The 72,089-nt window shown below is 44.2% G+C and overlaps 1 protein-coding gene and 1 pseudogene across 1 annotated transcript; both read left to right on the top strand.

Moving 5' to 3' along the window:
• Positions 1–14,833: 14,833 nt before the first annotated feature.
• On the top strand, positions 14,834–40,504 carry LOC115321967. The gene is made up of 7 exons (XM_029982247.2): positions 14,834–14,876; positions 14,948–15,012; positions 17,898–17,996; positions 20,370–20,448; positions 22,610–22,683; positions 36,596–36,694; positions 40,424–40,504. Exons 1-7 carry the CDS (start codon positions 14,834–14,836, stop codon positions 40,502–40,504), a joined length of 540 nt encoding a protein of 179 aa, XP_029838107.2.
• Positions 40,505–69,271: 28,767 nt separating this feature from the next.
• LOC120843186 lies at positions 69,272–70,609 on the top strand (annotated as a pseudogene).
• The last annotated feature ends 1,480 nt before the right edge of the window (positions 70,610–72,089 follow it).

Genomic DNA, 72,089 nt, shown 5'->3' on the forward strand with positions numbered 1-72,089 from the left:
AATTTGTCTCTGCTCAGAAGTTCGAAAATAATGGAATATTTTTTTTCAGTGAAGTCGGGGATAATTTCGAAAATAAAATAGTTCTTGAAGCAACAACATGATTGCGGGGGATATACTAAAAAATCAACGTCCAAGAAATGGCTTATTACAGTGACAACTGCAACGACTGTGCGTAAGCAGAGGCGCGCTCCTCTTCGGCGTGCTTTGAGCGAATATTTCTTTAAGCTCGTTATCGCAGCGATTACACTAGCAGTATAATGGTACACAAACAAAATGTAGCGGACAATTGGTTTTGGACTAGATCGAGCTAAGTGATCAAGTAATTTTAGTTTCAATTAAAGAGTGTGTCAGCAAATGTCGACAGCTTATCACTCAAAAAAAAAAAAAGGGTGTAGTCTTACACCCCTTGCCACATATACCCTACCAAAACTTCAGTCCGTCGTACAGCGCACTGATGTCTAACAGGTGGTACCAGCTTTTACGAGCGGCTTGATGACCGAGTGGGACAATTTATTAAAAAAAGCTACTGTACGTGTCACTGACTACAAAACGTATACTTGGAACTCGAAAGGTCCGCAGTATGTACTAAATAAAAATACTCGTGGTTTTCTTGGCCGTACTGCGAAACCTCACTATTACCTTTTTCTATAGCCTTTGCTATATACTTTATCTGTTTAATAAGTTACAGAGCACCGCTATCAAGCCGCAGGCAAACGTTGGGGCCGTCAGTTCAATGTAAGGGTACTGTACGTCCAACCGAACTTTTGGACTGCAGTATATGCGGCAAAAAGTTTAAAACTACACCCCTTTTTAGAGTGATGAAGACAATCCCATGCTGATTTCTAGGAATGTACATTGTATAAAATACGGCGTGTTTTTATTTTTATTTTTTCAGCAAAAGAATCCGCGCTTGCGTCACCGTAAGAGTACGAACAATGCCTCCGCGATACATGTTGTCTCAGCTAGGCATACAATGAAGATTGTTCATTTTACAGTCTTGAAATAAACAACTTACGTATGGACGTGACGTTTCCTTGAACGTCAGTAAAATGATAGAACTCAAGGACAAGTAAAGGACACAGGCAATAAATTCTCCTTACTCAACAATAGAAATTGATAAGAAAGCCCAGAAGAAAGTGGGATTACATTCGCGAAAAAATTAACGTTTCCTTGCTCAGTTATGACACGTCGCGAATGTGGAAAGTTATCTTAAATCTAACAATCAAAAAGGGTACCTGGTGCCGGACGTTCCGTGTCCTGCAACGGCATGACCTACGACAAACGTCCGTTTTTTTTTTTTTTTTTTTTTTTGGAGGGGGGGGGGTTTATCTTGCGGGAAGGAATTATTTTTAAATAAACCCCGGTTGAGAATCATTAATTCGCCTATTATTAATTAAATACGTACCTTAACCGCAAACAGAATTTTGAGCAGTATTTAAACATCATTTTATACACAAGAAATATAACTTTTTAATATCGTGATAAAGGTGATTATAAAAACGTTATTCCCAATTCAACAAAATGGAAATTGGTGGCAACGTTCCTTTCTGTTTAGTTTTAATTGCTGACTTTTAAAGCATGAAATGGTCTTTAACGCAAGCCCCTGCCCCCGAGAAAAAAGTGTCTCTGTTTGCTAGTCTGTTTATTTGCCGAAACATTTAGCAGGGAAATTTAATTCACATGACCAATAGACTTTGAACGCTCCGATTGGATACATTCCGTTTCTTGTGCATTATTAACACAGATAGGTTACGCCAGAAATTCAACGTACAGTGGTGTAGAGGTTAGCACACCCGACCGGACATTGGGAGGCCCAGAGTTCAAATTCTGGCACCTCGGTTATTTTGGCTTTCGCCGGGTTCCTGAAAATTTTAATTCTTTGATTTATTGGATTAAGGACGGTCCATTCATCTGCATATGTTCGTTTATATCCTCCTCGGAGACCACGTACGATAGGTGGGAAGTGCCCGCGTTGTATATTCAATAACGCGGCTCTTGATTCTCGCAGATGATGATGATACCGTGTTTCTAAAGCTCAAAAACTCATAAACAAAGAATACTACATGTACACGGGACGAGACAGAACAGTGGGAGGACTTCTGGTGCACGAGCGAGCACGTACCACGTGACACCAAGCGTCGTACCGCGTTCCACGCGGCGGCGTGTGTTTCCAGAACACCTCCGATTGAATACATTACGTTTCTTGTGCATTAATAAGACAGATAGGAAACACCAGGAAGTCAAGGTGGAGTGGTGTAGAGGTTAGCACACCCGACCAGACATTGGGAGGCCCAGAGTTAAAATCCTGGCCTCCCCGTTATTTCGGCCTTCGGCGGGTTCCTGAAAACTTTATTTCTTTGATTTATTGGATTAAGTACGGTTCAGTCATCTGCATATGTTCGTTTATATCCTCCTCGGAGACCACATACGATAGTGGGAAGTGCCCGTGTTGTATATTCAATGACGTGGCTCTTGATTGTCGCAGATGATGATACCGTGGTTCTAAAGCTCAATAGCTCATAAACAAAGAATACTACATGTACACGGGACGCGCCAGAACAATGGGATGATTTCCGGAGCACAAACGAGCACGTACCACGTGACACCAAGCGTCGTACCGGGTCCCACGCGGCGGCGTGCGTTTCCCAAACACCTCCGACTGAATACATTACGTTTCTTGTGCATTACTAAGACAGATATGAAACCCCAGAAAGTCAAGGTGGAGTGGTGTAGAGGTTAGCACACCCGACCGGACATTGGGAGGCCCAGAGTTCAAATCCTGGCCTCGCCGTTATTTCGGCTTTCGGCGGGTTCCTCGAAACTTTAGTTTTTTTATTTATTAGATTAAGTACGGTTCAGTCATCTGCATATGTTCGCTTATATCCTTTTCGGAGACCCCATACGATAGTGGGAAGTGCCCGTGTTGTATATTCAATGACGTGGCTCTTGATTGTCGCAGATGATGATGATACCGTGTTTCTAAAGCTCAATAGCTCATAAACAAAGAATACTACATGTACACGGGACGAGACATAACAGTGGGAGGATTTCTGGAGCACAAACGAGCACGTACCACGTGACACCAAGCGTCGTACCGGGTTCCACGCGGCGGCGTGTGCTTCCAGAACACCTCCGATTGGATACATTTCGTTTCTTGTGCATTAAAAAGACAGATAGGAAACGCCAGAAAGTCACGGTGGAGTGATTGAAAGGTTAACACACCCGACCGGACATTGGGAGGCCTAGAGTTCAAATCGTGGCCTCGCCGTTATTTCGGCTTTCGGCGGGTTCCTGAAAACTTTAATTCTTTGATTTATTGGATTAAGTACGGTTAATTCATCTGCATATGTTCGTTTATATATATATGTCTTTTTTCTTTTTACTTTTCCTTACCCCTCTTTTCTTTTCTTTCTTTTTGCGGAATTATGCGACGCGATCGGGGTTTGCCTGAATCAAAAAGAAGGCAACAACAGCCAACGAACTAAATTTCTATATGTAATATGACTCTTTATTTTACGTGTTAAATCATTTTTAAGATTACTTTTCATGGTGGTAATCTTTGGATGCACTTTGATCTTATAATATAAGTCAGTGTTGAAGTGCTTAGCAACTGCTGTATTTTCCTTATTTGCAATGTAAGACTTGTGGACATAAAATCGCTCCTTCATGGAATTTTCATTTTCCCCACATATTGCATAATGCAGAGCGTGCGATTAATGTACATATTATGTCAGGAGTTTTCCAGTCAATACGTTTATTAATATTAATGAAGAAATCTGTTGCGCCGCTCGAAATACGATCAGCTGCCAAAATAAAAGGGCAGAGCTGGCATGGGGCATTCCAACAAGGACTGCAGCCACCGGATGAATTGGGACTTTTTGCATGCGATGGAAGAAACACAGCAACCCCAGAAGAGTAATTTACGTGGGGGATAGGAAGGAGTGGGGGGGGGGGGGGGGGGGTGGGGGGGGGGGGGGGGGGCTAGCGGTCGATATAAAAGGAGGGGGAGGGTAAATAAAAAAATTAATATGAAAAAAAAAAAACATTATTAACATTTTACTGTTTCTAGAAGGTTTATTATATCTATGTGTTCATGCATTCATCGAAAATTCCTGCCACGAAGCAAAGAGATGTTGACACAACCTGATTCAATGCTATTTGGTATACGGCGGCATCGATCTGCGGTGTCGATGTAGAATGCACTGGAAAATCGGGCGCCTGCTTGTAGAAAGTTGAAGTTTCCAACAAAGGTGTATTTTAATCGTGGACGCATTCATGTAAAATTTCTTGGCGCAGCTTTGTTCCTGTAGAAAGTTTTAACTACTCATTCTTGAAAATTAAAAAAAAAAACGTTTACCACCGGTGAACGCGGTCGTCCTTCGATGGTAAACCTTCACTGACGATGCCCTTTTATTGAAGCATGTTTCCTGCTGATGTGGTCGTCTTTGAAGAGAGGGTAAAACCAGTCATAGGCATGCTACTGCTAAAATGTAAAAGTGTTACAGTTACAGTTACTCGGGTGAAAATGTAACCCTTCTACAGTTACGGTTACAGAATTTAAAGAGTAAATTGTTAGATACATTTACTTCGCTAAAGTAACGTCGTTACTTTGTCGTTGTATTACAAAAGAAAAATATAAAAAAATCAAAAATAATCCTTTTAATATGCATCTAATTTAACGTAGATTTTTCAGTAAGACGTGTTGTTCAGGGTAGTGAATCAGAGTTCTTGAGAAACTAGGATTTTCCTAATAACCAATATTGACATGTTTTATACTTCCTATTTCAATTTTTACCATCAATTGCTCCCTGAACGGGCAAATTTACTATATGATAAAGCATTTATGGTTATATAAAAAAAAATAACAGACGACTTTAGTTATTTAAAGATTTATAAAGAACTTCAAAATTAAGCTCGACCACCATAAGGTATTAACGAACATCACGCGTCTAGATCTCGGGTATATCCACTCATGGTGTCAGTTTATACAATCGGTGAATTCTAACTTTTAATTTCTTTTGTGAGGCGAAATGGGACGGAAGCAACAAATATCCTGCATATGTCAAGACAATAAAAATATAAGTCACACCTAGCAATCAGCTTTGTAGATGTGTCACTCCAATCCCCTCGTCAATCAAATCGTTCTCTACTGCGTGCGCACAATCTTTCATAAAACACGAAGCTTCTCTTGAAAATTTGGAGAGCAATGAATTGGCAACATCCTTTTGTCAGACCTGCGGAGGACGGCAGCAGTGCAAAAGAAGTCCTGATCGAGGTAAAAACGGCCACCGCGCGTAGAATTTCAACCGGCTTTTGCGATCTTTTCTCCGCCACTTTCTAACCGTTTCGAACACGTTTGCGCTCATACATTTCACCACCCCAACTAGAAGAAACCACCCGGAAAGCCTGCGACGTTAATTATCTACAAATCAATTGATGACAAATTTATCTGGTCTCGGTCAATTTCAAGAAAACACACAGGCTAGCAGAGCGGCACAGACGGTTCGAGGGAATAAGTTCGGGCGGTTTTCATTTGAACCCGTTCGCATTTCTACTTTCTCGTTTTTACCTTCTCATTTGAACCCAGCGCAAAACAACTTTCGCGTTTCTTCCTTTCTCATTTATTTATTTATTTATTTATTGAAAGTACCCTCAGGGCCCGAAGGCATTACAGAGGGGGAGAGCACATACATGAAACAAAGATAGTAATATAGTAACAAGTCAACAATATTAAATATACAACAAACAAAGAATAATAATAATAATAGGTCATGGGTCACTGCTAAAATAGCTAGTGATGGAATTTCTAAACAGGTTAGTATCAGTTATAGTAGCAATCAAACCAGGGAGGTGGTTCCATTCCTCGGCTGTGCGGGGTAAAAAAGAAGATTGAAATGTTGTGGTAAACGAACTTGGAACTCCAACTTTATGCTGATGGTCAAGACGGGATGAAATGTAAAACGGGGGAGTAATCATCCGATTGCGTAGGAGAGGGATATGAAAATACATTTTATGAAATAGACATAGGCGTGAAATTTTACGTCGCAAGGAGAGAAGTGGTAAACATAAACTATTTTTCATTGATGTGACACTAGCAGTACGATGGTAGTTGGAAAGAATGAAACGGGCTGACCTATTCTGAATGGATTCCAATGCAGTGATTAGAGTATCGTGACCGGGATCCCAGATGGAGGCTGCATATTCTAATTTAGGCCTGATTAATGTTTTGTAGAGGATCAATTTTAGTGAAATAGGTGCCAATGAAAAGTTGCGTTTTAAGTAGCCCAACATGCAGTTAGCACGGGTAGTAACATACTGAATGTGGGGTTTCCATGAAAGGTTATTGTTAAGTGAACACCAAGGTACTTGCACGTTGCCACTTGCTCCAAAAGGTTGCCATCTAGGTGGTAACAGGGACTGTTGTTAGGCTTGCGGGACACTCTCATCTGTTTACATTTACTAGTGTTTAGTTTCATTAGCCATAATTCACACCAACGAGAGACAGAGTTAATATCAGACTGAAGTGTAGACAGGTCAGAATCGTGACAGATTTCACGGTAAATTACACAGTCATCGGCAAAGAGACAAACGGATGAAGACACATTAATGGGAAGATCGTTAATATAGATTAAAAATAGTAGTGGGCCTAAAACCGACCCTTGAGGAACTCCAGAATTCACAGACACGGGAGGAGAATTTTCGTTGTTAATTGTTACAAATTGTGAACGGTTATTTAGAAAAGACCGAATCCATGCGAGAACGTTAGGGTCAATGTTAAGTTTTGAAAGTTTTAACAGTAATAGCTCGTGACACACCTTATCGAATGCCTTGGCGAAATCTAAGAAAATGCAGTCCACCTGGGAGCCTCGGTCAAGAATAGAATGAATGTCATGAGTGAAGGATAGGAGCTGAGTATCACAAGATAATGATTTACGAAATCCGTGCTGTGCTTCGGTGAAAAAATTATTCGACTCTAGGAAATGTACGAGTTGGGAAAAGATAACGTGTTCCAGAAGTTTACATGGTATGCTGGTTAATGAAATGGGACGATAATTGTTAGGGGAATACTTATCGCCACCTTTCGGAATTGGAACCACCTTCCCCACTCGCCAATCACAAGGTAAAATACCATCTTGCAGCGACTGTTCAAACAATTTTGAGAGAATAAGAGATGAGTATAGTTTAGTGTTTTTTAAAAACTTGGAATTAATTCCGTCCACTCCTGATGAAGATGATAACTTCAGTTCATCTATAATTTTTGCAATACCAGCAGGATCAACAAAGATAGAATCCATTGGCAGATAACAGGAACAGCTCATCGAAGGGTAAGTTATGTTGCGAATATCGGAGAAAGATTCCATAAATATACTATTTAAGACATTAGCACATTCGTCACTGGGCACGCTGTCACCACTAGAAGTTGTAAGAGAAATTGAAAAACGGTCCTTTTTGTTAACAGTATTCCAAAATTTAATGGGGTTATTTACCAACATGTCTGGAAGTCTATGTGTGAAAAAGTGAGATTTAGCGCCTTCAATCGCTTTTTTGTACACTTCTACAGAATTGTGATATGCGGCCCAGCGACGCTCACACTGGGAAAACTTGGCCGCACGGTACAAGCGCTTTTTTTTATTTGACAGTCTCTTCAGGGCTTTCGTGAACCAAGGTGACTGATTATTTTCAAGTATATTTCGGAGCGGCACGTATTTGTTGATAAGGGAGATTACCTTACCTTTATACAAATTCCAGTTTTCGTCAACCGAGCGCCCCGAAAAGTCTGTCAAATACTGGTCAAAGAAAACCGCAAGATCATTGTTGATCTGATCAAAATTCGCTCTACTGTAATCGCGTTTTTTCTTTCGTTGGTCAGTCGGCCTAGATACCGACGTTTTGAAATGAAAATGTAACATAGAGTGATCACTGATCCCTGGAAGATAAGTTATGTCACTTGCATGTTCAGGGTGAGTAGCCAATATTAGATCTAAAACACTTGCTGTCGTCGGAGACACTCTGGTGGGATGAAGAACTAATTGCGACAGGTTAAAATCGAGACACAAGTTAATGAACGAATTACACTCTGTAGTGTGTACATTCATACAATGAACGTCATCTGACCATGATATAGCGGGAAAATTGAAGTCACCCAGAAGGAAGATGGGTGCGCTGGGATACCGCATCACTATTCTGTTAATGGCGTTATGCAAAGTCTCAACAAATGACGACGAAGATGAGGGTGGCCGATAACATACTCCCATGATCCACTTCTTATGGTTCAAAACAAGGCCGACCCACGTTAGTTCTATATCGCACGCAATGTTTAATGAAAAAGATTTAATATGGTCGGCAATTGCAATCAGGACGCCACCACCACACCTGTCCTGTCTATCGTTCCGATACACATTGAACTTTTTTGAACCATCAAACAGTTCACTGTTCCGTATCCTCCCAGAAAGCCATGTTTCGGTTAGAACAACAACATCAGCATCGGTAGTATCAATGATGGAACACAATTCATCACGTTTTTTTATTACACTCCTTATGTTAGTAAACAAAACAGAGACGTCAGAAAACTGTGACAGCCTAGCTCTACCCCTCGACAAATCCTACGTTGGCGAGCGCGCCTCAGCGGAATCTTGAGTAAGAGATGACTGTGTCTGGGGAATCGTCGGCTGTGCGGGAGAGACAATCGGTAAACTAGAAGGACCTAGCTCGTAGACTTCGCCATTTGTCGAGTTGAAAGCGTAACACCGGTTGTTAATGTGCAGCTTGTTGTGCCTAAGCTTAAACGTTCCTCCCTTAGATTTACCAAATTCTAACAGTCTTTTTCTCGCATTACGCGTAGCAAGCGAAAAGTCTTCGCTAACCGTAATACGGTGCGTTTTTAATGCTTGTCTTGCCATCAGGATCTGGTACCGCAGTTTAAATGACGAAAATTTTATAATTATAGGTCGGCATTTTTCGTGATAAAATCTTCCGAGACGATGAGCCCGAACAATAGAGTCGCCCGTAACTGGCATGCCAAGGGACGTTCGAAAAGCGCTCAACATTCTTTCTTCCGTCTGGGCCCAAGTTTCTGATATGGTGTCAGTAACCCCAAAAAATATCAGATTGTCTCGACGGGACTGATCTTCCGCCTCGTCAAGACGTGCTCGCAACGCAATATTTTCGCCTTGTAAACCATCAGCAACATTTCCGGCGTCGATTACTGCTGTTTCCGTTCTCAAACCGTTCTCAAAACCAACTTTCGGGTTTGGACCCTTCTGAAAACAACTTTTCTCATTTTAACCTTTCTCATTTGAAATTTTCTCAAAACACACTTTCTGGTTTTGACCATTGTCAGAAAGACTTTTCTCAATTTAATCTCTCTCATTTCGAACCCAAATTAATCCAACATCATGATCTCGCAATCTTTCTGCGGTATTCATGGCGAATTCGGGTAATTAATTGCCTTCGAGCCCTTGCTTGTGGCACCGGCGACCAAAAACGCGCCAGTGGCGAATCACGTGACCCTCTCCACCCGAATGCAAAGCACAATGAACTGGCGTTTTTATTTGGCTGGGTCGCGAGTGAGCTCTGTTAACTTCTTCTTCGATGATTCTATGGTACCATGAGCACGCTACATACGCCAATAACATAAACTACGACTCTTTGAGATCTGTGTAAACAGAAGCGGCTACACAAAACTTTTCAAAATATTGGCATTACCACCGTCCGTACAGCTGACAGAATATTAAAATATAAAATCAATGAAAGGGCAGATGTATAAATCAGTGTGGTGCTGCCCGCACGCACGTCAAATTTCAATAAACTTCGTTTGGATTTTCGATTAACTGTTGCCACGGAGGCTTGCCAGCGTCGCTTTCCATATTCTGTTTACTGTTAGTAGAGAGTTTTAGTAGAGCGTTCCCATGACTCCGATAACTGTACCCGATACTCCGCCACCGCCTCCCTTGCGCATGCATAGTATCGTTATCGGGGCTATCGGGGGTATCGGAACGATCTACTAAAACTCTCTAGTACCTTTTTTTTTGGAATCCTCAGTCTTCTCAATGCACCCACCCTCCTTGAAATTGTAATGCGTGTTCAAGTTTCAAACTGCATCACTATGCATACATTTTTTTCAGCGGTGTAATAACTTGTTATTACAGAGTTGTAAAATAAAGTGATGTATGATGCAGCCCGTGTCTAAGAGCAAACATACCTTGCTCAGGCTGGATAAATTCTTCCAAAAATGTTGACTTTCTCTTATCTTCGTTGTTTTTGCTATCTTGTCTCAGAGCACAAAAGGGTGCCTGTCTCGATGGCTTCGTTTGCCACTCGAACCCGCTATTTGCCGCCTCAGCGAGCATTGTTTCGTTTGGTTCCCTATCCCGATTCGGATGTGACGATACTGGATACAGACTGGCAGACAAGCTGCCCGACCTTTTGGAGCTCGGGAAAACTTCTGCTGGTAAATTGCCAGTACACGCCTGTGAAACGCAACCCGAAAAGCTTGCACCCGCCAGCCTTTGACCACGCGAACGCCCTTGCCGAAGATATGGGAAAACTTTTTTTCAGGGAAAATGAACACCCGAATTGGCCATTACAAGCAATAACACACGACTAGCACAATGATCCATCCACTCCAGACGACTACATCTTAACGACATTCAGCGACAGAAGAGAAATGAAGTACCGAATCTGCGCTATAGCATTTTTGAAACCACGTCACCATGTGACCACGTAGCTACGTCAACAGACTCGGGGTGGCACGCAGGCATAAGGAAAATTGTTTCATGTGCTATGCAAGAGATGGTGCCGCTTCGCATCATCTTCAACCTTCATCCTTAACTGTTGTTTCTTTCTCTATACCTCACTACGGTGTTCAAATGACAACGGGTTCAAATGAGAAAGGGTCGAAACGCGAAAGGTTAAAACGCGAAGGGCGTTTTGCGAATGGGTTCAGACGAGAAGGGTTCAAATGAGAATGGGTTCAATTGAGAAGGGTATAAATAAGAAAGGGTCGAAACGCGAAAGGTTAAAACGAGAAGGGCGTTTTGCGAATGGGTTCAAACGAGAAGAGCTCAAATAAGAATGGGTTGTTTCGAGATACACCCATAAGTTCTCGTTCTCAAGTGACATAACCCGAGAAGCAGAGCAATGGGGTACAACAACTTCAAGTGGGCGACGGGAGGCAAGGCCGGTAATTGGGTTGCAAAAAGAGGACAGGGAGAGCAAATCGCCCTCGAGTCGAAACCCCGCAAGAGTGCATCCGGGAGTTAGACGATTCAAATTAGAGGGGAAGAAACCGTGTACTTGGCGGCAAAAGACGAGGTTCAGAAAATCGGTTGTCTCGTAAGCCTGTGGGCGTTTGGGGCGACAATCACCAAGAACAGTCCCCGCAAAAAGCATTTGCTTCCTCCGCCGGACGAAGAAATGAGAAACGTTTAAAAGATGCTGCGCTTTGTTACATTTGCGAGCGCTGTGGCGATGCATTCTACACGGCGGGTGCGGACACAAACGTCCCCATCATCCCAGTTGGCGGGAACAGCTTGGCAAAAGCAGGGTCACCCAAAATGTACTTAATTTTTATTTTTATTTTTTTTTTCTATCGAACTCTAGACGGTTTCTGCAGCAGTTTTTGCTGTGCCCTTCCCGTATCAGGACTTTGGACTCTCTCATAATTTGCGAGACGATTTGGCGGTCGTGTTTGCAATATTTTCGCACATAAATCTGAGAAGTACCTGTAACGACGTTACTCTTTACAGTTACTTTCAAATATAGTACCTTGTTACAGTTACGAGTTATTTTCATTAAGCAGTAAAGAGTTACAGTTACAAGTTACTGAAGAAGGTAGCTCGATCGTTACCGGTAACGGGTTACTAGTAACTAGTTACTGCCCAAGACTGTAAATCCGACCGGGTGTATATTAGTGTCCCCGCCTGAATATAGCAGGCTGGCTCGCCAAGAACCAAATGGTGTTTCAAAAATCAAACAAAGAAATACAGGCGAGAATGCCGCGATTCTTTGATGTTTCTGACGACCACCGTGACAGCGGCGCTTCAACACAGACCACAGTGCGATCTCTTCCTTGACAAATTATGTCGCCTGCTGAGCCCTCCTCTTGCCTTTGTTAGGGTGCCTTCATGTGCGCTTTGCTTAGGGTGGAAACATCTGGCCATTTTGTCCCACTCTTTTATTTTTATTTTTTGTTCAGAAGCGCGTGAAAGAGCGTGTCCCTGCACACGTTTGTGTCACTGACAGTGCTATGGCGACATTTTGTTTTCATCGATTTCTTTGTATTTTACCCGTGAGCGCGTGCTGTCGGCATCGGGTACTAGAAAGGTTGGCATCACCCTAAACAGAAGGACATTAAGGCACCCTAGCCTTGGTAGTTGGGATACTTTATTCCCTCAGCTTGCTACATGTGTAGGCAGTACCTCGTTTAAGAAGGGCTTTCGACTCGCGCAGACATCCTCCCCAGCTCGCGCTTCAACTCTCCCGACGGGAGCAATTACACGACCCTCGTAGTTACTGAGGCCGCCAAAACAACAGCTACAAAAAAGCACAGTTGCATGAATAAAAAAAAAGCTAAACGAAATCCTTGAGCCCCGTGGGAAACATCACGGCTCATAATAGTAGCAAAACGAAGAAGCCGGTTGACTGGTTGGACAAAAACAGTGCGCTGCGCTTTTCCCCGCATGGTCAACCCGCGAGGGTCGTATGAAATGGCCCCAGGACAATGACCAAGCAGGAGAAGAGTGTTGTGTACCACAAGTGTTGTCTACCACGGCCACGAGCCCGCTGAAATCGAAACCAACCAAATTGAAACCTCGTTATGTGTCAACGCCCTCTGTCCACCGGTCAGGTAACTTCAGAGATGGAAAGGTTCCAATTAAGAACTTGGTAAGCGTCATTGAAAACTACTAAATCAATCAATTTTAGAAGTACTCTGAGCTCATGGGAAACGTAGTAGTGCACTAGAGGTACCACTCGTGCAACAGGTACAAGGCTGGGGCTATGATCAGAAACGGAAAAAGTCGTGCAGCCGCGTTATCGCACAGGTTGCGTCGATCCTGCTGCACGAGTGGTAACTTTAGCGCACTACTGCGTTTCTCAAGTGCTCAAAATGTGCATCAAAATTATTGATTTAGTCGATTTTGATGACGATCATCTAGTTTTTTTTATTATATTTTGTTGGGTCCATGCGTCTATTTTCACTAATTACAAGTTAACTAACAAATTTCACCTAATTAGCAGACAGATCGCTACGATTAGCATTTATACTATGTCCCCTTGGGTGTATAACTCACCTGCACAAACCGCGTGAGTCTAACTTTCAGAAAAGATTTTTAAACAAATCTGCTAATATTAAAAAAAAAATGTGCAAAGAAGACGTGTGAAAATATAATGTCACGAGTGGAAACCAAAGGAAAAAATAAATAAACAGGAAGAAATAAACGTTTAATGTGGCGAACTTGTGCTAAAAATAAAAAGAGAAAGAAAGATAACAACAGGGCGTCGCGGGCGTCGAAGGCGGCGAAGCAGCACGGTCGAACGCTGAGGCGAAACTGGGACTGACTCGACAAGGTCGCGGGCAGCTGCTTATCTAAAGTGCGTCACTATCTCGAAAGTTCGGCAAAGAGGGTTCGAGCGTCACGCGCTCGGGGTGAGGATGAACTGGCACTTTCGAGAATAACAAGGCAGAGGGAAAGTTACGTCTGCTGCGAGAATGACCGGCAATCTTCCAGAAGACCGTGACCAAGCGTTGCCTTCTCGGCTCTGCGGGCGGCAATATTCTGCAGCCAAGTTTTGAGAGGGTATTCTGTTGCCCCCATAATTTATCCCTAGATTCAAGGTTGTTTTTTGTTTTTTTTTTCACTATGGTTGTTATACAAGTAAATCTTCGAAAGTTTCTTACACTTCACTTAGATTATAAACTAGCTTTTAAACTAAGTGCCGCCATTTGTCAGCCAGTGTGTTTAGTCTTTGCCGCTATTTTAGTAGCTACCTCCGTACGCGGTTACAATTCAAAACTTTAGTCAATGTTCCAAACAGGATATCAAGAGCTGCTTGTTTGCCGACAGGTCAATTCCCCAGTTTCGAAAGACCGTACACCACGTGCTTCGTACTTCGATCGGAATATTCTACCCAGAAGTCTGTGGGCTTCAGTATTGCCAAACTTTGGTTTTGAATATTCTGCAAATGTAAAAAACTTGATATATTTATAATAATTCCAGAATGAGTGTTCATCGTACATTCTTCCACAAATGATAGTATGGCTAAAAATAATAGAGCAAACAAACAATCCTTTTCACTGTTCTCTTACGAAAAAGCGTTCTTCCTTACTATTGCAAAGTGTATATTGTGAATGGTTTCTTTTTCTTTGCGTAATAGCATTAAAGTTTATCATACAAGGCATTTCGCTAAAATGTGTGGCACAAGGTATTTTTACCAACTTAGCTCTTTTTACATTTTTTTTAGCAAGCACGCTTTTTAGGCACATTTTCCTTAGCTTCACAAGCACCCATTGTTGTCATGCCTTTTATCAGGTCCAAGTGTCGGAGTCGAATTGTTTGGAGTAAGATCATGCGTAGCAGGTGTTAAAACGTCAATCCATTCAAAATCTCTTCACTTTTGCAAGTCACATTATAAAGCGAACGACGCGCTCTCTTTGTCTATTGTTGTTATGGGTGACAGTGTCTTAACTCACACAACCTCATGTATAAAAAGGGGGATTACTTACCGCTTGCAGACAGAGACAGCGCTAGCCTTTTCCTCGGGACGTACCTTAGGCTGACATCGCACAAGTTTATCGTTTTTTTTAGATTTCACTCCTTAGCGAGAACCGATAATGCCGGCCATGAGACTTCTCATTGTGACCGTCGCTTGTTTAGGTAAGCCCTCAAACGTTATATATTATTGCTTCACGTGAGATATCTCTGTTTATTTGTGCTCTACTCAGCAGGTCAAATAACGTGCGCTGAACTCAATCCTGCATTGAAGAGATGCGAAGACAAAGTATTCGACGATGTAAGTGCATTTTCATCGCTCATAAGCAGTGGCAGCGTAGTCAAGTTCTTGTTTTATTAAGCCTTGTTTGCATGTACGTACTTGAATGCATTTTTCGCGTAGGTTTCAACTCAGTGTTTAATTGCTGTGCATCTTTTACACTGAAGGACAATGTGTTATCATAAACGACAGTATGAGCGCAGTGTCACTCTTTCTTTGCATATAAAGAAGCGTTCATAGAACTTCACCACGCTTCTTGGAGAAACACTCTTGAGCACACGACACTACACTGCTTGTTATGACAGCTTTTTAGGCGCGAGAGAAACTTGAAAACCATAGCACTAATCTCTGAATAACTGAATCTGGTACTGGATATCATAGGTAAAGCACACTGCCAATGCACATCGCAAGTTTATTTGAACTGTCTGGAATAATCTGAAACTAGAAACAAACGGGCTTAAGAGTCTATGTTTCTTACGCTATACCGCTTCTTATTTCAAACGCATCACAGTGCGTTCGCAGTCCATGGGCAATTAGAAAATTCGAAAAATATTTTAGTGTTCTGTATACTTCGTTGTTGTGTGAGTTAAAGCGCTGAACGAGAACGGACATGCAGTCCAGAGACGTATCTCCTTTATGCCGTCATATCCTTTTGGCGGCATAATCTTCACAGCTTGTACTTCCAACTAGCCCAAAAGCATACAATTCTATAGTTTTCTTGCCCATTTTTTATGAAAGTATAATTAATGTCCAGCTGCACTTCATGCTTTTCTTCTCGATATTTTAAACTTTTTCACATTTCCTTTACACTGCCTTATATGCTTCGTTCCTTCTTTTTGCATAACAAGCATAATTACATTGGAAGCATATCTTATTTTGACCAATTACGTTTTGTTTTCAAAAGGCACAGTTTAATATCGAGTGGACGTCTGATACCAATACCTGGTTGATATGATTTAATAGCTTTTTTATTCCTTTGACTTGACGTAAAAATCAGGCATTTACTTTATTTATATGACTCACATTAATTGATAGCTCAAATACATCCCTTTTCACGCTTTCTTTACTAAATTCGAATGTTATTTGAGAATAAGCGAAATATATATTTGTATAAGATAAGGTCCACCCACCCTGGAAAAAATACACCTGCTTTCTGAATGAAACCCCTACGGTTGCAGTGACTACGCCCTCAACATAATTTCTTATTTTTTCTGCTCTAAATTATGTTTTGCGTTTTGAAATTGTAGTCCTCTATTTTGTGAACTACAGAAAGGGGATGAAAGAGTGATTCCTAATCTAGGCACCTCTTATCGACTTAGAAGACCGGTTCGAAAATAAACATCAATTATCTTCACAAGTGCACTACTTTTTTTCTACGAATACGAATTAAAGTAGAATAAAAATATGTTTCAAAAACATTGCCATAGAGCGAAAGGAAACCAAAATCAAGAGCAAAAATGTATTTGTTTCTGGACCAAGCGGTGGTCAGTTCTTTAGGACATGACTGATTATAAAATATAATGATATAATGCATCCTGAACCAAAATTCAATATAAATTTTCGCTATTCGGAATGTGAAACAAGAAATCCAACTTCAGATGTTTTGTGAACCAGAAATCCAATCTAAAATCCTGAAATCCAGCTAGAATAAAAAGAAAGTCTTGTTCCAGAATCCAGATAGCGAACATTTATATTGAGTTTTGGAATAGGGCAGCACTAGAACTATCTGGACCGGTGATTATACCAAAGAAAATAATTTATCGGATTATTCTATTCTTCCTGGTAAGAGGCTAAACTAAGTGTTTGAAAGTTAGTGGAGCAAAGAATACGACGTACGCTAACAGATTTAAAATGTCGCCAAGCTAAACAATGGGAATTTTTATTTATTTATTTGCCTATACTGCCAGGATTTTTCTTTAAACGCCAAGTCAGAAAGTGTATACAGCACGAATGAAGGAAACAAAACATACCAATGCAATACAGGTTCCCTAATTGACTAAGAAATGTTTGAGTAGCGCGTCTTAAAAGGGTTACATTCCTAATTGAGAGGTATTTTAGGGAGAGTATTTCATTTGCCTATTGCGTTAGGGAAGAAAGACGATTTAAACAATGTTCGATGTTTGTTAGGTGATGGGTGAAGAAAGAATAAGCAATTAACACTAGGACAGCACAACCACATCTTTCATCTTTCAGAAAGATGTGGTTGTGTTGTTCCAGTGGTAATTGTTTATTCTTTCTTCATTTATCACTTGAACCAACACGCTCTTCTCCCAAGGATGTTTGTTAGTTCGCGTTTAGTTCTTGTAGCACTAGCTTCGTTAATGCCGAAGAATCGTTTAGGCACAGTCACAAATTGCCATGAACAGAATTATATAGAAACTTAAACCGATCTGTTCTTCGTCGTGTCCCTAAATCACGCACTCCCGACCGGGCATTTAATTTGAATATTAACGACAGAAAATTGTGAGCCACTCCACTCTGTGAAGGTGGTTTGACAGCGAAGCTGTAGCGCTCTACCAAACATGTTTAACCAAAAAACACACCAAAGTACTCCAGCAAATGTTGATTCACAGTATATATACATCATTTTGAAACGGCAGTGATGTTTGCTTTCTGATCGCTATGATGACGCGCGTGGCAATATGTGTTAAAGGAACCGAACTTCTAGATACAAAAACGCGTATTTAAATTTATACTAATTTTAACTGTTTTAGTTCACTGCACTTTTTCGTCTGGACTACTCAACGACTGTTTTTTTTTGTTTCTCCTCTGCAAGAATTTGAAATATTGAGAACAAATATGCCTCGAGATTTTTTTAGTGTGATTTCAAATGTTCTTGTAATTTTTTTATCTAACATTCTATTATATAGCATATTTATGACAATCGTGTTCCTTATGTGAACTAGCCGGGATATTCGCCGAGCTGCACTTACACCTGCAAGAATGGAAATGTGACAGATGATACTGTTTATTGGGGGAATTATGAAGATGCTACCGTGTGTGTTGTAAGTACAGGGTCACAATTACTAAAATCTTGTTTGCCTTTATTCTCTCATTTGTAACCTTTATCCATATGTGCAAGGCATAACCGTGCCATACATATCGTAGTTCAAGATGACTGTACACCATTTATTGCATTTTTTAAATTAACGTATTTATTATTTATCTTGCGAGCCCTTTGTTCAAATATAATCATATAAATAATTTATTGAAACAAAAAAAAAACAATATTAAAATCAAACGTGTAGTTCAGCTTGTAAAGGCAGTCTGGTAAATCTTTTAACTTCTAATCTCTAAAATTGACATTCATTGCACAATCATACTGCTATCAGCGCCACTCATTTCAGCTGATCATTTTTTGAGGTGCAGTGTACTATTCCATTCTGTCAGAAGACATGCATATTTATATGCATAATCTAAAAGGAGGAATTATCTTAATGGTTGTCTTTCTTTGAGAAAGTTATCATGAAGGGCGCACTTAAAGTTACGGATCCATACGTGTTATACTACTGATTGAAAAATATTCACTCAATCAGGATTGTTTTTAACTGACTTCATTGTTGTAGAAGACAAATGTCCTTCTTCTATGTATTAATTTTTTTAGAATACAATAACTTTTCTCTAAAGAAAATTGTTTAGATCCGCTTCCAAATTCATTAAGGAAGTTGGACAACACATAAAATAATGTTAAGTCTGTAACAAAAAAAAACACCCAATGCAGTCGAAATCGCTAGTGCAGGTTATTCCTAACAAGCTCTCACTGAACATCATGAAGTTAGCTATAATTATACCCTGAGTCTTGTATTTTTGTCACCTTGCAAGTTCTCAAAACATTGACCTTCGGTTGCAATTTAAAACCAATTTGAGTATTTCAGGAAACAGGTTAAGCAATTTACAACGTGCACCACGATTACTGTTTCCGAACATCGCCTAAGTTGAAGGCACATGTAGATAGTACAAAGGCGGCGATGTTTCAATTAAAGGATGAGTTGGCGTCGACGACTTTTTTGTAACAACTCTGAGGGCCGTTTTCTGGCACCCTGAATGCTTTGCAGGAGGGAGCGGTGGTTATAATTTAACTAATTCATTTTCAAGCTGAAAAAATCTTTGAAGCGATTTTATCGTACATCTCCTTACCAAGTCCGTTGGCACGCAATCAATATTATTAAATTACAAGGTTTCATTTATTGTTAATTATTTTTTTACAGATGAACTTTCCGAGATATATTCTTTGATGGGCGTAAAGATGTTAGTTTTTTCTTGCGTCAGTAGCAGGGTAGGCGGGAAGATCGCTTGATCAAAAGTCTGATTAAACCAATTGTATGTTATCTTTCATCTGTGTTGTTTGTGTCTTCTTCACCCGGTATTTTTAGCTGTCTCAAAATATTAAAATTAAACACACGTAATGTATTTGCGAGCTAATTTTCTTCAATTTCTGTTCTTTTGGTTCACGCATACCACTCTTCCATATGCTCGATAATAGATTTAGTTGCAGAAGATTGAAAAAAAAAAAAAACTTTCTGAAGACCTACTGCGTTATAATGAGATACTTAGTCGAGAAGTAAACTTGCCCCAGCATTATGGTTGTGATATCCTGTAATATTGAAAGATATAATTTCAGTAATTATGATTTTGCGTGCTAGATTATACATTCTCACTTATGCAAAACATAATGTGTCACAGCTCAAAACAATTTATTTCTGACATTTTTTGCACCTAGTCATTATTTGATCGAAAGTTTCTCTATTCAGTTCCACAAAACATGACTGAATCAGAACGAAAGGAGTATTAACTCACGAATGAATAACTAGGTTCTTGAGTAAAAACAAGTGTATACTAACAAACACGAAAGCCATGTTTCTGCGCCTTATTGAGATCGATGGTTGAGTAGGGGTGCGTGCATTTTGTTCGAATATATTATGCTCCAATTTATTTCACGTCCGTCTTCAAAAAAAAGGCTATGCTGTAAAAACAAAAGTTGTTGAAGACAAGCAAATTTTTTTTTGAGCATATTCTAGAAAAATTTAGCTGTTTATCGGATTTCCGGAAACGTTTACCCAAACAATCGCCATTCTCATGGTAACGAAGTTGCTTCATAAGCGTCATTTTTAATACATCGCCGGCAAGTACTATATCGCTTAATCATGGTAGCCTGGACGTATTTCAGCAGCCGTGTTACCTACCTGTAAGATGATATTTCTTTATACAAAGTTTGCGCGGTATATTATAAAGTAATCTAATTACCTTGGGTTTCCTATCTATCCGCTTTGCCGCGCGAATTCAATATCGGATGCTTTGTGTTCTAAGATTCTTATTAATACCATGTGCATCATTATAGTTGCGGTATGTGAACTTACGAGACAACGTTTTTCCTCTAGGCTTTTCAAGATGGTGACCCTAACAAGTTTGATTATGTTGGGACTTGCAAAAACGGAACTTGCCTTGAATACAAAGAAGGTAAGTCGACATTGCATGTAAACTTAATATATATTATGTCGAGAATAACAAAAATTACGATTTGTATTATAACTTGTTTGGCACTTACCTCTTTGCCAAGTATGACTATCAATCTAACATGATGCCTCATTAATACCTCGAGCTGGCACGCGTAAAACGTTCTTGATCAGAGTTTTTCTACAAACCACCTTCTTCCAGCCATCTTTGCACGCTTCATATGGCCTGAAAAATCTAAAACAATTGCCCAACCATTGAAGCCATGATAAGATTGGAGATCTTGCCGAACTGTAACACATTCCAACAAAGACCATGACACAATTAAAATGAACGACGCAAAATAGATCCCCCTAAAGCACGAAGTAGAATGCTTTCTTTATCCTTACAACTTGTGCTATACTATTGGTTGGAGCGCTCTGCTTCGTACCCAATTCGGAAGAAGGACACAAATCGATAATTTAGGCTTAGGAACAAAAAGCTTTATTTACTTTGAGGAGGACAGAATGCGAAGCATCAACACACACGGGGCCATGGAGCGCGAAAGGAGCGCGAAAATGCACGTGGTGAGCTGTTCCTGGGCAGCGGGCACGTAATTATGGTAGCTGGTATTACGGGTATAGGGCAACATTGGGACTTGCAGAACACACTTGCTCGGAGGAGCAAGCGTGCTCTACAACTGAATAATTCTTTTTTCTTTTCACGTTTGTGACCCTCTTGAAGAAAAGCCTTCGGGCTAAGCGAGGGAATTTCTGAATAAAGAGAGAATAAATAAAGTGAGAACATGACCGCCAAGCAACACCCGTGTCTCCAGTGTTATGCGCCTCTACATATCTCGTTGTGTTCCCTTCAGACGGGATGTTTACCTGTCAGTGTAAAGAATTACAGGCAAAAGTTTCCCCTCGAGAAGGTTTTTTATTTGTATTTGAGAAGGGTAAAATAAATAAGGTTCTCCCCCAAAGGGAACATGGAAAATCATCACTTTGTTAAACATTAAAACAAAGTTGAGGTGTTGCGCGTGACAATGCACGCGGGATTGGTCCCAGAAGGATATTTGTTCTGATACGCTAATGATATAAACCTTTGGAAAAGTGAGAAAGCTCATATCAATCTTTTTTTAATTGGGTCAACCTCACTGCAGTTAAGCCTGATGTAACCCAATCTTGGTTATAAAGCATCATAGAGCTTGACCACGTCATGAGGATGATTCTGGTTGATAAGCTGCATTAGTGCATACTGCGGGAATTGGTAACGTCGCACTCTACAAAGAAATATTTAAAAAAAAGAATACTAGTTAAGCTGGATATTGCTATATGAGGAACCTTAGAAGTTCCTACTCTTATCTGCGAAGACCCTAAAATTAAAAAAAAAATATAAGAAGAGGCCATATCATTGCATCATTACTCACCATCAAAGTTTTTCTTGGGCGGAATTAACGGTGCCTCAAAATTAGGTCAATTTATCAGGCGATGGGTAGATCATCAAATATGGTAGTATAGGAATCACTTTACTTACGGTGTGTCATAATGAAAGAGGTGTGGAGCAGAAAGACGCAGTGGCGTGCTAAGGGAACAGATGACGTTTGATTTTGCAAAACTGCGTTGCGGCAGCCGATTAAGAGATATATTGCCGGTGCTTTTTGCCGTAGCTGCTACTGCTCTGTATGTCTATGCTATCCGCGAAGGCAGAAGTTTTGGGTCCCATTTCTGTATCGTTCCACACAAAACGGTACATCGGCTTAATTGAATCCAAACTAAATTTTTCAGTTTTGCTTCTAATACTGCATAAAACAAATTCATGTAAACCGCTTTTGAATGTTCACATTATTACCTCAAGTTTCCCCTTCGAGAAACAATTATCTCTTTCAATCAGGCCATAAACGGCTGAGCGTTTTTTTTTTATTGATATAAAGTTATTTCTAAAAGAAAACATTTCTTAGAGTGTGTTTCACTAGCCTAACTACTCAAAAGAACACCTGACGTGCATATACTGACAAGAATATTTATAGAAAGCTCCAGCTATATGTCCTAATTCTCGAGTTTCTCCATCATACAGTTTAAATTTTTTTTCTAATTGATTTGGTATAACCTAAGCGTTTCAAGGGTTCTTTTTAAACCGTATCCTATGCAGCGCAAAGCTGTCATTTCATACATTTTTGTTGCGACAGCGAACACTGAACAAGTATGGAAGACACTTCCCGAGACACAAGCCCAGTTTCATCACTGCGACTCCAAGTCAAGCGTGAGTTAAAAAACAAATAAATATTTATTTATTGTAATACAAGCCAGACGTACAGTAGAAATTAAGGTATTGTTAAACTTACTTCCCCCATTTTTATTTGTGGTTAATTAAGCACCACAGCCCACTGACAGTAAATGTTATATTCCACAGTGAACATTTAACTTGGAATTGAGCTATGAATCTCAGTGTATTACTACGTCAAAACGTTTTCCATAAAAACCGTATGCACAGTGTTTGAGCTAGTTTGTGCCAATCAGAATGAAGATAGGATGCATTCGACGCATGTAAAACCGATGCAGAATTGTTCACATTACTGTTAACCGATCCCAAATATTTTGGCGATGTGCTTAAGTGCCTATTTAACAAAAATGATTTAGCTAACTTTAGGAAAAAAAAATTGTGCTCAGACCATCCAACCCCAAGTAGCACAACACGCCGGGTTGGGGATGGGGCGGTATTGGCCTGCCGGGATAGCGATACCGGCCAGTACCGGAAACGCCCCAAGGGGCGACATCGGCCGGGCCCAATGCCGGAATCCGGCCGGTACCGGGACCTTATTGGGAAACCGGGATGCCGGGAATACGGGATGTTCCCAGCGAGCTCCCGACACAGATCCCCGGCATGGAACCGGTGGTACGGTAGGAAACCATCAGTGTGCCAGCGTGATTCCGGGTCAGAGCCAGTCCAATTGCGGATTAGTCCCAGCGTAAAAACAGATCAGTGCCAGAGTAATTGCGGGTCAGTGCCTGCGAAATTGCGGATCAGCACCAGCGTATGCGTCATTCAGTGTATCCAGCATAGAACCAGCAGAATGCTAGCTGTGTCAGGCTTTAAAGCCCAGGAATGACATCCTACTGCATTTTTGAACAGCCAACTTCTCAGTAGATCAAATTGACTTAAACGTGGAAATGCAAAATTTCTCAGTCCAAACCATTTTATTGGTTTTCATATCTTTTATAGGTGGTGACCGTTTTTAACATGTTTTTCGGACTTGAACTGAAAAAAGCCGGTTTAGTATTTGTGCAATTTTAAGAAACAATTCTGTGTGAACAATTGACTTTCTCCGTGTATACAGTATACTCATGGCAATTACTGTATACTCGTTGAGACGACATGTCCCATTCATCTGTCGCCCAGATGCATATTGTGGGTAGTACAAGAAGGGAACATACAAAATGTTTTTTACCGTGACATTCTTTATTGTGACTCGTGCATCCATAGCAGCTAGCTCCTCAGCCAGAGTGTCCCTCATCGTCAAAGGCGGTTGGAACCACCAGTGGAGTGTCCGTCTTTTTAACTCTATTGCCTTTGCCCGCCTCCCTGGCCGTCAGCCACTTCTGCACCGCGTCCACGCTGCACGAGTGCGACTTTGTATGGCACCTGTAAAGAGAATTGTCAGATCACACAGATTAGTTGAGAAATAGGGGAAGCCAATATCTTGCATATTAGCTACACACAAGGTGCTGTTCAAACACTGCAGTTTGCGAGCGTTTCCTTTGTGTAAATATGGGTCCCTCACCAGCCTGCAATTCAAAGGTGACAGAAAGAGAGCACCACAGAGGTGGAGATTGTGGGTTTGGCTACCACGCTAAGGTGCAGATTCTACGGAGGCATATGGCTATTTCACGGAACATCCTATTAATTTGAAATGGGGGGCGAGACGGGGTGGGGTGCAGAGATGAGTGGCTAAAAAAAGAGCAAAACTTCCCCAACTGACACTCTGCAGACCAAGGCCTCTAAATGGTCGTCATTAGATTTTCAACCTGGAAACTAACAGGTTAACAAAACAAGACCAACAAAAACCTTTTTTCACAGTTCCTTCAAAACGCTGCTTTTCAGTATGAAGGTCCGAGAATGCTAACACAGGAGATATTCATAATAGAGAATGCACATCAAATAAAAAAAAAAAAAAAAAAAAAAACGACAGGAACTGACGACTTAAATTTTGCATATTGCAAGACTTAACGGGAAACTGAAGCTGTTCTGTATTTGAGGAAGAACACCAAAATCGTCTTGATATGGCCTCCAGGATCACGAATATCGAGTTTATTTTTTCAATCTGGTGCATGGAGAAGCAGAAATTAATTTCTAAAGTACAGCTGAAGCCCCTCCTTCCCGGGGCGTGACGTCATGCTGGGAGTTTTCGGAAAATTGAATTTGTAAAAAGGTCAGAAATAAATTTGTAAAATTTATTTCTGACCTTTTCCTTGAATTTGAAAAAAGGTCAGAAATAGACGCCACAACTGGCGTCAGTGTGGAAAAATACAACTGGCAAGCTTGCAATTGCACGCGCCACCCACACGAGCGACACGTGCTTGGCGCCCCAAAGATCCTAGTACGACGTCACGGCTGCTCTGAGGTTTTTCGTGTTTTCTCGCGTCTAGTTACACCTTCGGGGAAAACGAAAGCGATATTCAGATTCACAGGACAAAAATACGCCAGAAGTCACCTATAACTCGTTTTTTTGTCCAGAAGTGTTTCAGTTTCCCTTTAATTGTCAACATATTTCAAAGATTGTGCTTGTCTATTGAGCTCCAATAGAGATACCATCAATTTAATAGCCAGTAAAAAATATGCATTACCGATGACCACCTTACACATCATGGCGTCCTTGAACCTTGACTTTCCTTGGTAGCCCAGAAGGGCCGGAGAACTGCTCCTGGACTTGCTTTGAGAACAGGCGTCCCACCATCTCTCGCACCACCTTCTGCAGGTTCTTGCTGTCTCCTAGAGACACGAGCTGCCCCTCCTAGAAAGACAAAATGTGTTCTCAATATGTCAATAAAGTTATTTATATGCATAACATGTCTCAAGTAAGAGAATGTGAATGCCCAGGTAAATGCAGCAAGCCACACTATACATGCATCAAAATTTTACCATATTTACTAGAGAGAGAATAAAAAAATATTAGAATATATGGCAACTCTACTTGTCTTAGACGAAACCAGAAAGATTAAAATATTTCCCTCCATACTCTGCTAAATCTCAATAGTCAGTCAAATTCGCTGCAACGTTCAAATTGTGCAAACGTTTTGATGGATCCTCTTTGCCCATCAGCATCCACTCAGTAATTTTAATAATGTATGTGGTTCTCAAAACAGTGCATTCAAGACCCTGCGCATCTTGACTTTGTTAAAGCTTAGTCTAGCTGCCGGTTAGTCACCCTGCAAATTTATCACCTATTTTACGACTTTACGAAGACTGGAATTGAAAAAGGCATAAAAAGGCAGGAATTGACCAAAACCGTCATCATAGTTGCAAAAAATGGCAACAGCAGCACAGTATGAGTAGTTACCTTTCCATATTTTTGTTTAGTGCTGACTCAGTGGTGGCCCTGTAGGCCAATGAACCAACTTACTCAGCTCAAGCTCGCCTCGTGTAATAATCGCTTGTGCGACTACCGTATGCTATGCCTGGAGACACAGCTACGCATGCACTCACACCCCCTGAATAAAGTGGCGGATGCAATGACAGTTACTCTTTCACCTTGGAAAATTTGATTTCCTCTCAAAGGGTGACCTTCGGTTAGGACTGGTTAACATCTCATTTTGGAAATGCACTACTAATGTAAAGTAAAGATGGATTAAGATTTATCTGGCAACCCCTTACAAATTTGTTTGGGCATACGCATGTGGTGGGCACGCTCAAAAGCGATTTTAGACCAGGCTAAAAGTTATTTTCAAGCATGTACCTTTACTTCTGTAGCAGATGCCGAAAGCGCAAATGAATTTATCGCCCTAAATATTTAGATCTCTTGACTATAGCCTCAAGTGAGAACAGGAACAAAACCAAAAGAAGCCCATAATATACTACAGCATCTCGATCCTTCTGTCAAGCAAGCATTAAAGGGGCACTGACACCCCAAAGGTCGTATTCTTTTTTATTGTCTAAAACGATGCAAGTTGTAGTCATAAACACGCAAAAAAAATCGCATCGCGAAAAAAAAATTTCCCCGCGCGCGCGCGTGCCTTTTTATTTTTGGCAGTTATATTTCCCGCGCTCACCTCCTTGCTTCTTTTGATCGGTGACGTCAAAAATCAGGAAATTTAGAAGCTTTGTAGGCGACCTTTCTATAACATTTAATAACGGCAATCGTAAAACATGTTTTTTAACGCAATTGCGAACGCACTACGGCCTTTCTTTTTGAAATACCGAAAATAAGATTTCGGAGTGATGTCGCTTCCTGGATTTGTATGCTCCCTCGGAAAACTTGGCGGCGCTCGAGCAGAGGATTATCGGCGAGTCGGGGACGAAACCGGTTTTTTTCCCGCGCCGGCACCCTTCTATCCCGCCTGCTCGCCTCCTCCTCGCTTCGGGCCGCGGTAGCAACGGCGCTTAGCTTCACAGCGTGGAGCGGAGGTCCGAAAGAAAGTCAAGTCGCAGGAGGCCGCAAAATTTGACTCACTGCACTGGCGCGGATCGCGCGGGAACTTCAAATTCGGCATTTGGAAATTGTTTTTTTGATTCAGAAATACTGAATTCCCAAGTTTCAAATTTTAAGGGTAATGTCCAGGCATCGCTTTCAATCGTTTCGGATAGTAAAATAAAATATGATTTTGATGTGTCAGTGCCCCTTTAAACACAAAAAGCACGCAGGCAGGTTTGTGCGTGCTCCACACACATACTCACGGCGAGAGTTGTTGCAGGTGCGGAATTTAACTTCTAAGGATAAAACGGGCAGAAGTGTCGTAGCAAATCAGCATGATTTATGATTATTTGCAGGCCGACATATTGTAAGCACCCAAAGGCAAATGTGTTAGGCGATTTTACTTCCCCCGTTGTGAAATGTTTTACTTAAAAATATTTCAAGAAGCGGCAGTTGAAAAAGACTTAAAATGCCGTTCAATGAGGATGCACATGAAGGCCTCTTGTCTACACGACCTTCGGGTGGAAAGAACTGTTCAAAAATGTAAAGATGCACAAATATTTAATTTTTGGTGGCCACCGTCCATCATTTCTCCCTTCAGTAGCCTCTATGAAACACAGTTTAACAATTGCAAAAACTTTACGCAGGCTACTAAAGCTGACTTGCAAAATGTGCAACTGGCGTTGCGTCACCTTGACACAATTCTATCGCAGGGTTCAGTTTGAGGGTACCCCTTACAATAAATAGCCTTCCGATGTGCATTGGCTGTGCGTGCACTCTGCTGTTATAAATAACAGAAGGCCCGTAATGAAGGGACGGCAACTTACTCATTTTTAATTTGCCACTGACTGTGTTTAAAACATAGTTTGGGTGGGCATCCATTTGAAATATTACGGTAAAAGGCTTCAGTCCACATTCCAACCCCAACCCCATCTTCAGATAACCCAAGTTAAACCACAAAGTAAGAATCGCAGCCTTATACCCGTCAATATTGTGAAAAAGAGGACACATAAATACCGGCAGTGTCCTGTTGGTGAAGTTCTTCAGCTGCGCTTCTGCAGCACTAAGCTGTTCCATGTTGCGGAGAGGCGTCAGGAACAGCTCGGGTGGTTCAGGCCTGGCCAGTTCCTGGGGTGTCACCTGTTCCCCAGGCCTCGCCTGCTCTCCCTGGTGCTTGAAAGACACCACGTGCCCGAGCGCCTGCCCAACAGACTTGCAGTTCCCTGTTCTGCTGCTGTAGGTGCCCATTCTGGATGTGCAGGTCTATCACGGCCTAAGCAGCTGAGCGTCGAAGGCTGCAAGATAACCAAGGCATAAGAAAGCATTATCCATTTTGCTGATCAACATTATGCACTGATGATGCGAAGAAACTTTTTCAGAAACTTGGGTTTCGGGAAGTTTCAGAAGAACGCTTGAACCTTCAGGTGTTTCGGATGGTTTGGGTAGCTTTGGAACGGTTGCCAGACACAGTGAGTGTTTCAAATTTTTGTAAAAATTTGAGACATTATAATTTGTATGCAATATTCATAAATGTAATAAAAAAAATGTGTTAATCAAATAAACTTTCTGAAAAGGAGACACGGCCCCAATTTTCAGAACGTCACAGTTTTGGCTTGTATGGTCAAAGTGAATGCTCCCACAAAGTTTTATGATGTTTTTTGACAATCAAAGGAAATAAAAATACTGATTCGTCGGCGATGCACGCGAGACGCGCTGCGCTTGGCTGCGATAAGCACCAGTTTAAAAATCTGATATATAGGTCCGTGCCTATTAGGCCTAGCTTGGTGCCTGTACCCTTGTTGGAACTGCCATTTTCTGGGCTTTCAGGACGGCCTTTTTTTCAACTATCAACCGTCTAAGAATGGGAGAGAATCCCGTTAAGAACACTTGCCCTGGTATAGAAAACGAAATTGGCTGCAAGCGGCTGCTCTGTGGTCACATGATACCTCGCGCCTAGGCATATGACGCTTTAGAATGAATTGGCACTTCCAAGTAAAGCACAGGTCATCAATTGCACCCCTTGTTAAATAGCAGAAGTTCGCAAAGCAACTTTGTTTTCTATCGTTTCACTTGCAGCATACAGTGTGTAACAGATGATCCACCTTTCTTCGGTTCTGGTAGCAGACGACGCAGCGGCGTCTTGTTTCCCGCAGCAAATGACACTCTAGGGCAGACAAACCCTCCCTCTTTACTCACGTTAGCAGGCGACGTGTCTGTTAAAGAAAGGTCAGCTCCCTCAGTACAAGCCTGCCGAGATCTCAATCTCACAAAACACCAAAATCGGGCCATTGGTACAACATTTCAAGGTACAAACAGAAGCTGCACAGCACGGCGCCGAAGCGAACTTGCTGCACCTAAAAACAACACTCTAAGCTGTCCGTCGAACCTCTCCAGAGTAGGACAGCACCACGGCCGTTCTTGGCAGCATGCAATGCTTTCCCACAGCATTACGAGAAAGTTTTGTGACCAGTAGTGTATTGAAGAACTCGGTCACTACTGTAATTGTGCATGTGTCACTACGAAGATTATGGAGCTAACTAAATTGAGCAACTGCCGCAAGCTAATCTGGTCAAGCATGCTAACAGAGGGCAGATGAAAAACGTGTGCTAGCACATTATCAGGACTTTAGATGAAAAGGAACAGTACAAAATAATACTTACTGTATTTCTGCAAACTTGATGCTCTGAACGAAGGCCAGTCAGAGTCTGGTGCTTGGCCCGGTCGCACACGAGACAAGATGTCCGCCCCAGGCATTTTGCTTGGCCACCTGCCGTTGTTTCATACTCAAGTCGAACCACAACAGAGGGACGGACGCCACCGTTATTTCGTCATTCTCTTCGATGAACTGTACTCCTCCTCACTAGAATAAAAGGCGTGGTCAGACATGATGTTCATTCAAGTAACTTCACACTGTCAGGTCTTCGCAACCTTTAGCATATATTATAATAACTCCATTGCTATATCCCCATGCACGGCCACATTGAAACACGACGGCGTCGCATTCCGGTATACGCCAAGTAATAAAAGTAGCAGTAAAAGAGAAAAACGGTGCTCATTTCGCGTAAAGGTCTGTTTACACCATGCTTTGTAGCTTTTTACTTGCAACGGTTTCGTGCAATTAGCTTATTTACATCCAGTTTTTCAAGCAATGGCAATGGCGTTTCGACTATACTCCATTCATTTTTAAGCTGAGACTAGAAGCTCCGCCTTCAACGCAAGCTTTCTGCCCTTGCTAAAACAAGTGCGATCACGCAGGCACACGCAACCAAAGCACTGCAGAAGCCAGCGAGCTCGCACTGAAGGCGGAGATTCTAGTCTCAGCTTAGGGGCGAACGGAGTATACATTCCTTGCATATGACGACATGCTAGGTAAGGACGGGGCCCTGTGCCACACCGGTGGTGGACTTCACAACGCGCGGTTGTGCTTACCAAGGCGTAGGATGCCGCTAACTGCCTGGACATACCGTAGAATACCGTGCATCCGCCCATTCCACATTAAGCGCCCATTACCAAATTTGTGAGATCTGAGAAAATATGCACAGTACATTTATATGCAAAATTGACGACCGGACAAGCACCTATCCCCCATTTTTTTGCGATTATTTCCAAAGTTTAAGTGCGCGCTTGCCCGGTATTTAACGGTACACCGTATTTTCATAGAAGGAACCTAGTTTTGTTTGATGTGAACTCGGAAAAACGAGTCGAGCTTATGATGATGACGGTTAGCCAGTACGTGCGGAATTTTTCAGCATTGGTGCGATTGCGCTACGAGCAGAAAGTTTCGATATATCGCTAAGTTATAATAAAAAAAAAAGTGTCGAAAAAAGAAAAAAAAAGTTGTATTGCGTGCCGCAAAATTTGACGAGCGGCTCTAGGAGTCACCTGTAGAAAAATTGTTACGACTTTGCGAAGTATGGCAAACAATGCAAATTTACCGTCATAATCTAAAACCTGATGCAAGGATAAATAAAATAACGGACAAGCGTCTCGCGGACGGCACAACCCGATGCCCCGCCAGCAGCGTCTCGGCGAGCTAGCATGCCTCCAACAACACGGCGGGGTCGCCCCCGGAGACCGCCTTGATCACCGGACACCGCGCGGTGCCAGCCACCAGTGCTAAATCCCCCCCCCCCCCCCCCCCCCAACACACACACTCACTCACGGATTAAGCGCGACGATGGGATGACGAGCGAGCGGGACGGTGAGACGACGCTCCTGACGCCCGACTCTTCTATCTTCTCCCCCACTTTTCTCCCCTCACCCCACCCCAAGTCAGTGACAAATGCGCCTAGCGCGCGTACACGATTGACTCTATTCCCCCCCCCCTCTTAATTTCACTTCAACGCTTACAACACACGGAGGCCGCCGCCGAACGATCGCCGTCTCGCGACATTCGTCCATACTCGGCCGGGAGTACCGAAGGTGCGCTCGAAGCGTGGAAACAGCGCGATGCAACGAAAGGCAAAGGGCATCTACACTACGAACGGGCAGAAGCCGATGCAAAAACGTGCGCGAACGTAAACAGAAAAGTGCCGCCGCTCGCCACTACGAAATAATACGCGGTCGCATCCCTTTCCTGCTGCTCGTACTTTCTCTTACTTGACGGCTACTCCGTCTTGCGGGACATCACGACGAAACGATCGTCGGGATACGGCGAAAGGCCGTCAACACCGTCGAGTCAACCACCAGCAAGCGTTGTTGAGCGGAAGTTGGTTCACTAGGCCTACATACGACGAAACCGACAGAACACGAACATCAAAATCAAAGCACAGGCGGTAACTTCGAGCGACTTCTGCCCCGCATAGATTTACATGCAGCGCTTTCACTCGCCACCACGGTCACATACAATTTTTCAACCCTGGAGCCACCGTACCTGAACCATGCCGCGAACCACGCCAACGTCCCGCTCGCCATTTGTGTTTGCTCACCTTGTCCGGCTTTGGATTGGATGCTGGATCGGCTTTCTAGCAAAGTCTATCAACAGCTGGCTCGATGCTGGATGAGGTCTGTTCTAGTCTCAACACGAAGTCGGAAATATATAATTGTGCTACTGTGCTACTCTATAAAAAGAAACAAAAAAAAAAAAAAAAAAAACGGGGGCACAAAGAAGTACACGACGCTTCGACGAAGTGCCCTCTGGGAACTAGTTGGCCACTCAGTTTCGGTTTCGATTGAGCAGCTTCCTTTCATGCTATCACGCCGTGACCGAATGCGCCGCTTGAGTTTTCGATGATCTGACTTTTCACGAACGTACAATACATTCATTCTCGAACGATACAAAACGAAACGAGAAAAGAGTCAAAGTACAGGCTAGCTGGTGGAAGTTTTCGTTTTGTCAACCATTTCGTCGTTTACCCTGAGACCTGTCTGTTTTTTTCTGTTACTTCTGCTCTTCAAAAAAAAAAAACCCAGTCTCAGGGTAAACGACGAAATGGTTGACAAAACGAAAACTGGGGCAATTTCCCTGCACACAAATTACTATGGTGTCTTCCTCGTGTCATCATATATCGCCCACTCAAATTTTACGCTGATAGGAGATTAGGTCTTCGCAAACGCTGAGGTCGGCTAGCTACGACGGAGGCTCTAACAAGCGTCTCCTACTCTTCGCTAAGCCTTTTTGGACGAGCTTTTACTGACGCCCAAGATTTGTGTCTAAACGGTGTGTCTGAAATTATCTCGGCATACTCAGTCAGGAAGAAAGCAAACACATAAATATTACGGCCATTACCAACCGTCAAATGCGCTTTGAATAATTTCGTTCCTTTGGCACACCGCATAGAGGTTCACGCCCGTCCGACGCACTTCCGGCGAACGGTGCGACGTTCTTCACACAATTGCTCGACTTTTGCTTTCTTAAAACGGTTTGTGTGGGGGAATGTGCCTATATGATTGCAGAAAAAATTTATGTGCATACGTGATGTTGAATATTAGCGGAATGCAAGCGGGTGGGGACTTAGCTTCGTGCAGTCAGTACAGATAAGAGATAAGATGTGTGTTCAAATTGAGCTTTTCAATGGTGCCTCCAAGTTTTACCTCACGTACTCAGGCGTATTAAGAAAAACAGTAGGTGCAAAAAATATTATTTCGTCTATGGACGCATAAAACAAACAAACTTCCTGACCAGCTGTAAAGGTGCGAGCTCGATGTATGCAAACTTATTGGTCGTTACAGCTTGTTGACTCGTACACAAGCAAGATACCCGAGCTACGCAGCGTCAAGATTCCCAGCACTGGCTCGTTCACGTATATCTCGAAACGCAAACAGAAAGGCTCGATAGAGTATAAAAATACAACAAGCATGTGTGAAGGCAAGCTATACGTCTCGGGCTTGTGCTATAGATTCGAGGTCTGGCCATTTAGGTTAGTTTAGAGACCAAAAATGATGCTCTCGAGACCAAAAAACGTGAGATCACGGCCGTTAATAGTCCACGCTGCCGATCGAAACCGAAACCATGCCACTCTCCTCCCTGGCCAACTAGTTCCCAAAGAGCAACGCGCGCCGTGTTGCACGCAGGGGTTTATGGAAGTAGTGACCCTTTCTGGTTGAATATAGGGTGCACGTGATGTTTCGATTACGATCATGCAGAATGATGTAAAAAACGAATGTGCCGCCCGAACTGTGTCTTCCTCGGACAGACCGCTCGGACCCGGAGTAGTTCTCCTCGCAGCCTTTTTCGGGGGTGTACGATCTATAGTCACTCGCAACATTTCAGTTTCGTTATCAACGTTGCCGCGGGGAAATGAAGGAGTTTCGCTGTTTTTTTGTTTCGATTGGTGGGTGGGCTCTCTTGCTGTGCTTGCTTTCGCTCCTCTTGTCATGACCGACTGGCCCGAGCATACTGCGGCGCTGACATCGTCTAATAAAACGCAGTAGCAGCGAAATCAGCGACAGCGACGAAGATACCAGCTTAGCTCCAGCTCGAGTGACGACGAGGCAGCCGTTCTCGGCGAAGTCTTTGCCGACTCATTCGCCTTGCCAGCGAAGAGGCCCAAGATATGGCGTTACGTCGAAGACGTTGTGCACACCTGTTCGGATGAAGAGCTAGGTATGTCGTTTGCTAGAAGACAATACGACAAATTCCCCTCAGATGGAACTCGCCTGCGGAGATGACGGTCGCTTTACGGCATGCGTGTTTGGTATTGCATAACAGCCCCTTTGCAAAACGTACAGCGCCACGACGGCAGGACATTTTATCAAAGCATGAAGTTCCGATCAGAACTTCATGCTTTCAGCAAAATAGCAATGGGAACCGAAACTGTTAAAAAGCGAGGGCAGACGCTATGAAAGCGGTGGCAGCGCGTGCAACTGGGTGGATCGCCTACTGAGGCCGACCGCTGAACGACCGCTTGCGCGGAGCGCTCGGCATCTGCCTGGGCAAAGGGCTGGATCGCGCATCCCCGCTTGGTCGCTGCAGCTGCAGCACGAGAGTGAAGCCACCGATCGGCGATTTTGCATGTTGAAAAATCGCGTTTTTGGAGCGTTTCGGAGGCTGGCGGCAACATGCTGAAGACACGTTTTCTACTCGTTCGTAGTCAATCGTCGAAGAAGCTCTTTAAAACCCTGCGTAAGCCCTGAGACTTGCCGTTGAGAACATGTGGAAATTTCTACGGAAGCGCAGTGCCGCAGTAAAAATGCCCAACTCATCGAAAGCAAGTTTCGCCGCCACGATGCAACGCGCAGGTCACGAGTGACCCGCGCGTTGCATCATTGGACTTTTTCCATAATGCAACGTGCGGGACCCTTGTGACGTCACATGTGACGTCAATTGTGATGTCATCATAGGAAACGTCCCATAATGCAATGCGCGGGTCACGAATGAGACTGCACATTGCATTATACGACGTTTCCCATAACTCAACGCGTGGTTACGCCGACGGCGACGTTGGCGTCGCCGACCCGCGCGTTGCATCATGAGACGCTTCCCATAATGCAATGCGCGGGTCACAAATGAGACGGCGCGTTGCATTATGGGACGTTTCCCATAACGCAACGCGCGGTTACGCCGACGGCGATGTTGGCGTCGCCGTCGCCGACCGCGCGTTGCATCATGGGACGCTTCCCATAATGCAACGCGCACACGCCGTCATTATGGGACGTTTCCCATAATGCAACGCGCGGTTACGCCGACGGCGACTGCGACGGCGATGCCGCTCAAGCCGGAAACGGGCGTCTAAGAGCTGCTCTCTAAAAAATTAATAGATGTAAACCAAATTGAATTTTCATTCCACAGCCATGTTTGATCCCGTCTTTTTTAACAAAACTGAAATAAGCCTTTCTTAACTGGTTTAAGGATGATGCGGCGTTAATACTAGGCCAAGGATAATATTAGGTGTCACCTTTTAGCATATTGAAGACATGTCCAACCTAACGGTCATTTGTAACCATCATATAGTTTCTATATCAGCGAAAAAGCCATGTCGGTTACATATCAAAACTTGCATGGCTCGAATGGCCTGTGAAAGCAGCGATAAAACGATGTCGGTCAGTCATCGAAAACTCCGTGGCTGAACTGGCCGGTGATTACAGAGAGAAAACAATGTCGGCCAGTCAGCGGAGACTCCACGGCTAGACTGGCCGCTGACTACAGCAAGAAAACGATGTCGGCCAGTCACCGGAAACTCTATGGCTAGAGTGGCCAGTGACTACAGCAAGAAAACGATATCGGCCAGTCACCGGAAACTCCATGGCTAGGCTGGCCGGTGACTACAGCAAGAAAACGATGTCGGCCAGTCACCGGAAACTCCATGGCTAGACTGGCCAGCGACTACAGCAAGAAAACGATATCGGCCAGTCACCGGAAACTCCACGGCTAGACTGGCCGGTGACTACAGCAAGAAAACGATGTCGGCCGGCATCGGGAACTTTCCGGCTGGCGCTGGCCAGTTTAGACAACGAGTCCCCGATATCGGCCGGGATCGGTTTCTTACCGGCGTCCCTGGCCGGGATCCGCCGTACAGCTCCCGGTACTGGCCGACGTAATCCCAGTATCGGCCGACATGGTGTGCTACCTGGGACGCAAATGATGTGAATCGCGTTTAAAAACATATCGTGTCGTTTTCAACAAGATGGTTCTCGTGTTTTAGTTCCTTTCTAGGTGCCCTTAAACCTCGAAATTAAAAAATCACAAGTGACGCAGTCACGTGAATTTCTTTTCTTTTCAGATCTCTCAAGCCTTTTTAAAGGTTTAAAACCATTAGATTAATGACGGCTACCCTCAGTAAAAACAACGCGATTGGATGTGTTCAAACGGGTTTTACAACTTTTGTATTAGAGGGTTGGTGCACAAATAAATTCTTAAAACTTCAGCTGCATAATGTTTGTTAATTAGCTACTTGTGTTAATTACAAAATTACCAAGACTCGTTCAATGAGACTGTGAACAATACTGCGTTGTTTCGACACATGTAGTCTGCTCAAGCTCTTTTTAATTTTTTTGCGCCATCCACCTGAAACACCACGTATATCTATCCAAATGATGTCATGAAGGAAATGGTAATGCCATTTGATCAAGAGTGAGTCATGTCGCTTTGTAATATACATTCCTCAGAGGGATCCCGTGGACAAGTGCATGTATATTTGCAAGAAAAGTGAAGCTGGAGAAGAGGGATATTTCTACGGGATCTACAAGGATTACAATCAATGCAACGTGAGTTCTACTAAAAACGTACCAGTAAGGGCCCAGTCGAATGGTTTCAAATGCATTATAGATAAGTGAAGGCAAAGCTCGATAAAGCTGGTCCACATATTTACGTTCGAATGCGGCCGACAGCGTTCCGATCACTTTTGACAGTTTACGACAGGAGATCATGCCTACACACTGGCGTCATCTATAAGATAGCCGTGGAACTCTTCCGACATCCGCTTAACTACACTTAAGTTGGACCGTATTTGCGAAACCAAATTTATCCACTTTTTATTAGCAATGCTCGATTAAAACATGTTTAGGATTATTTTAAGTGGTAAAATAATAGTGAGTTAATATAAACAAGTATATGCAAACCTCCAGTGTTTCTGGGGTGACCGACAGATGACACTAGTGTACCATCTTGTCGTAAGCACTAACAAGTGATCAGAACGTACTTGGTCACAATTAAACAAAACTGTCTGAAATAGCGTCGTGTCGTCGTTACCTACTTCTTTCGTCCCTGTCTTTCGGCGCTTCCTTCCAGTCATGAACAACCAACTAGCAAAACTTAACACATTCAGCCTTAAAGGGCCACTGACAGCCACAGCATTGATGCGTTTTCTTTTATCAAGCGCTTCAGGAGCAAATGACACTATACCGAAAAAAAGTTCATAGCGAAAATAAAATTCTAATCTTTGAGCGAAAGGATGAGCCCGTGAAGAATGCACGACCTCCTTCCCCCAATCCGACTCCTCCTCGCTTGTTTATTTATTATTTTGCTCGATGACATAGAAGGCGAAGGCATTTGTCAGAAATTTTAAGATGTCGAAAGTTGCACATTCGTGTAACAATTGTTAGTACACTTACACCGCTGAATTTGAAGTATCAAAACTTTCAGTAGAGAAGTGGTTCTGGCGAGGCATCGGCAGTTTCTTGGTTTGAACACAGAACGTGTTTAAAACGTGTAAAGGAACGCGACACGAACCGGGTCCTAATGCGCAACCCGTACTTAAAGGGGCGGTGCAACGATTTCCGGACTTCGGTCAAAGATTTCTGAAAGTTGCCCCCTGAAACTTCTGAAGTAAAGAACAGAAAACCGATTTCGCCTGCGTGTCCTGGTTGCTGCGTAAAAAAAAAGATAAAGATTGGCATTTCGGGCACCCCTCAACTCACTCCCAGTCTTCAGGGTCACACGTGGTCGCACTCCCAGTGACGTCATTCGGAGTGCCGTGTAGCTTCCCGTTGCTATCTCGGAGGACGCTTCCCCTCCCTTTCTCTGCGTACATTAGCGGGCGCTAGGCTGCAGCTTAGAGCCGAGCGAGGTCACGTAATCTTTCCGCCGTAGTTCCTTCGGCTGCCACTTGGGGCTGCAGGTGGGGGAAAAAGCTCGACTTTTGCTTTGCGATTATGCAGCGGAATCGCGACATTTTTAATAAAGGAGGTGTTTTCTCTATCCTCTGGGACACGATAAGCAACGTATAAATGACGAGATGCAAATTCTTTTAATTATAAAATCGTTGCACCGCCCCTTTAAGGTGACAATCAATGTGTACAAAAGAACACATAATGGAGAATAAATGGTAATATTTGTAGAATACCGCAATAAATCCTAAACGCCGCCAACGAGAATCGAAACGACGACCCCACGATTATGCGGCCAATACTACGACTTCGCCGTAGAAGTTTTTCTTTTCGCCTTGTTCCACGTCAAATTAGTTTTTTTTTTGTGTTTTTTTCGATTCGCCAAAGTGGTAGGGTAGACTGTCGGCACCGAACGGGTCTTAGCGGACGTAAAAGTGGATTGTCCGACGCTATCGTTCGGCGTTTGAACGGGTTCGAACAACAAAGGCAAACAAAGCTAGCTTACCGTCCTTGTTATTCTCACAATATTTTCACTGCACAAAAAACTAACGCAGGGTAACATTTTGCCAACACACCAGCCGAGTTATGGCCAAAAATGATTGACTAGACGGATCTAAAGTCGAACAGCCCGTTGAGGGCAGGCAACCGATCTGAGGCATCTCTCAAAGCTTGGCACACCTCTCGAATTTGTATGATGATCTGAGAAACGTACCGGCTTGCAGGTGTACATCTACGTTGACATGCCCCACTACCATACGGCTCTTCAAGATACTGTATAATCCGACCAACACAAATATATCGACTGGTACGGTGTCTGCTATGTCAACCGGCAGAAAAGGAAAGTCCTTCAGATTACACTGTTGCAGATCCGAGCCTCAAAACTCTAAGCACTAGCTTTTCCTTTATCCAGTAGTCTTTCCGATAAGAGTTTCGTGCTTCTAAAGTCCTCGCATGCTCCGATATCCTACTTTTTTTTTGTTTCTATCCTTATAAGCAAAGAAATATAAAAGTATGAAAAGAGTAACTGCAAAGTTCGCCACAAGCCCCAAAGAATGCAGCAGAAACACATTATTTTTGTACCGAATTTACCCGTCCGAACAAGTTCTTTTTCTAACTATTAACCATAAAATATATTTATTTTTACACCGAATATTTCGGCGCTTGGCGACAATGCTAAAGGCGTTGAGAAGGATGGGGACATTCGGTAAGTCGGTGTCAACTGAAAGGAGTTTTTTTTTTTTTTTTTTTTTGGTGTCGGATAACATCTACCTCCCAGAGAGGAATAGAGCGATCAAGAGCTTTGCGTTATAGATCGCGTCACTCAAAGAGGTCTGCAGCACGTTACCTTACTCTTCAACCATGTAAACAAAAAGCGCTCAAGAGATTTTAAGTAGAAAACTGCTAAAAGAAAACGTTTAAACTGAACAGTGTTGCGTCGACTTTACGTCGAAAAAGGGCACGTGCAGGTGCTCGGCAAAAAAAGTCCAAAATCAAGCAGAAAGAAATCAGCTTACACTCCCAATCCTGCCATTCCCATGATAATTTATAAGAAAAAATAGTAAGTTAAACAACATTTCTTGTCGGAAGGAACCTAAAAAGACAATATGTGCACCCTTTTTACATCTACATCGTTCTTTTTGGCGGGAGTTTCAAACCTGCCTTATTAAAGTTCCTTCTTTACGGCTCTGGAGCCTAAAAGATTTGAACGATACCTAAGGACCCTTCATATGCTTTGCGACAATAACAACTATTGCCAGTGGTCCTTTTAAGTGCTTTGTCACGTCCTCTATTTTGTACAGGAGGTTCTAGTAAAATTTGAAGCGAACCACTTCGGAAAAAAGAAAAAGCCTGGTAGACACAGCTTTTATCAAACCATCATTAGAACTCTCCAATGAAAGACTAAAGTTTCAGGCAATCAAAGCACTCTTCGAGTGCGCTCATATCTATCGCAAATTCCTGCAAGAAAGCCTCCTTCAAGAGGTTCTTTATAACCGATTTAGGTAAGAGTTTTTTTCACAGTTTTAGTGTCAGAAATAGATTATTTTGGGCGTTTTTAAAGCAGGGGTTTATAAAATTTGCAGATACCTACTTTAAAACCTACGTACAGCCCCGGCTGACACAGGCAGTGCAACGCTGAGAAAGTCCGAAGTTAGGGCTGCATCAGTGCTTGTGTCAACGTTGTCTCAGTGTTGAGTCAGCAATTTTGAGGAAACTGGGAAAGGTCGAATTTTTGCCGTCGGGTGCTTCTACAGAGCTAACATAGAGAAAACGTGAGACGAAGAGTTTTGTTACGTTTCATGAAGTGAAAACGAGTATAACTTCAATGAAACTATTTGTTCACTCATACTATTAAAATATATTTTACCGCAAATCCCCCTTGCTTTGCAGTTCAACAATGGGCCCGGCCAATGCAGAAGTGGACGGTGTATTGATCAAGCGATTGCCGGAAAGTATCCCATAGAAAACTGAGGCTTAAATCATCTCTAACAAAAGACAATTGAATAAATTCATGTCTACCTATGCATTGATTGTGGTGTTTCTAAGCACAAGAGTTTCAAAAATGCACACACTGTAACTGCTAGTATATAACTAAAACATGCAATTACCTCATTATTGGAACGATTCAATGTATGTATAATTTAAAAAAACAACGGCATATGTAGAAGCTCAATCACTATAGTCACCACCAACGAGAAGCAACGAATGGCGAGTACATTTGAAAAGTGTTCACCACCCTTACAAAAAAAAAAAGAATTCAAGTAGACTCTAAAAATAGTATTTACATTTTAACGACTGTTTCAAATTACTATCCAGTCACGCCGTAGGTATATTTTTATTAAATTTTGTATACACTTTGATACAGCCGAAGTATATAAACTAGACGCTATAAATGCGACAATTTTTTTATCACCACGTCTTTATATACTTTCCGTGTTCATGTTTATATACATTGACTATAGACTAGACATGACAAAATAATTATATAGTACGGAGAAGTGACATCACACCGAGTTCGAACCTCCTCACGGAGGCAACTTTTCCGTCTGCGTCAAGAAAATTATAATCTCTTGCAATGATTTATGGTTAGAGGTGTGGTTTTCCAACCTCTAAAAACGCATCACGAATAAATTATTGACGAATAAGAAATGAACGTGCTTTTAATCCTTCTGACTTCTCGGGCGGTCCTCGTTCAAACTATTTGTATCCAAGTGTTGGGTATTTATGGCGGCACAGCTGTTAATACCACTGAATAATTATTATCACTGCTCGTTGGCCTACGTGTTTGTGATATCTGCGTATAAATGACAAGTCCTACTATTAATGTGATTACCCTACTCTGCCCTTTGTTTGTGCAAAGTTACAGAGATCGAATGGTAAGGCGATGCAGGTTTTGGGTTTGGCCAAGTTTGTGAAAAAGGAGAATTAAGTTGCACTACGAAAACATCGTGCTCGTGCCTTTGACAACGTTCACAGTTTCGTACTTAGAATGATACAGAGAATGGCGTGCGCACTCACGCTGAGCGATGCCACTAGCGCGTGCACTTTGCAAGCACAAGCTGGACTAGTAACTGCTGAGAGTAACTGCAAAGTTCGCCACAAGCCCCAAAGAATGCAGCAGAAACACATTATTTTTGTACCGAATTTACCCGTCCGAACAAGTTCTTTTTCTAACTATTAACCATAAAATATATTTATTTTTACACCGAATATTTCGGCGCTTGGCGACAATGCTAAAGGCGTTGAGAAGGATGGGGACATTCGGTAAGTCGGTGTCAACTGAAAGGAGTTTTTTTTTTTTTTTTTTTTTTGGTGTCGGATAACATTTACCTCCCAGAGAGGAATAGAGCGATCAAGAGCTTTGCGTTATAGATCGCGTCACTCAAAGAGGTCTGCAGCACGTTACCTTACTCTTCAACCATGTAAACAAAAAGCGCTCAAGAGATTTTAAGTAGAAAACTGCTAAAAGAAAACGTTTAAACTGAACAGTGTTGCGTCGACTTTACGTCGAAAAAGGGCACGTGCAGGTGCTCGGCAAAAAAAGTCCAAAATCAAGCAGAAAGAAATCAGCTTACACTCCCAATCCTGCCATTCCCATGATAATTTATAAGAAAAAATAGTAAGTTAAACAACATTTCTTGTCGGAAGGAACCTAAAAAGACAATATGTGCACCCTTTTTACATCTACATCGTTCTTTTTGGCGGGAGTTTCAAACCTGCCTTATTAAAGTTCCTTCTTTACGGCTCTGGAGCCTAAAAGATTTGAACGATACCTAAGGACCCTTCATATGCTTTGCGACAATAACAACTATTGCCAGTGGTCCTTTTAAGTGCTTTGTCACGTCCTCTATTTTGTACAGGAGGTTCTAGTAAAATTTGAAGCGAACCACTTCGGAAAAAAGAAAAAGCCTGGTAGACACAGCTTTTATCAAACCATCATTAGAACTCTCCAATGAAAGACTAAAGTTTCAGGCAATCAAAGCACTCTTCGAGTGCGCTCATATCTATCGCAAATTCCTGCAAGAAAGCCTCCTTCAAGAGGTTCTTTATAACCGATTTAGGTAAGAGTTTTTTTCACAGTTTTAGTGTCAGAAATAGATTATTTTGGGCGTTTTTAAAGCAGGGGTTTATAAAATTTGCAGATACCTACTTTAAAACCTACGTACAGCCCCGGCTGACACAGGCAGTGCAACGCTGAGAAAGTCCGAAGTTAGGGCTGCATCAGTGCTTGTGTCAACGTTGTCTCAGTGTTGAGTCAGCAATTTTGAGGAAACTGGGAAAGGTCGAATTTTTGCCGTCGGGTGCTTCTACAGAGCTAACATAGAGAAAACGTGAGACGAAGAGTTTTGTTACGTTTCATGAAGTGAAAACGAGTATAACTTCAATGAAACTATTTGTTCACTCATACTATTAAAATATATTTTACCGCAAATCCCCCTTGCTTTGCAGTTCAACAATGGGCCCGGCCAATGCAGAAGTGGACGGTGTATTGATCAAGCGATTGCCGGAAAGTATCCCATAGAAAACTGAGGCTTAAATCATCTCTAACAAAAGACAATTGAATAAATTCATGTCTACCTATGCATTGATTGTGGTGTTTCTAAGCACAAGAGTTTCAAAAATGCACACACTGTAACTGCTAGTATATAACTAAAACATGCAATTACCTCATTATTGGAACGATTCAATGTATGTATAATTTAAAAAAAACAACGGCATATGTAGAAGCTCAATCACTATAGTCACCACCAACGAGAAGCAACGAATGGCGAGTACATTTGAAAAGTGTTCACCACCCTTACAAAAAAAAAAGAATTCAAGTAGACTCTAAAAATAGTATTTACATTTTAACGACTGTTTCAAATTACTATCCAGTCACGCCGTAGGTATATTTTTATTAAATTTTGTATACACTTTGATACAGCCGAAGTATATAAACTAGACGCTATAAATGCGACAATTTTTTTATCACCACGTCTTTATATACTTTCCGTGTTCATGTTTATATACATTGACTATAGACTAGACATGACAAAATAATTATATAGTACGGAGAAGTGACATCACACCGAGTTCGAACCTCCTCACGGAGGCAACTTTTCCGTCTGCGTCAAGAAAATTATAATCTCTTGCAATGATTTATGGTTAGAGGTGTGGTTTTCCAACCTCTAAAAACGCATCACGAATAAATTATTGACGAATAAGAAATGAACGTGCTTTTAATCCTTCTGACTTCTCGGGCGGTCCTCGTTCAAACTATTTGTATCCAAGTGTTGGGTATTTATGGCGGCACAGCTGTTAATACCACTGAATAATTATTATCACTGCTTGTTGGCCTACGTGTTTGTGATATCTGCGTATGAATGACAAGTCCTACTATTAATGTGATTACCCTACTCTGCCCTTTGTTTGTGCAAAGTTACAGAGATCGAATGGTAAGGCGATGCAGGTTTTGGGTTTGGCCAAGTTTGTGAAAAAGGAGAATTAAGTTGCACTACGAAAACATCGTGCTCGTGCCTTTGACAACGTTCACAGTTTCGTACTTAGAATGATACAGAGAATGGCGTGCGCACTCACGCTGAGCGATGCCACTAGCGCGTGCACTTTGCAAGCACAAGCTGGACTAGAAAATGGCTGAAATGTCAGGCGGATGTTACAAGCCATACCGAAGCCAAACCTGCGCTGAAAGTGTGTTACTACTCGCTGTGACCTAGCGACTCGCGGAGCGCGAGGTCACATGGCACGCATTTGGCACTGGATTGGTTGCGATTGCTCGTGCTCGTACCGGAAGTGAAAGCGCGGCTCGTGGCGGCTGCCGTGGCCATGACATGACTATGTCATATAGCCGTCACCTATCATTGGCCCCATTTTCTGTGATTTCATAGCAGGCAGAGATCGCGCGGAGACCGTTCTCCCGATGAACTGGGGGAACAGCGCACCCGCAAAACACTCACTCAAGACCACACACACAAAAGAAAGAGGCACTTACGCAGCGCTGTTTTCCCGACGGCGGAGAAATCTTGTTATGTGGCAAAACAGATTTTGGTGTCACCTTGTGTCTGGCAAAACCACGTGCCACGAGCCGCCGTTCCGCTAGTATGGCCGTGCTCGGGGACGCAGACAAAATAGCCGAGCTGATTTGCTGAACTATGCTCCTTGCAAATGTGGCGGCATTGAGGCATTGAGCGTTGCCATGGCACCAATATCGCCATTGCTGCAGGCGCCGCATGTGATTGGCCGCACAGTCTAAGAAAAAACTTGGCCTCAAGCGACTATCGGCGGCATTTGGTCCTCTGAACTTCCAGTTGCTCCCCGTAAGGACCATCTGGTTCAAGCTAGGTACCGTACGCAAAAGCTAGGGACTAACTGTGCTCGACTGGGACTAACCGATAGGCGTGCGCGAGCAAAAGCAGCCATTAGTCCCCCTCAGACAGGGTGCATCTGTAGAATTTAGTCCCCGAAGGCATTGAGGCATTGAGCGTTGCCATGGCACCAATATCACCATTGCTGCAGGCGCCGCATGTGATTGGCCGCACAGTCTAAGAAAAAACTTGGCCTCAAGCGACTATCGGCGGCATTTGGTCCTCTGAACTTCCAGTTGCTCCCCGTAAGGACCATCTGGTTCAAGCTAGGTACCGTACGCAAAAGCTAGGGACTAACTGTGCTCGACTGGGACTAACCGATAGGCGTGCGCGAGCAAAAGCAGCCATTAGTCCCCCTCAGACAGGGTGCATCTGTAGAATTTAGTCCCCGAAGGCAAACGGAATGTTTGCCAGGAGGACGGATGATATATCGCTTGTCTTGGGGATCGGCGAGACTCAGCCCAGCACGGCTGAAAGTGTTGACAAAACTCGGACGAAACTGGCGAATTTGTTTAATGTGCCACGAACGTTCAGTCATTACAAGGTGGAGCTTCGCGCGTTGTGCGAATGCGAATTAACGAATGTGTTGACTTCACTTCACCCAACTATCTCGTCAAAAATGATCTGTTGACATTTCACTAGTCCCATTCACGTAATTTGCCTTCGCGCGAAGAATCAGCACTAATCCAAACGCAACACCTCCAGATACTAACACTTTTTTTTCTTAAATGAAACTTAAGAGCTTGTAGGAGACGCGCTTTCAACACCGGAGTCTCGCAGTCAGAATAAATGATCACTTCGATCGCTAAAACTGAGTTACTGAGAACAGGTCGAGCCTCGTCTGTGGGTCTCTCCGTAACCAACCTTTCTTGGTAGTCCAATGTCCAACTCAAAATTCGCAACGGCACCCGTGATGCACGGCACGTTCCACTCAACACTCAAAAAGCACATTCAGGGGCTGTATCCAGACGCCTTCATGCCATTGTCGTAGCAATGTTTCAAATAACATTCCAGATGAACAACGAAGAACGAACCGCGCCCGGACGTCATCCATGGCAACACCCTACTAATACAAATCGAATGCGAGCTAAAAAAAAAAAAAAAAAAAAAAAGCCCCCGAGAAAACTGGAAAATAAAAGAGAGAGAGAAAAAATGTGTTTGCTTGTATGTCACTTGACCGGCGTGTTGCAAATGGCGACCTTCGACCTTCTCCCGTCCTTCGGGCATTGGTGTGTTTGTTTGTCGTGTGTAGTGAAAGAGAGAAAAGTGATATTCGGGGAAAAGAGATTTCTCTTCCCCCTTCCACCAACCCCCTACCCCGCATTCCTTGCTCACGCGGGGGGTGGGCAGATGGGGCAGAGAGGGTCCGTCGGGACGATGCGAAGGGGTGTTTGTCTGAAAAAGACTTGTCCTTCGTCAGGATTTAGAAGCTGGTCGTCTCCGATCATTGCGGAATCCGGCTTGGATTCGCGGTGATGCAACACTGCACTTGATCTCTTCTGAAGTCACAAGACACGGGAACTCGATTAAGGTATGTCGAAGTACTTCTATTTATGGTATATTCATTAACTGCGACTTCAGAAAGTGTTTTATTTTGAGCGCGTTCTCTAGCTTCCAAAGCACGTGTCATGCTCTATTCTTTTCGGCACTATGGTTCCTTATTTTGTTACACAGCACAGATACCTGATAATCAATCGTATCGAGCAAAACACCAGTTCTATCGATGGCTTATTTTTTTGTATTTTGCAGACCCTGGCAGGATCGTTTTACCATAAAGGCCTGTTCGCACATGCAGCAGAGAGCTACAAGCATATTGGCGACGTGCGCGACCGAAAGCGTCGCTGTGGTCGGCCTTCCACGATTGGCCCAAAAGCTGACCATGACGTCGGAAAGAGTATACCATCGATGAAAATAAGAGGAATTAAAGAACTTTAATTTCGACGGTGTTGGCAGTGTTGCTATGAGAGCGCAATGATTTCAGGCTTCCACCATGCTATTCACAAACACCATCGAACTTGTTGTTCGCAGGGTAATGACGTCACAAGGGGGAACCATACGAGGGCGCCACCAAAACATCTCGCCGCTAATCGCTGACCTAGCTCTAAGCGCGTGCTAACGGGGGCTTTCACCAACTTTGTATCGCATCGTCAAAACTGTTGCTCATGGCAGACGAAAAGCAGCTTACGACACATGAGCAGCGCTATTAATGGAGACATTTATTCGATTGTACAGACTTTCGCGTTGATGGCGGGAGCCCGTTTCGTCACTTTGAAGCATGGTTTGAGGACGCACACGTTGGAACTGTAATTCGCAGCGAACGGTCTACTAAAAATATAATATTGCGCTGGTCTGCTGTCAACAGATCGCATGTTAAAAGTGAACAATTGTAGCACTTTTGTAGCATATTTGTTATTTTAATATATGTGTGTTATATCTCATACTTTTGTTGAGCGATCGGGTATTTCACGCTGCCCCTCTTGCTAATATTCCAAATTCCTCGCAAACAGGCAAGAAGCTGCAGGTGCCCCAATAAACGGTGCTTGGACCACGACCGGTTTGGACAGCCGTCCCAGCGTTCAAGCCATCGTCGACGCAAGTGCACTCTTCAGAATTTGGCCTTATCTAAGAGTCTACCGCTCAGGAACTTCGACTTCAGTCATCCTTGAATACAATGTGTATCTACGAGGCAATAAAGCTACGTTTAACCTGAACTGCACAATTTCGTTTTGGAGATTTGTGGCTCGGGATTAGTTGCAAAGAATAAACCTTTAGTCCCAGGGGTCAAAATCTAAGGGCGCAACGTTTAGACCTAGGGGTCCAAGTGCAAGGGCCTAACAGTTCGTCCTAGGGGTCCAAGTGCAAGGGCCTAACAGTTGGTCCTCGAGGTGCAATTGAAACGGTGTAACAGTTAGTCCCAACGGTGCTAGTGCGAGAGACTAGTGGAGGGGCGCAACTGTTACTCCCCTTCCCGTTAGTCCCCGAGCCGGGGACTAATGGTAGTGGCAACGCACTTGCTCCCTTCGGGGACTAAGTCGCGCTCCCTTTTGTTTTAGAGTGCACTTATTAGTGCAGCACGGAAGTGACCATGAACTAAAGGATCTGCCAGCCTGCAAAACAATCTCGTCAATTTTCGGCACAACCTGGCTTGTGCGGCATGCGGCGAGTTGTCGGTTCGCTAGTGTGACCATGCTTGAAGCTTTTGGAACACGCACAACATACATAATATAATAAATAAACAGTGTCAGAGGCCCACAACATAAGAAGAAGCACTAATCTTCGCCGGGGCAACAGCACGGAGCACGGGAAAAGAAATTGCTGTTGGATAGTTACGTCATACCGTAACCTGCTTCCCAGTGTAGTTTCAGTAAAACCTTTCTATGGACCCGCTCCGAAGCGTGCGATAGTAGTTTGAGAATGGTTTGAGAACGGGTTGCGACGCCCCTTTGACGGTACATTTTGGCCTTGAGGATGACTGTTCGGCACTGGACATTTATTGCACGTACCTGTCATCGCTTATACCCTGTAGAGTAACATGCAAGGCATTTCGAAGTCTCCGCCGCAATAGTCATACCTTAAACTCCTCATTGTCGATCATTGTTAATACTGAAAGAACCATTTAACTATCGGCGACGTGTAATAATGCAGCTGAGCTTGACTCAAGCAACGCAAGCAACCTTCTTGTTGGCACCAAGGGTATCTTCCTTCGCAAGGACTTTTTCAGCAACTTTCTTTATTCTGCGACCAAAGGACTTTGACTGGGTTTGAATTTCGTTTACACTTTAGTGACCAGCGTAGAAAACGAAGAGGCGGTCGCGAGAGGCGCGCGAGCTACGGAACAGCATCAACTCCAGATACCTTCGAAGGACCAAGTTGTTAGTTTGTAAATATTCTGAATAAAATGTATATATTTTTAAAAAGTATATAATTTAGGTTGATAATAGAACCTTTTGGCTATCTCGTTTGCTTTTTTTTTTTTTTGTTTGTTTTGTGCAAAAGGATTATATGATAAGAAACAGAGCGCATAAAAGGAGGGACACAAGAAAATCAAAAATAACTTGTCTCGTTTTGGGTTGTGCGGATCATTTTTTAATATAAATTAGTACCAACTGCCCTAGCTTTCGACATTTCTATCACACGAGTAGCTGTCAGACCCTGATTGGACACTGGATCTTGCCGGCTTCAAAGAGCTCACCTAAGTACTACCTTGTTATAGGACGTAACTAGTGGCATGAGGCAGTGGGGTAATTGAACTATGGCGTTTATACTTCTTAGCTGCGATTATAAATTTAGAGCGCAGCTCTTAGGTGCCCGTTTCCGGCTTGAGCGACGTCGCCGTCGCCGTCGGCGTAACCGCGCGATGCATGCAACGCGCTTTCAAAGCTTGCATGCAACGCATTGCATGCAAGCGTGTTGCATCCATGTTGCTTGTAGGTTGCACACGACCCGCGCGTGGCATGCAACCAAGGAGCTGCATGCAGCGAGCGTTTCATGCAACGCACATGCAAAGCTTGCTTGCAACGCGTTGCATGCAAGCGGTGTTACCGCGCGTTGCATTATGGGTAGTTTCTCATAATGACGTCACGAGGGCAACCCCCGTAAGGATTATGAGGGTTACTCTCCCGAGGGTTACCCTCACGAGGGGCACGAGCGTTACCTTCACGAGGGTTGCGAGGGTTAGTTACCTTCGGAAGGGTTGCCCTCACGAGGGACACGAGGGACACTCTCACGAGGGTCGCGAGGGTTATGAGAGTTACCCTCAAGTAAGCCCCTGAGGTCACGTGACCCCCCCCCCCCCCCCGGAGGTCACGGGACCTCAGAGAGTCACCTATCCCTCAGTACCCTCCCTATTGAAAAAGGCCAATATGAGCTCGGCTTATTGGAAATATAGTATTCCGATGAAGTTAATGGTAACCAATAAAAACCTATTGTTATCCAAATTAACACAATACGTACGATGCGGATTCATATCGGAGCTCAATATCCCGATATAGTACGCGGTTATTGGTATAAAACATGATATTGGAGCACAATACCCCCTTTTTATGCGCGGTTATTGGAATAGACTACGACATCGCGTGGATATTGGTGACCGACATGGACATACCACACGATATATAAATACCGGTCGTCAATCGCGGGCCCAAAGGAGAATACAATATGATATCACGTGCATATATCTCAGGACGGATACCAAGTTACCAACATGAATTACGTCTGCATGTACCGCGGACTAAGACGAAACGTAAGACGATATTGAGCGTTCGTGAAGCAACGTGTGAATATCAATATGCCCGCGTGTACGACATCGCGTGAATGATATCGTAAAACAGCACGAGTTACCATACGGTAATACGCGAGAGAAAGATATTGGGGGTAGATACACACGGAACACAAACGTTCTGCGGTGCAAACACATTAACATTGATTGACAGTCAAGTATATACAGCTGTTGTTACGGCACACAGCATATGCACAACCTTGCGCGCTTGAAATGCTAGACAACCACCAAACCATTCAGAATAAATAACTGGAACACCCGCGACACACCTTTCAATGAAAAAGCCCAATGACGATAACCTTCTTGGAGTGATCGTTTTCTAACAAATGTTTATTGCAGTTGTTGTAATGCAACAAAATCTGATCACCAAACGATAAACCCAACGTACCGCGAAACAGTTCGATGTTGCAACACAACATCCCAATACAACAAGAAACTATCGGTGTTGGAACACAACATCGAATACGATGTCAATACGAATTTAGCGACGGTGGGATATACAGCATCGAACACGATCTCGGTGTTGAGACCCAAATCGAACGCGATACGTCACAATGTAGGTTCGCATGATAAAATAATAAGGATGAATAGGTTTGACAGGGTGCATGCAGTTGGTTCTTACGCGCACATTTATCGATATTAACCCACCTTTCTGGATAATCCTACGTCATACACAAAATCCACGACAACATGGGAGTACATTTCACCAACCACTCTTCGTCGCCTGTTTCGCAAGATTCACACACTGTAAAAAAAAAACAACGTGAAAAATACGTGCATTTGCGCCATCAAACGATACAGCAGGCCTCGTTTTTTGAGAAATTTTCATCGTGAATCCGCGCGCTCGCCAGCTCGCGCTACGGAGGCAGTTCGAAGGGAGCGAGCCTGCGCTGTAGCCGAGCGGCCGAGCCAGCAGAGCCGGCAGAGCGGCCGAGAGAGCCGCCAAGCCGAGGCGCCGAGCATGCGCACTGCCACCGCACTGCGTAGCGGGCGGCGTATTTCCAAAACCTGGCCCTTCCAGATCTGCCGCGGAGCGGCGTGCTTTAATTGGCAAGATTACCGCCGCACCAGATATTGACGGCGACGCACATGCGGCGCCGGTCGCCGGCAGGAGCGTCTGCTAGACTTTGGTGCCGTGGTGACTTTGTGGACGCGTTGTTGTGTAGAGTACGCTAGCGGGCGGGCGTCGGTCGCGCGACCCGGACCCGGAGCCGCAGGCGCGACCGACAGATTACTGTTCGTCGCGCTCTTTGTTCGTGGGCACCAAGCGAAACTAACACACTTTCAATCGCTTCCAAGGGTACATATACACGACTTTATTACTTGCCGCATTCAGTACTTTGGTGTACACTGATCAAAGTAAGCACCGAAGAGCACAAAGGAGACATTCAGTTTTGAAATCGCAGCTTATTTGAACGCACGTGGTCCCTGTTGAAACCTCTAGCTGTGCTCTGTTGCAGGCGTCATTTCGACTGCGTGTACTCCAATGTAACGTCAGTCAGTGTTCACCAGATTTGCTATCTGGTTATTTCATGTGCAAAATAGATGTAGAAACCAGCGGCGCGTCTCTTTCGGATACTCAGCCTCCAGCCCCCTTCCTTCTGGCGTGCTTTCTGCCGCGTCCGTTCGACGCATTGGATTCGCGGGATCGCTCGAAGAGGCGTTGTTTGAAGCTGAGAAGTTGTCGAAGTGTTACCGGAGCTTCTCTTCAGGAAAGTTGCGATTGACGCTCGGCTCTGAGCTCGTACTTTTGTGCTCCCGGGTAGACCATGAGTGCCGACCACTGATATGTGGTGCCGACTTGCGCTGAACCATTTGAGAAACGCTAGCCAGTGAGTCAGATTTTTGTGACGCCGCCCAACTGCCCTACTATCAACTGCGCAAAACAAATGGTTTCAAAAGAAAAGAAAAAAAAAACGCGTTTTTATCTTTTCGTTTCCCATGTATCGCCTGAACAACGCAAAGCGAATCGCGGCTGTATTTCGTCAGCTGACTCATTACTAGTGATGGGACGAATCACCAGAGATTCGGATTCGGACAGATTCGGAAATTTCCGAACTTCCCGCGACGAATATTCGGCAGATTCGGAGATTCGTCAGGTTCGTCGCTGGTTGCAGACGGCGGCGTGAACACTTTCGTAAACCTCGCGAACGCGATCAGCTGTGTTTTTTTTAGGTACTGTTACTGCATATCACCAGATTTCTCTTATTTACTTCAACGTATGGTATGTACTGTACTCTTACTCTAAACCCTGGCAGGCGCCCAGGTCCAGCTGAGCTGATCGGTGTGGTTGGCGGAGGCCTAACCAATGCAAAGTTTCGCGGTGATCGCTAAAGCAAAATGTAGCAAAATGCTGTGTGTTATACATAATGTGGCGCAACGCGCAATAAATATATTTATGCAAGGAAATAATTCGTCTCCTCTAGAGCTGCGTAAGACGCGAGAGCGATGAAAAGTGTTGCTCATCCCAACTTTCGACCGCGTACCGACACCGACGAAGAAAAACGTCGCACTGTCGTTTCTCCGTCCTCGGCAGCAAGTTTTGTATACGTAAACTTTATTTGATGAAAAAGAAACAACGCAGGGGTGTCCAACGCAACTTTATTGTTCAGAAACAAACACCAACTAATTCAGATATCGTATCATTAAACAGAAAGGTACAAATGCAGTACAGGAGAATAGTACAGCGCAAGGAGTTTTAGATTGTTTCCCGTGTTCCGATAACAATACCGGAGTGGACACACGTTGAAGATAATCGAATCGAACATACTTGTGTGGGGTGGGCACGAAATGTGTTTGAACCTGGTCGTGGTTTGAACCACGCACGTACGGCATCGACCTTTTCCGGGGGGGACTGCTGCGAACCTCGGACGAGCACGGTGGACGTCTTCGGTCTCCGGGAACCCCGGAGTACGAGAACGTGATCTTCGCGTAAACATCACCTCGCGCTCCGTCGACCCGCCGCTGCACCGGCTACACGTCCGCCGAATCCCGCCGGGCTGGGACGACCACGCCAAGCCTGACGAAATCCACGAGGAACTTATCGCGCTTGCGTTTCGCCGCAAGGGCAGCCGCGGTGGTCACTGCCATGACCCCGCAGACAACGCCGGAGGTTCCTGGTGCCCAACAAACTCTCGTCAAACCGCCTGCCCCACAACCGACTGACACTGAAGTTCGAACTGGCCGAACCGCCGGGGCCGGCGCGATGAAAACATGCGCTTGTATTTCCACGAGCACCAAGCATGCCTATTTGGGTCGTAATCCGGAACCGAAACCAATTTTCCCGCGATGTCTGGTTACCGTTCTCGACAAACATCCGGAATGTTATAAACAAAACGGAACATTTTATTTATTACTATGATATTATATTACAACAATATTTGGTGCACTTTGTAGAATTAAGTGAATTTAATATCACGAAAAGTTGAAACACTCATCAACGTGATCTGGACACCATGGCAACGCTCCGAATTTTTCCGAACTTTTCCGAATCTCTCGAGATTCGGCTACTTTACCGAATCTTTCCGAATCTTCAGATTCGGCTCCGAATCTCGATTCGGATAAAGATTCGTCCCATCACTACTCATTACTGTGCCTAGATTGTGGATTGTCTCACTACAACGAAGCCTTTTTGGTGTGATCGTATTCTGATATTGTTATATCTTGCCTTTCCATCTTTTCTGCCCACTTCTAGACGGCCTTCTACACGTTGCACTCCTTGTCGACATGTCGCTGGTGCTTGAGACCAATTGAAAGTCACTGCCTGCTCACTCCTTGGTGCGCATATTTCATGTTCAACATCTGGTATTTGAAGGAGGAACCATGAAACTTTGAGATTTGTTCAGTGGTACCTCAACATGCTGTATTAGAGTGCTGTTTTATGTGTTGTAGTTTCGGACAAAACCAAATTGCACTTTTTTTGTAATATAGCCTATAATGCCCGTGTCCCACTCGAGCGGAAGACAGAAACAAAAGACAACGACAAGCCTCAAACCCATGCAGCATGCTCACAATGGTACCTTTGGCAGGCGCTTAGTCGTTCGGTGCTCGTTTCTTGTGAGTAACGAGGGTTATCCACATATGTCCCTTCTAATTTTCGTACAGGTACTTCATTTAGGTAAACCACAGCAAAGCCAACAAGACAGTCTCATGGGGTCACACCAAGGATAACGGCATTCCTACTCGAGTCCCGAGTCTTGTCCCCGAAATTCACTGAACATAATGGCACATTCCCTCTCCTTAACTTTTCGCTCTGAAAATTTTTGTTGTTGTTGTTGTTGTTGTTTTTGTTTGTAAAAAGGGTAGTAAAACGTTTAAGCACCCGAACGTTCCCAAATGGCCTCTGTACCAGGCAATAGGGTGTCCTAGGCCCGCTTCAGACGAGGCACCTTTTCCAGCAATTTCGGGGTTGCTGGCGGGTTGTTCCCTAGCTTTCCCTAGATCGACACGAATTGCTAAGATCTGGCCCGGCTCGAAACGGGCGAGCAACTCGGACAACTCGGAGACGTTTGAAGGGGCAGCAGCCAATCAGGAATGTGATTTTTTTACGTGACACCCCTGTGGTTGTGATGATAACAACAAAAAATTTAGTTCTATTTTGAAATGGATCGTTTTTGGAAATAAACTGTTTCAAAAAGATAAGTTAGTAATCTCCAGCACAAATTAAAGATATAAAAACATATTTTTTTTATATAACTGTGCATCTAAATACTGCAAAAATATCAAATTTCATGATGATGAGGCAAGTCGTAGCAATTCGGTTGCTGCGTTGAACGTGGGCGGCCCGTGTTGCTGGTGTTGCGACATCAAGTTGCTAGGTAAAATTGGCCCTTCTCAAGCGGGCCTTAGGCCCACTTCAGACGGGGCAATTTCGCCCAGCAACTTGACGTCGCAACACCAGCAACACGGGCCGCCCGCGTTCACACGCAGCAACCGAATTGCTACGACTTGCCATCATCATCAGGAAATTTGATTTTTCTAGGACTATTTCGACGCACAACTACGCGCTAAAAACGTGTTTTTATATCTTTGAATGGCATTGAGATTACTAACTCATCTTTCTGAAAATGTTTATTTGCCGAAATGATCCATTTCAAATCAGAACCAAGTTTTTAGCTGTCATCATCACCACCACAGGGGCATCACGTGAAAATATCACGTCCCTGATTGGCTGCTGCCGCTTCAAACTTCTCCGAGTTGTTCGAGTTGTTCGTCCGTTTCGAGGGCCAAACCCGATCTCAGCAATTCGTTTTGATCTGGGAAAGCCTAGAGAACTACCCGCCAGCAACCTACAAATTGCTGGAAAGCTTGCCCCGTCTGAATCGGGCCTTAGGGAGCTGAAATCAAGGGCAGTGGAGCTCTGGGTTCAAGCCAGTTTTTTCTTCTTCAATGGCGAGGATTCCAGACTCTCTAGTTTGGTCCGAAGCAGCAATACTGAAGCCAGACAAGCGGTATGACATATTTAATTTACAGAACTCAGAAAGACTATCGACGCTTTCATTCAAGCTTTTTTTGCTGCAATACACGTGGACAACATATTTGTCTACGTGCGCCCAGTGTTGTCGCAAGAGGCATATTATGTCACGCGCATGTATTTTTGAATTTATCCAGCTTAGTGTGGTGTACTTGGCTACTCAAAGAAAGTGCTACTTGGACACAATTAATCGCAAATCTCTCTTGCAGTTTCCATGGCCCACAAGTCAGCAGGTCCTTGTTCGTTCTCGTTCAAAGATGAGGATTCCAGATTTTCTAGTTTGCTCTGAAGCAGCAATACTGAAGCCAGACAAGCTGTAGGGCATATTTAATTGACGGAGCTCAGAACGACTGGGGACGCTTTAATTGTAGCTTGTTTTGCTGCATTACATGTGGACAACACGTTCGTCGACGTGTGCCCAGTTTTGTCGCACGAGGCATATTATGTCATTTGCATGTAATTTTGAATTTATCCGGCTTAGTGTGCTGTAGGTGGCTACTCAAAGAAATTGCTACTTGGATGCAAGTAATCGCAAATCTTTCTTGCAGTTTCCATGGCCCACAAAGCAGCAGGTGCCAGTTCATTCTCGTTCAAAGGTGAGGATTCCAGATTTTCTAGATTGCTCTGAAGCAGCAATACTGAAGCCAGACAAGCGGTACGGCATATTTAATTGACGGAGTTTAGAACGACTGGGGACGCTTAGACTGATGCTTATTTTTCAGCAATACACGCTTGTATTGCGGCAAAACAAGCTTCAGTGAAAGCGTCCCCAGTCATTCTGAGCACCGCCAATAAAATATGCGTACCGCTTGTCTGGCTTCAATATTGCTGTAGACGACAAAGCGTGCACCCTGTTTTGTCACAAGCGGCATATTATGTCACGCACGTGTAATTTTGAGTTTATTTTGTCTAGTGTGCTGTAGGTGGCTGCTCAAAGAAATTGCTACTTGGATGCAACTAATCGCAAATCTTTGTGGCAGTTTCCACGGCCTAAGGGCCAGCAGGTGCCAGTTGACTTTTCCTCAAAGGTGAGAATTCCAGATTCCCTAAGCTTGAATACTGAAGCCAGACGACCGGAACAGCATTTCTAATTGATGGAGCTCAGAACGACTGGGGGCTCCTTCATTGAAGCTTATTGTTCTGTAATACACCCGGGCAATATTGACGGGTGCCCAGTTACGTTGCAAGAGGATATCTATGTCCCGCGCGTGTAATTTTGAATTTGTCCAGCTTAGTGTGCTGCACGTGGCTACTCAAAGAAATTGCTACTTGGACGCAACTGATCGCAAATTTTCCTTGCAGTATCCGTGGCCTACAAGCCAGCAAGCACCAGTTCGTTTTTCCTCAAAGGTGAGCATTCCAGATACTCTAGTTTACTTGTCGCGAACTAATCACAAATTTTTATCTTGCAGTGTCTATATGGCTGAAGCTAGCAGATGCTGTTTTCATTAAAGGGGCACTGACACCCCAAAGGTCGTATTTATTTTTATTGTCTAAAACGATGCAAGTTGCAGTCATAAACACGCAAAAAAAAAACCGCATCGCAAAAAAAAATTTTCCCGCGCGCGCGCGCGCCTTTTTATTTTTGGCGTTTGATTTTCCCGCCTCTCGCCTCCTCGCTTTTTTTGATCGGTGACGTCAAAAATCAGGACATTTAAAAGCTTTGTAGGCGACATCTCTATAACATTTAATTACGGCAATCCTAAAACATGTTTTTTAACGCAATTGCGAACGCACTACGCACCTTCTTTTTGAAATACCAAAAATCGGGAGTTCGTTGTGGTGCCGTCTCCTGGATTTGTATCCTCCAACGGAAAACAGGCGACACCGCTCAAAACCGGTCCGCCGTAACGCTGGGCGCTCGCTCCTTTCCTCCTCGCTTTGGGTCGCCATGGCAACAGCACGGAGTGGTGAAAGGAAGTGGACTCTCAGGTCTCCGTAATTTTTGACGTCAAGGCACCGGCGCCGATCGCGCGGGAACTTCGAATTCGGCATTTGGAAATTGTTTTTTTACTTCACGAATACTGAATTCCCAAAACTCAAATTTTGAGGGTAATGTCCCGGCATCGTTTTCAATCGTTTCGGATAATAAAAAAAAATATGATTTTGATGTGTCAGTGCCCCTTTAAAAGGAGAGGATCTCACATTCTGTTTTCAAACATCAAGTTTTTGAATGAGGGACCCAAACAATTAACTTTCTTTTGCACTAAATGCCGGATCCTCCATTTCAGGAATATCTTAAATATATTTGGTATGAATAAGCCCCAGTGTTTTGCTTCTTTAGTCATAATTTGACAAGAGCAACATTTTTTATTCCATCACTCAGAAATACACACAAGGAGAGGCTGCGTTGCAAAGAAATGTCGTGCTGGACGTGATATTCGAACTCGCATATAGTTTTATTGGTAGCCGGTTTAATATATTCGTTTCCAATATCCATAATACGCTAAGTACACTGCCATCGTAGCTGTTATCGGATTCTCATACGACGCATGGGGATCCAATAAGGGTTTATACGGTATGAAATTTCAATGTTTTTAGCGTATTATGGATACTGGAACCCCTTATTCTAATTCAATAAATGTAATGTATATTGTAATCCCATAATAAGCCGTTAATGTAATACAATACATTAAATGTAATGTTTTGAATACAGCTGCATATGGTATTGTAATACAATAAAAATATATTGTTTACCAATATCCATAATACGCTCTTCATATTGGAGTTTTCCAATAGGGCTTCCGTCCTCCTCCTCAAGAGCTGCGCTCTAATCCGGCGTTACAGGGAGTTGTAAACGGCTTTCATTTTTTTAGTTATTGTTAAAACAGCATGATGCCATGTCAGTCAATACCTGTGTCAGTCAACAAAAAAAAAGCTAAGCAGAGGCAACCTGCTTTTATTCTAAGTCCTTTAAACTGAACCCCTTCTGGATGAAGGCGCCCACAAAAAAGTTCGATACATGTATATGTGGAGGAAAGTAGCAAACATACAACAGATGCTGAAAGCTATGAAACCCAAGTTTCTTGATACAAACATCTCAAACACAGAGGCCTTGGTAAGACTAATTGTTTGCGACGCAAACTCAAAGAACTCCATGTACAGAACGTGTTGGGATTTGTAAAGATTCTCTGGTATCCGTAAAAGGTAGTCACAGTGAGCTGTGGGATGTCAACCGCTTTCAGTGCGTTACAAGCAAAGTCCCGAAGAAAACATAATGAAAGAGAAAGAACAGTTCAGGTTACTTCAAAAGACCTCCAAGTAGTTAGGGAAAACAAGTTCTTGAAATATGTTGAGAGGATGCTGAAAACGTTTTGTCAGCAAATCTTCAACACACTTTACCAGTGCAACGCCTGCAGAAAAATTAAACAAAACATACACAACGAACATGCTGCAGTGCAAGTCGTCTTCTCCGAAAATTTGAAATTAAAGCTGTTAAGTTCGGTTCGTCTTATGAGCATGTTACACTCCCCAATGTAATATTCTACTTGGCTGGAGGGAAGATGACGAGTTCCTGCACAAACGCTATGAACAACGGTCCCTGAGCCATTTGGGAGCACCTCAAGCCTGTGCTTCATGACATTACAAAGGAAAGCTCTCGAGATTAATTACAATAATTTGTTTAGCGACGTGCCTGTCCAGAGCGCAAGCAAAAGGGGAACTGTTTTTCACTATCCACAACTCCCTTTGAACCAAGATTCTCTTGAGTGACCTGGAACTAGTTTGAGGCGGAAAATGGGAAGGGAGACCCTGATGTGGTTAAAAGTTCAATAAAGCAAAAAGCTAACCAACCTAATCCACAGGGGTTGACATAGTTGATGCGACAGATTTTTATTAAAAGATACAAATTGAAGCGGAAACCACCGCGCTGTGATTTACTGATGAATCTGATTTCAGTGCGGCAGAGGAACGGACGGTTGCCAAAAGGTCTATGGACATTGACCGGCACGATGGCCATGCATGCATCAACTCCAGAGTCAGACGCTCGGTGAGTTTTTCTACCGTGCCATACGCTGCTTTTGCAAATTTCCACATTGTTGTGTCTGTAGCTGCAAACATTATATGAAAAAGTTTAAATATCGATCATGATCAACGTGAATAAAATGTAATAACATGCACCGAGCAATGTGTCATTTTTTTATCCTTATCTCTCAGCTCTCTTGTCTTTTTAAATATTTTTCAGCATTTTTCTGCGATGTCGACCTTTCAACTTGACACTTCAAATACAGTGCATTTTGATTGATCGGAACTACCCTATTGAAAATTCTCATTTGTATGAGAAATTTCTTGTGCCCAATAAACACATATGAATCATACAATATATATAAGAACATATAATAACTTTAGAAGAACCATACAAGAACTATATAAGAACAATATAAGATTTATAAGACCATACAAGCACCATATAAGAAACTTGGGAAAAGTTTGTTATAAGCTTCTTATATGGTTCTTATATGTCTTATATAGCTCTTATATAGTTCTTATATGGTTCTTGTATAGTTCTTACATGTTCTTATATATCTTGTATGATTTTATATGTGTTTATTGGACACAAGAAACTTCTCATAGAAATGACTTTTCACTAGGGTACCGAGTGTAAATTTAGAAATAGTTATGTAAGTAAAGACTGGGGACGGGATGTGTTGTCCCGTCCCATGCCTTTACGAATATAACCCTTTCTAAATTTACATCTTTAACAACCCGCTCACTAACAAGTATACCGAGTGTAATATTTCACTTTTTTCTAACCGCTTGCCTTCACACAATAAAAAAGAGAAAAAAAAAAGCCACGAGACTTTATACAAATTTGAAAAAAAACACAGCGATTTATATTTGTTTCTGCGCTATTATTTGGCACATATACCAATTTTTTGAGCAGAACGTGGATGTGCTGAAAAAGGAAATCTTACTGTGCTTTTTTAATTACTTTTCATGGCTTACAGACAAAAAGTAGCACTTCTTTCAATTTTGTTTTGCAGAATAGCAGCCCTCACTAAAATACATCTTCGTCCGGAAACAAAAGAAGACTGTATCAATTGAGAGCATGCTATTGGAGACGTAAATCACTCCACAATTAACATTATTTATGTTGTGATAAGCACGAGAAAAAAAAAGTCTATTATAGTCAGTATTCAGTTTTAGTGAGGTACATTCTAGAATATAGCGAATGATAATAAAAAATAAAATACGTTTACAAATCCCTGTAATGCTTAATTAGAGCGCAGCTCGTGATGTATTTTGATTTGTGATATACAGCGCTGAATAATTTGGGAAAGAAATATAGAGATATCTACAAATATAGATCGCTCTCCTCATACACTGCTTCTGCACCCTCCTCCTCTTCCGTGTCCTCTTCCTACTTCGTACCCTCCTCCTCCTGCGTACCCTCCCCTCCTCCTCTTTCGTACGCTCCCCTCTTCCTCTTCCTCCATACCACTCCCTTCTGCCACAGTTTCCCCGCTAAAGTAAGCTTGAAAATTAACGCCACTTGACCTCAACACCAATTCAGTTTTCCCGCTCAATTTATCGGGTAAAATGAGGTACTATGACTTCGTATCACGACACGCATGAACAAATTCAGTTTCTCCGCTAGATTTAGCAGGAAGAATTGACGTCACGTTCCCTCAACACCAATTCGATTCCCCGCTAAATTTAGCGTGGAAACTGAATGCGCAGCGTTGCAATGTGGGACATCACAGACCTACAGTCCGATTCAGTTCCTTCGCTAAATTTAGCGGGGAATCGAATTTGTGTATAGGTCTTTGACCTCCCATAACTCAACGCGCGCAGTTACGCCGACAGCAACGGCGACGCCGACGCCGCTATACGCGGAAACTGGCGCCGAAGTGCTGCACTCTACAAAATAAACGTCTGGAAGCCCGGTAATATTTTGTATCAAGATAATAAACTATTTAACTAATAATCCACAAAATATTCAAAACTGCAATCAATATCGCAAAACAAATATTTTCTTTGACACTAAGGTTAAGTTTTCTGGAGAATTACCCGGTAACCGGATCGAATTTAGCAGTTTTGATAGGGATCGAAATAACATCTTAGGAAACGTTACAAACTAGGGACATTGATGTAATTCGCATTGTTATAATACATACCCGAAGCTACGTGATTTGTGCGAATTTCTTATACAACCACGGGGAACATAATATAGAAGAAGGATTATGATGATAGTTTCTAACTAAAAATGTTTAGTCCCCAAATCTTCAGCAAAAAGAGACAGCACTAAGAACATCTTGCATAAGATCTAGGAATCGGGAGGCAATGCAAGTCAGAAAAGACAAAACACTGGTGCTGCTGATTCAGTGATAACTTTTTTTAGGTAGATATAACAAACAATAGAGGTTGCTATGAAGGATCCTTACTTTGGATATTTCCGGCTCCCGGGAATTAATAAGAAAGTTAACAAAGAATAACCAACATGATATGCCGACCAAGCGCCCACTGACTCTAAGGTTGAGATAAGCACGAAATGTGGGTATAGCGTTTGATAGGCTCGAGAGCGGAGAAGCAGAAGGGGCACATGATAGGGTAGGCCAATGATTGGCCCCTAATTGATCTGGCAAGCCATAGAGGGGTTTCTTGCGACTGTTGCCTGGTTGTAATATGACGCAGTTGGGACATGCAACAAAGAGAGTAGTTCAAACCTAACGATGCGACGTCATGAAATGAAAAACTTTTTACAGTGTCACATAGACGGGCGCATAAGAAGACCGATAGCAATATAATTATTGTGATAAGCGCCATACCCAAGTACAAGCAAGTAAGCGTTCATTCTACTCGCCTGTTTGGTTTGTGTTAGACCCCATTCACAACATGTGATTGGGAATCTGCCCAAGGTAAGTCAGCAAGTTGTGACTCCGTTCCTAACAGCAGAAGGGTGTCGACCAGTTAGCATTCATTACAGAAAACATATTGTGTACTTTGACAAGTGTGTGTCGAAGGCAGCACTGATCAACTCCGCACGAATCTTCCCGAAAGACCGTCATGATAAGAACGATTGTCATTCTTATCGTGACGGGGTCATGATAGAAAGACCGTCATGATAAGAACGATTGCGGCCATGCACATTTCGCTGTGCCAGGTCAGGCCATTTGAGGAAGCGCGGATGGTATACGACATCTCCCCAAACAGTGCATCGCTTCTCTTAACGCGTAACGCAGTGCTTCCAAAACTCTGCTACACTGTGACTCATCAACGCTCATCGACACCACACTCATCGCTGCCAAGACTGGAAGAACCTTGGCTTCAAAGACTGGCGCAGGTGCCTTGACTGGTTGGTCGAGGCAGTGGAAGACTCCGACAGGAAAACCAAGATGCTACAGACCCTCCTCAGCACTTTATTACTTGTTTGAGAAATTCTGATATAAAAATTTGAGTTTCTGCATTGCCAAGCTGGAGCACTTGTCAAGGGGGTCAGAGAGCAGCAGCCAAAACCCTGGGAAGGTTTAAATAAATGAATGAATAAAATGTCTATTTTCAGAAAATTACACTTGCGGACCTCCAGTCAAAAATCTGCCATTAGACAATTTGACAAGCACAACAATTTGGTAGAATAACTAAATAAAATAATAAGAAATAGACAGACATGAATACATTGCGCTATACAATAATTATGGACTTGCGCCTACCAACTTATGTGCGCACCCAAAAAACAGAGTAAAGCGCATCAAAGTGAGAAACAAAAAGTTGTACAGCATGTGGTACAAAATTAGTAATAAGAAACATGCAACGCAACGTACGCATATATTTCGTAACAAAAGACATACACAGAGCAGCTGGCCCAGGGAATATATATATATATATGTTTTTTTTTAGATTTTATCTATTTTTTCAAGGCAACGTATGATGATGTGGCAGGGATTGCAAAGCACGGGTCCTGCTGTATGTAGTCGGCTTGCCATTTACCTGCCCCAAGATACATGGGTGAAGGACGTGGTGATGTAGGGTTTTAGCAGTTATGTATGTGAAGACATGCTGCACTTCTAAATACATGGCTTGCATGAGACGTCACGCCAGGGAAGGAGAGAGCCCCATGCCATGCTGGCGGTTGAGTTCAAACCTTGCATATGCTCTAACCAAGGTGTGCACTTTAATAAAAAAAAGTAGGAAAAATGTTGCAACGGCGCGTTTTCCTCCCTTCTATTGACCTACACCCAAGCAGACACGAGAAGAAGGGAGAAAAGACATATTTTTCTACTTCTCCACGTACATGGGAGAAAGTTTCCGCCCTCCTGCTCCAACTTCTTTCGTTTTCATTTTTAGAGCACGTTGCGCGCATTGTTTAATAAATGTTGTTGAGTTTATAGAGCCTCAACGGCAGCGAAGGCCGCATGTATTTCGTCTCCAGTCCAAACGTGCCGAACATATTGGTTAAATTGACATTTTTACTACAAAGGTTATGAAAAGAGCATACTAAGCCGTTAGAAACAGCGAAGTTCCGGAGCACCGCTAAGAACGCTTCGTACACCGGGCTAAGATGGCCGCCTCCAGATTGCGAAACGACTTTCCGATGTTGACAACGTTATGGGAACCGCGGTAACTCCGTCCAAGACAGGCAGGTTTTGCTGCCATGTGCCTGAGTGTTTTCTGTGCTGCATGCGGTTCTCTTTTCCGATGCTGAATGCCAACAGGCAATTGACGTTGGTTCTGCACTTCTGCTTGTCCTCAACGTAGCAGCAACATCGCGATCACAGTGATGTGCGTTGTGGACGGAAGACTGGAATTATCACCGATGTGAACGTGTATTCACTTAGCGAGGGTATAAAAACAAGATGAGATGACGTAAACAGTCATGCATTGATGCCGCTGGTCGGGCTATGATCGGAGGGGGCGGAGTGTTGAAGGGTGACATTCCCTTTTACATTAAAGAGTTTAAAACCGCTTGAGGGACTACGGTGCAATCGATCGACTCGCAGTAAGCCATAATGATAATAATCCCTAAAGAAGTGGAATAAAGGGGACAAAGTAGAAACAGAAATCTTCAATCACAAATATTTGACAGGTGCTTTGCCAAAAAAATCTTTCTTGACCCGCTCGTTGGGACCTTCGCATTCATTGCATTATAATAATATTCTTAAAATACAGGCCGTTCACCCTTGTTGGTGTTAGACTGCTGACACCTCATAAAACCCGTCTGCTCTACTGACGTCTAACTTCTGGTTAGCTCAGTTGGTAAAGCTCTCCACTTTAAATGGAGAGATCCCTGGTTCGATATCAGGACATGGTGATTATTCCGGGCGCGCAGCAGTTACCTAGCTGTTCTTGGAGATATGTGCTTGTCCTTTGTCCTCCTTGTTCCCCTTCTCTAGGGATTGTTATTTTCATTCCTGTCCAGCTTGCTTGCACCTTTGCATTAATTGCATTATCGGATAGTCGCGTTGGAACGTTGGCCTGAACCGTAGCTCCTATCGTACAGTGGCCAATGGGACTGTCGTCTACGATGTCCTTTCGTCCCCCCCCCCCCCCCCCCGCCCCCCTCGAGAGCGATTGTACTCTGGAAAAAGTACCGAACAGTATTGAAATATGACGAAAGGTACGTTTATTTCCAATTCTGAATTTTAATATGAAGGGAGGGTGGTAGGTAAAATCGACAAAAAAAGCTATCCTTTCTTTTGTTGCTTAAATATAGTATGATTTTTGGAGAAACTGCCCTCCAAGTGGCACGCTGGGATGAGCGCTAGACGTTTCCCAGCTTACTTTGACTGCATTCAAGTTGATCGAAAAGCGATTTATCTGCCCGTAAAGCATCGCTTGTACTATCGGGGACAATATGAGCTGAAACAGCGCTACGGCTTGTGCACGGTACTACCTGCGCCGCCTGTCGCATCGCTCCCTAAACATGGTGCACACTGAGGCTGAGATAAATTATCACTTGCGCTCACTGCGCCGCTGCGGTCTTCCGGTCGTCTGCTAGCCCAATGTTCACGTTTTCAGCTAACATGCATTTCAGTGCAGTTCAAGAAAGCGCCGAAGTGGAAAATGCGCTGTCACGCTCGTATCTCCTTGAGGAGCGCTGCCTGACGAAGCTGCCTTGGCCCCTAAAAGGAGCCGATCTGAATATCATCGAAAACATTTGGAGGCGCATCAAGGTAGCCATGCCACGGCGTCCCCTCCACCGCGCCACTGCCCACAAATCGTGGAAAGCAATCAGAGGTGAATGGGAGTGGCTTCGGGGCTGAGCCAGACTTCCTGGCCGCGCTCTATGATTTCTTACCAGACATGACGAGAGCCGTGGTCGCGGGTCAGGGAAGAATGACGTGGTATTAAATTATTTTGCAAGTTTTACTGCGCCTCAGGAACCCCTGAACTGGACTTCTGCCGATTCGAACAAAGCTTGATGCTACGTTTGCGACACACTGTTTGACTCCTTTAACCACGCATACTTTTTGAGGGGTGCCTCCTTCATCCCGATCTTCTTGTATAGTGCAGTTGAACTTCCACGCCGACTATTAATCTTTCGTGTCTGACAATGTCCTCTTGTTTTGCTTTAAACAAACACGTGGGCCCAGTAATAAAGAAATAATATTTTTGATTTTTTTTCATACTAATCAAGGTTACAAAACCTTCTCAGTAACATGTATGCTTACCGTTTTTTTTTTTAACATCTGTGATTAATGACACAGAAAAAAGAAATACCTTGGAGCCGGACTAAATCCGGCATACAGATTTTGGCCTATAATTTACAATGTCATACTTTGTGCATGCACCTATAATCAAACAAAAACAACCTGCCACGTCTTTTGTTATGATTTTCAAGAACGATAATCGCAGTTGAAAAATTAAGAGACTCCAATATTTTCTCTTCACCAGTCAGCGTTTTTTCTACGGAATTTGCACGATAGAGTAAAGTAAATCCATACCAAGAGGGGAACGACAAGTGTAATCTTTTGTTCCCCCCGCCGCCCTACCCCACATGCCCGCTGTCGCACCCGCCGTCTCGCTTGCAGACAGCCGGAAGAGCGCAGTTGCGCAGCGAGCGCAAGTAAGAAAATATCTCAGACTGAGTGTGCGCCATGTGTGCGGAGCAAGGCGGCAGGCGGCGCAGGTAGTGCCGTGCGCCGGCCGGAGCGCTGTTTCAGCTCATATTGTCCGCGATAGTACCTGAGTGGATATGCCCTCTACAAAGATTAATTCAAAACGACAATGGCAGCCGCACGCGAACAGCACAAATAGAAAAGCCAATGCTACAATTGAAACACTAGCTACGAAGTGCCGTACGGGGAGACAAACACGCGGTTTGGAACCGCAGTGGAGCGGGTTTATTTATTGGCTTAAAATAATTACGGCATGGGCGTCTACATTTTACTAATAGATTCATTCAAAACACTCTCAGAGATATAAAATTACTGAAAAAAAGTTAGCATGCGGGGAATATTAATTATTGCTTAGGTGGTCCCGAGAAAATCCATACGTTCAAAACGACCAGTATAAAAGGCAGAAACGCAGAGCTTGAGAGTAGCGTGCTGTTGTATTTATGTCTGTAAGTGTCGTGTACGTGTATGCGCTCAATGTTAATATTCAGCTGATGCTAGTGGTATGCGTAATCTATCTTCATGTGCGTGATGGCTTGACTAAACAAAAATAGTTTTATAGCACATGAATCGGGCGGTACGTAGCGCCACCTAGCCTAGCTACTTGTAATTACTCTGCTTGAGACTTCCATCTGCTGACAAGCGATTTAACCTTCTTTGACGCTTCGCGATCATTTCTGGTTAGCTTCGCATTTGCTCTTTTGAGAGCCGCTCTTGGTTTCGCAAATGCTTTACCATTACTCCGTGATGTGCGGTTGAAGAAGGAATTGCGGATCGAGTACTAGCAAAGGTAAGACATAAAGAAGCTCGAAGTAACTGGCTATCGGTTGTATCCGCTTAAGATCGCAGTAATGACGACGAAAAGACTGAGTGACTGCTTTCGGAACGCAAGTTTCTTATCCTGCAGGAAGAAGCTAGCTTCGGAAATAAATACAGTTCACGGAAAGCACGTGCTACGCGTTGAACTGCTGCACCTCTCGCCGCGTACAATACACGTAGCGTCCTCGTTAAGCCTATTCAGCTCGATTTGCTCGATGCGGGGCCGCCATAATGAGATGTAGGCGACGGAGGAACTATGATCCCATGCTTTCAGGACGAACGTTTCTCCCGTTCTAAAGGAACGTAAGTTACAAGAGCGTTCCTCCCTTTAGGAAGGACTATAGAGACCATTTTTTCTAAGAGTGAAGGAGGCCGTAAACGGCCCGGCCATGCACTAACATGCAAAGTATTTCCAAGAGAACTATACTGTTTTCGACATGTGAACTTGAAACATAGCACCGTGCTTACCACGATGACATTCAGCCAGTGCGTGCGATGCAATTGCGCTAAGCGAAATTTTGAGCCGAAGGGCTGCCGTGTTGACTAGACGGTCCAAGCGGTTCAAGAAGACATAGAAATAGTCGAAATTCCATATTTATTTTACGGTCCATGCGGTCCAAGACATAAAAATAGTCGAAATTCTATATTTATTCTACGAGTGGATATAGGAGCCGCGCGCGGTTATAAGTTCTTCCAAGTAGCGAACTTGTTCCGAATTCACGGAGCACTAGTAAAGAATGCACAGGTTACCATGTCGCGGGCGGCACAAGACAGTGTCCCGGCAGCGCAGGCTCGGTGAACGTGCAGTCGGGGGTTGACGCCGGCCAATCGACGTCCGTCGAGGCCGGGCTCGCGGTGCGACACACTCCCCGTACTCGGCAAGGTAGCCCGCTAGTGTGTTCGAAGCGTGGAAACAGCGTGGGGAAGCAAAAGGCGAAAGGCATTTGCATCAGAAACGAGAAAAACCGATGCAAAGGCTGCAGGAATCTAAAATAATAGACATTACAAAAGTGCTGTTACTGGCTGCTATAAAACGCGCCCTGAAAACTCAGTAATGTGCGGCCGCATCCCTTCTCTGCCATACACAGCTTTTCTCGCTTGAGGCATGGTGACAAACCACTCGTCGGTATCCACAGCAGCCAATGGCGGAGCAGTTTACTGCAGCTATCAAAACGCCGTATATTCAACGACAATATTCGACGTCATCAGGTGGCATAGCTGGAGTCAGGCATAGAATAAGGTAGTGCGCATCGAGTGTTCTGCAGTGCAGGTGTGGAAAAATCTAAATCACCGATTTGTGTCCTAGATTGTGTTTATTTCTATTGGTGTACTTTTTTTATTAGCCAAACAGTTACTGTTTATATTCTCTGCTGAGGAATGTTTGAAGGCAATAAATACAGGTGGTAGCATCCAGCTCACAAGCACCGGACAGGGCGGCCGAGAAAGATGGAGGGCTGTGGCTGAGCTTTAAAGGGCGCTGGACAACGTCATCTATCATCTCAGGCAGCTCGGACTCACTGTGTCGGGCGGACAATCTCGGGCGCTCATATACGCCCCGCGTCCGGCCTGATTCCGACCGACACTGCTCATCGAGGGGCGACCGATCAGCCACGAGCAGAAGGTCACACACCTGGGCCTTGTCCTGGAAGGAGGCTGACGTGGGGGGCAGCGGTGGCGAGCGTAGTCCAAAGAATGCGGCGCCGCATGAACACCCTGCGGTCGCTCGCCGGCAGCACCTGGGGGGCATCCCAGAACATGATGCTCCAACTACATCAGGGACTGGTGCTGTCAGTGGCGCTCTACGCGCTGCCGCTGCTCAGCCTCAACACCTCACAGGCAGCAAACCTCGAGACAGTCCACCGGATCGCACTTAGGATCTGCCTCGGCATATCCAGGTCGGCGGCGTCCATCCCGACGTACACGGAAGCTGGAGCCAACACCGTCAGCAACCATCTCCAAAAGCGCGCACTTGGGCACCTCATCCGCATTTCCACCTGCGAGTCCGCGGCACCGCTGCTGGCACGCATCGCGGAGAGGCCCGAGTCGCGCTTGGGGCAGCTTCTGTGCGTTCTGGGGGACGTCGCAGGCCCTGCACCGGCGATCACTCCCCTCCCACCATTGCACTCCGACCCCCATCCACTGACTTTCCGCCTCCGAGTCGACGCGATGGGCCCTCGACGGAGGACGGCCGACGTCGCGGCCAAACAGCTGGCGGAGGGCCACATCGAGCGGCACTACCCCGGCTGGGCAAGGGTGTACACCGACGGCTCCGTGCGGCCCAGCGACGGCTCGTCGACGGCGGCTGTCTTTGTGAAGAGGGCAGACCTGGGCGCGGGCGAACGGTTCGCCTTCCACGCCACCAGCACCACCACGGAGCTGGCGGCGATCCTTCTGGCGCTGCGCCTGATCCACTACAAGAGCCGACGTTCGGACAGCTGGCTGCTGCTCTCCGACTCCCAGGCGGCCCTGTCTCAGTTGTACGGGCTCGAGGGGGCATGCACCCTCGCACGGGAGATCGCTGGTAAGGCTCTGCTTCTCGGTGGCCTCGTCCACCGTTTGGCGTTCCAGTGGGTCCCGAGCCACTGCGGGATTCCTGGCAACGAGCGCGCGGACGCCCTGGCGGAGCGGGTCCATGACGCCGCCGAGTTCCGGACGTCAGACGTGGGCCCCTTCGCCGACGCCAAGCTTCTTATCGCACGGGAGGCCGCCGCAAACCACCCGGACGAGCGGTACGCGGCCGGGGACCGACCGGCGAAGCCACCTCGGATCACGGGCCGTCCAGCCGCCGCAATCGTCCACAGGATCCGGACGGGGTGCGCCCTGACGCCGGCACGGATGCATCTCCTGCGCAACGAGGCCGACCCGGAATGACCGACCTGCGGAGAATGGTCGGATCTCGACCATCTCCTCCTGGCCTGCCCGGCACACGCTGACGCCCGGGCGGCCATGACAACATCCCTCGCCGCACTGGGGCTGCCCTGCAAAACCACAGAACAAATGCTGAGACCCAGGGGCGACCGGCACGGCAAAGACCGCGCGCTCAGGGCCCTACTGACCTTTTTGGAAGAAACCGGGCTCTTGTGGTCCCTCTGAACTTCCTCCGGGCGCCCGCCGACCGCAGAGCGGGGCCCTGACGGCCGTGCTCAGTCGTGCCCTGGACGCTCGCTTTGGCGCACACCTGCTGCGTGCTTGACGAACGCGCCCGGACCCCGGCGCGGATGGACTAGAGTGGGACCTCCCACCACACGACGTGGTCGCCCCGGACGATTGCTTGATCGCCGGACACCGCGCCGTGCCAGCCTCCAGCGCTGGACCCCCAACTCCCCCCGCCCTCCATTCCCGGCCACCCGGTGTTCGATGCAACTAAATTAATCCCCCTCGCACGCACTCCGACATGCCCGCCCCCCCCCCTCTCCATCTACAAATCTATTTCTATCTCCCCCCTCCACCCCCAACCTTTCTCCCCACACCTCCCTCCCCCCGAGAGCCAGTGACCAAGCGCCCGGTGCGCAACCACTATTGGCCCTCTCCTTCCCCCCACCATCTTTCACAACGCTTAGACGAGAAGAAGAAAAGCAGGGGAACGCACGCCGGGGCGCGTGCGACATCTACTTACCTGCATGGCACTTGATCCGGCTCCTCACGTGATCGTGCAACTCTGACTCCCGTAGGGAGCCTATACAGGAACTCTAGCTGTACCTAAAATTCAACACTCACAAGACTTGCCTGAATACACCCTGTAGCTGGTCGCACTTTCAGAGTCATTTTAATGTGCAAAAATGAGTATTGACATTGGCATATTTGTCCTGCCGAATTCTGTCACACCTGTTCCGAACTCTGATCTCCATGAACTGCAGACTGCACAGATTCTTGTACATCTCTCCTTCACATATGTCCGAAAATATTTTACTTGGTCTATTAAGCCAGTGTAGTCAAGAAACTATTATCTGTAAAACTTTCTTGAACACTCCTGAATTGTGAAGCTTTGCGGTAGATTTTTATGAAAAATATTCCGTGCTATTTCCTACCCACGAATACTTGGCTGCGGGAGCATGGTATGCATTCGACATACTCTCTTTGACAAGCTAAAGCACCATAAATGTCATGTCCACGACCCTTACTATACCCATTAAGATTTTGACTGACGGTGTCATAGAAGCTGTATATGGGCTGGACGAAACTGCAATCAGCCTTGTATTATGTGGCACTGCTCTTCCTCTATACACAGGGGCAGGAGTGCAGCCGCATTGCTCCAAGCTGGTGCGTGGTTGATTGAATCGGTATATACTTGCCACCCCACTCTCAGCCTTTATTGTAGCACCACGCACATATTGTGGCAGTGCTGCACACTGTTTTCACGCAAGTCATATATCTTTTTTTTTATTTCTCACAGAAAAAGTGGCAGCAGCACCAGCTCCTGTGATGCAGAGCATGTGCCTCACGGGTGAACCCTTGGGTGGTGCAGCTGCAATACCTGGAACCTTAGATGGAGCAGCTGGTACAGTCGGACCTTCGGACCTGCATCCGCTGAGGCAGCTGCTAAAGCACACACTGAGGTGGATCCATATCAGCT

This window comes from Ixodes scapularis, unplaced genomic scaffold (assembly GCF_016920785.2).
Source record: "Ixodes scapularis isolate PalLabHiFi unplaced genomic scaffold, ASM1692078v2 PGA_scaffold1__304_contigs__length_218370807, whole genome shotgun sequence".
Lineage (NCBI taxonomy): Eukaryota > Metazoa > Arthropoda > Arachnida > Ixodida > Ixodidae > Ixodes > Ixodes scapularis.

Bases quoted from the DNA above. Each gene is read 5' to 3' on its own strand.
- LOC115321967 (XM_029982247.2), top strand. From the start codon at position 14,834: ATGCCGGCCATGAGACTTCTCATTGTGACCGTCGCTTGTTTAG. The intron at 22,684-36,595 runs GTGAGTTAAAAA...TACATTCCTCAG, and splicing joins ACTGCGACTCCAAGTCAAGC to AGGGATCCCGTGGACAAGTG. The intron at 36,695-40,423 runs GTGAGTTCTACT...CTTGCTTTGCAG, and splicing joins AGGATTACAATCAATGCAAC to TTCAACAATGGGCCCGGCCA.